Source organism: Brachypodium distachyon, chromosome 2 (genome assembly GCF_000005505.3).
Source record: "Brachypodium distachyon strain Bd21 chromosome 2, Brachypodium_distachyon_v3.0, whole genome shotgun sequence".
In the NCBI taxonomy this organism is placed as follows: domain Eukaryota; kingdom Viridiplantae; phylum Streptophyta; class Magnoliopsida; order Poales; family Poaceae; genus Brachypodium; species Brachypodium distachyon.
Genome location: NC_016132.3, coordinates 20,418,039 through 20,489,094, shown reverse-complemented (window position 1 = coordinate 20,489,094; position 71,056 = coordinate 20,418,039). Strand labels below are relative to the sequence as shown.

Sequence of the window (71,056 nt, the reverse complement as noted above, 5' to 3'; positions counted from 1 at the left end):
AGTCGTAGTACGAGGTCACCTTCGACGAATGAGTGGGTGCGCAACCGTCGGCTGTGGTAGTTACGCATGCTTTGTTGATAGACGTCTGCTCGTGCGAGCGCAACGTCGCGAGCTTCGTCGACTGCATCAAGTGCGTCTTCCATTGGCATGCCAACTTCCGGTCCAGAGTACGCCGTAACTCTAGGAGCGTTGAACCGGACGTCGGTTGGTAGCACTACTTCGGCTCCGTATACCATGAAGAACGGTGTGAACTTGGTACAACCGTTTGGAGTTGTCCGCAGGCTCCATAGTACGGAGGGCAGTTCTTCGACCCATGCCGCTGCACGATGCAGGGGAGTCATGAGTCGTTTTTTTTATGCCGACCGTGAACAGGCCGTTCGCCTTTTCAACCTGCCCGTTAGTCTGTGGATGCGCAACTGCTGCATAATTGAGGTGGATTCCCATCTGTTCGCAAAAGTCCTGGAACTCGTTAGAAAGGTAGTTCGACCCGTTGTCGTGTAACATCCCAAACTTTTCCAAATTTTGGAATGTTAAATAAAATAATTGTTTAAATAAAATATTGGATTTGGAGATATGTTGGTCGTGATATTCTGAAGGATTTTGAATTTTTAGGACTTATTTAGAATTTTCTACACCATGTTTGAATATTCAACAAAAGAGTGGATTAATATGACTATCCAAATTACACAACATGGTCGGGAGATTTATATAAGTTGAAAGTATTTTACTTCGACCAATTTGCATCTTATGATTTTATCTGGATCATTCTTTGAATCTGAATAAATCCTATTTTAGTGTGGAAGAATTTAGAAACATCCTAAATTTCCAATTCACATGCCATGACCATTTGAGAGCATCGTTGGAATATTTGAATCAATTGGAAATGCTTTCCAATATTTATTGAAATGATAAAGAAAGAAAATAATATGACTTTCCCAATTATAAAGTTGAAAAACATCTCTAGCGGTCTAGTTGTGTTTAGTTGGTGTTTCAAATCAATTTGAGGGTTCATTTGACAATTGAAATATTGATTGAGTTTTATTTGGTGTTTATTAAAATTTCAAAACCATTTATAAACATTATTTTGGTTAGAAACTATTTTGACTAAAACCATATTGGATATTTTGATTTACTGAAATTATCTTGGATTGCCTGGAGTTCATATGGTATTTGTGAATGCCATATTTGAATTCCTAATTATTTTTGTAATTAGGAAAAGGTTAGAGAAACCCAAACCCACGCCTGGGCCGAAGCCCATTTTCCTCCTGGCAGCAGCCCACCTCCCTCTGTTCTCCTTTTCATTTTCCACCTGGGCCTCATCCTTTCTCCTTGGCCCAGCCGCACTCACTCTCCCTCTGGCCCAACTCCCCCCGAGCGCCCCAGCCCAGCGACGCCTCCCTTCGTCTTCCTCCGTTCATTCCTGAACACAGCACGCACGCACCTTCTGCCATGAAAACCACCATCGAATCCCCTCCAAACGACGGTTTCTCTCCGAATTAAGACATGGAAGTTAATACATGTCTCTCCACGAACCGATTCCGTGAATGTATCATCAGTTTCGACCCTTTATTGCCATGTGAAACCGACGCGCACCGAATGCCGGTCCTCGGCATCCACCCGTCGATCTCCCTCCTCGGCCTATAAAAGGAGACCCCTACCGCGTCACACTGTGTGCCTGCCCATCCTCCCTGACTCTCCTGTTGAAAGTTTTGTCTATAAATCCCTGTACATCCCGTGCCATGGCCGTCTTCCTCTGCCGTCCGTCGCCTTCACTGTTGAAGGTGAGCTCGCTCCGAAGCTCCGTTTCTCGATTCCTTGGACCGGGAGACTCTTGTAATTCCCCTGTGTATCTTTGACAAGGCTGTGCGAGCCATGGAGTCCTTTGGACGCATTTTCCCTGACGCCATGCCGGAACCACGGTCGGAGCTCCGCCCGTCGTAGCCGTCTGGAGACGCCCCGAAGACTGGAACCGACTCCCTGGACTGGAATTCACCGTGACCTCCCGGATTTCTTCAACGACATCATCGACTCCTCCGACGACTCCCTCGCCGTGTCCTTCAACTCCGGCAAACTCCTATGTCTCCGGTGAGAACTCTCAGCGGCAGCAGCAGTATTGACTAGCCAAATTCCGTAGCTTGAATCTTTTGAACCGTAGGTCCTGTTTAGCCAATTATTTCTGTATGCTGTTTAACACATCAAGCTCTACAACTTAGATCGCGTTTTGCACATGATCACATTCATCCTCCCTAGCGCATCCTCTCTGGAAAAGTCTATCCACAGTACCTTTGTATTGATTAGGTATCTTCCAGAACCTTTATCTTGTGAACCAGAGCTCCAAATTAGATGAATCCAGTGGGGTTTTGAAGAAATCGTTACCCTCTACATTTCAACTAATTAGGTCTCTGTCGATTAGATCCAACTTCACCAGAAGATATTCATTTGAAGGTACCTACTATATTCTGTAAGTTCCTCCCAAGCCATGTTCATCTGTCCTTGGCTACTGCACCTTTGATCCGTTTGAGATGATTCCAAATGGGATTGGCATCACCAAGATAGTACTGTACTGTAGCATAGTTTCCATTTTCTGTTCATCCATTGTTCACAATTCCCAACACAATAGGGAATTACATCATTAGAAATTTGTATTCCCAGCCCACTGTTTTGGAGTAGCTGTCTTTCGTAAGTCAGTCAATTCTGCCCGTACCTCCTTTTAGTGTGCCACTTACTGTAGACCGTAGAGTATATCAAGTTCCACAGGCTAGTCCACTTCATGCACATTTACCGACACAACCCCATCAGTGCATGATCAACCATACTTGATATCTGTTAACACTATCACAATGATTAGCCATTTTCCAAATCCCACATCTTTTGATCCACAGATCCAAATTGGATTATTCTTGTTTTTTTTACGAAGCTTGCACCACACTATACAATTCAGATTAATTTCCACATCTTTTCTTGTTCATATACAATATCCTTTCATCCGTAGAATATTGTATCTGTTATAAACCAATGACTTGACCATTTCAACTCCTTTTGAAACCACATCTTTTCCTGCTTGTTAGGTCTAAACCAAGGATTAGCCTAACAGTTCATATACACTGTTTAGGTACTCTGTTAATTACTGTTAATATATTTGCTTATTGGATTTTTATTTGGAGTTACCGAACGATGTATTCATTTAGTTATTCGTTCTTCACGGTAGATTATTCGGAGTGCGATTGTCCTGGTTACCATGAAGAAGTTGATCTACACTAAGGCCAAGGCAAGTTACACTTTTGATCATCTAAAATCCTATATTTTTGGCATATGCTACTTTGCTTTATAAACTATAAGAATGCACTTGTAGGATTAATTATCTATGAGCCAGTATGTTTTGGAGAAGTATTTGTGAAATAAAACAAAAAATGTTTTAACTGGACGGAGTGGAATGTCAGTGGCCAGTGATTGGTTGTCTACAAGGGCAGCATCCAGTGATTGGCTCTGCAGATGCTCAGGATTTCTACAAGGGCAGCATCCATTTATTGTCTCTGCAGATGCTCAGGATTTCTGTGGGGACCGCCGTTCAGTACCAAAAAGTTCAAGTCTTTCCATGCACCCAAAGGCTTACCGTACAACCACTTGCTATTATGGGCTCTGGCTTAGTTGAATAGCTAGCGAGAAACCCTTGCTTTGGTACCGTCATCCGGAAAGGGGCCAATGTGTCCATTGGGGGCGGGCGGTGCTAGGACTAGTGAAAGACTTCGTCACAATCTTTACCTGATGCACACGCTTGTCATCAGGCAACACCTTGGACTGATTGTGTCAACTGGGGAAAGTGTACAAACCTCTCGAGAGTGTCGATCTAATCGATTAGCCATGCCTCTGGTTACGAGCGAATTTTGAGCTACTAAGTCTGGATATGAGGAGATCTTCTAGTTTTGTTTTCAAAATCCTAAAAACTGTTTTGACCAGATGGAGCGGAATCCAGGTCACCGAAAGAAAGGGATGCTATGTGAGGGTCAGCAGTATGACCCAGATTGCATAGCTAGGTTAGTGGGACAGTATCCACAGATGACCATAACTATATTTCAAAACTATGTTCCATAAAATGTAGAAGTAGAGTTTACAAAGGAAAAAAGTATTACGAGTACTTCAAAAATCCAAACACGATGTTTTTGCAAAATAAACCTTAGAAGCCTAACTAGGAACTATCCTTAAGCATATATTTGCATTGCTCCTAACATTGCAGGTGTAACTTGCAAGTACATTCAATGTACTGACCTGCACGTGTCATGTGCAGATGTCGACGTATGAAGAAAGGTTACGCAGGGTCGTGGGTCTATACTCAACAAGCCTGTGGCGTTGATGGACTCATCGGTGTTCTATTTGCTTTTCCACCGTGTAATTAATACTCTGAATTTTGTTATCTTATTCGATGAAATAAAGAATATGTGTTGTGATATACATCTTGGAACTGTGTGTACTAGCTATTGATCCAAGGAATAGTACAGAATGCACAGAGATTCGGATCCTTACGGGTCTGGGTCGCCACATGTCGGTGATAATGCTCTGAGGGAGTCCGAAGCGGAATACGATGGAGCGAATGAATGCGACGGAAGTCGTTCCGTGGCGTTTGTGATGGGCATTGACGTGGTTATAACTAACCACGTACTCGACTCGAGTATACCTGTACAGCCCAGCTGGGGGCCCACAAGACCGACTCCAGGAGTCTACATGCCAAATCTTGCGACTCAAGACAAGGAAGGTTAATTAGAGTATATCTCTCCATTGTAACCGACTTGGAATCTACCTGAGACCCGAGTTCCTGCATATATAAAGGACCAGGAGGGGGAGCCAAGGCACCCCCCAAGCTTAGATACAAGTCTCCTGGACGCACTCGATGACTCGGTGCGTCTAGACTTTGCGGCACCCCATTGTAATCGACTCAGCAATACATATCCGACAAGCAGGACGTAGGGGTATTACCTCATCGAGGGCCCTGAACCTGGGTAAGTCGTGTCCCCTGTGTCCTTGTTAGCCGACGAGTTCGCCAACACACACTCCTCTTTCGTTGATACAAGTCCATCAATATGGACATTGTCGAAGTTACATCTTCGTCATTGGCACCGTTTGTGGGAAAGAAGTGGTTGGAAACACGAGCTTGGGGGTTTCAGGTTCTTCAAACCCGGTGTCGACTCAGGCGGAGTCGATGACTTTGGGTCCTTTCACTTTACCGCTCACCCTCCCGCCAGCCGTGCGGTGTTCAGCGCGCTTGATACTGGCATGGATCTTGTATTCGGGGAATTCCATCTCCGAGCCGACGGAACTGGAATCCTTCGACTACCAGGTCTAACGGTTCCAACTCGGGAGAAGACGCTTCTTCTTTCACCTTCAGGTAGGATCCCGCTGACGTATCTCGTGAAAACACTCGGAAGGCAGGACTCCCCCGAGACTCCCTCCGGGATCGGAGCCAATTCGCCTTGTCACGCAGAAAGCCCCGCCCCAAGCGATGCTGGCGACTGCCTAGAACAAGAAGGCTGCCATGACAGCAGCGATTCTGCGCCCGAGTGCGCCATCGCCCAAATCTTCATGACAAATCCTATCACCTCAACTTCTTCAACTACGGATACGATTGATACACTGGAGCTTCGTGTATCAAGAAAAACTTGACCACCCTTCCTCATAAGGATGGCGAGTCACATTGTGATCGCCGAGTGCCTGACTCAGGTCAAAACAAGCAAAACCCTCACAGAAGGAGTCAATCTCCTCATCGAGCCGATAGCCGCCTGGCCGGCCACAGAGAGGACTCTCCTGATTCGGACCACGAAGCATGTGGAGAGCCATGCTTCAGTCGTTGGATTCGCCGAACGATGCCATGAAATTTCAAGCCACCTTCTGACTTAGTCAAATATGACGGAACTCAGGAGCCCAGAACCTGGTTGGAGGACTACCTCACCGGGGTTCGGTGCCAAGGTGGAACTCGAACCACCGCTATGCAGTATCTTCAACTACAGCTCAGGGGTCCGGCTCGCACTTGGTTAAACAGCTTGCGTGACGGCGAGCTCACTTCGTGGGATGAGCTGGTACAAGCTTTCACACAGAATTTCAAAGCCACGTATAAACGACCAGTCTCTCTCAAGCAACTCCGGTCGTGTGTTCAGTACGAGGGAGAGTCTATCCGCTCCTTGATAAGTGTGTTATATATAGTTTTTTTTCAGGCTTTGTTGTCTGCATTTGGTTCAGATCTCTGTCAAAATCAATGCATTTAATCCATAATTTAGTAAGAAAAAGTTGTAAATCTCTCCTGCACAACTTTTACAGGCTGCTGTTTTTCTTTTGCAGTTAGGGTGCGAAAAGGCATCTAATTCTTCAATTTGGACCTTAGCTACTAGGAAGAAACTTTATCACGTGAGAGTTGCAGAAAAAGGAGAAGAAAAAGCAAGTTAAGGGATCAAAGTGCAGAGAGAAAGTGACAGTTTCAGGATCTTCTTGGAGAGAAAGGAGAAAAGCCGCAGGGGGAAAATGAAAAAAATGGCCATGCCATGCTGCAGCCAGGCCACCATCGCAGGACTTAGGGGGCACTTCTGTACAGAGGGGGGTTATATTCTCTATCGAGAGGGGCTGGAAAAGAAAAAAAGGGAGGAAAGAAAAGAAGAGAAGGGAGGAAAGGAAAACGATGGAGATGGAGATGGATCTGCACCCTCGCTTAACCTAGCTGTGACACCGTCACCAAGATCACCGGAGCACTGAACAAGAATTCTTCCTTCGTCTCCATCCTCTGCTGTCCCTGCTCCAAGCCGAACCATCCACTTCCGTCAAGCATGCAGGAGTTCTCTGTAATGGTCTTCTAGTCTCTCCCTTTCTTGATCTTTACTGCTGCTGATTTGTACCTGCAAAACGAGAGACAAACTTGTTTCTTTTCCTCTGTTTCCCTATGAGTATGCTTGCCACAGATTGAGCCTTTCTTTTGTTGAGAAATTAGTGTACTTTTCTCTATTTGTTCAGAGTTAGTTGTTCCTTTTGTTCTCTGCTTGATTTTTCTTGTGATGTAAGAAACCCCCGAAAAACACAAAAATATAGTTGTTACTTAATTATTCTGTGAAATCCTTCCTTCTCTCATATGTGCTTCTCCCTTGATCTTGAGTGTTTTGCTTGTGTTTTGTCTAGATTCAGTCCCTGTTGCTGTAAGCAAACTACATAACAAGCTCTTGAATTGTTATCTTTTAGCTAGATCAGTGAAGTCTTTTTTATTAATTCCTCTTTAATCTGTTTGTCTAGCAGTTAGAAACTAGTTAACTGTTTGTAATTAGTTCTCTGTGAGAGAACACGACAACACTACTTTCTACATTCTGTCAAAATGGCGCCATTGCCGGGGAACTAATATTAACGGTTGCTAGAAGTATTTCAGACTAGATTTGTTCTTTAGTCAATAGTTTGGCTAGCCTGCTTTAGTGGAATTCGCTTCGGCTTATTAAGGGAACTAACCGATTAATCATTGAGTAATTTTGAGTGTGTGCAGGAAATTGCTAAGTATATTTGCAGGATAATTGAATGAATGCGTGAAAAACTTAGTTTTGATCTGTTACCAATTGACCCAGAAATTGAGAAGACTTTGAAGCAAATTAGAAAAGAAGCAAGAGAAGCCAAGAGGAAGGCAATGGGAGAACAACCAATTCTCATGGATTTATGGATTCCACCAAATATGGGGACTGCAGCCGCAGCTACTCAACCTGTGATACAAGCAAACAATTTTGAGTTGAAGCCCGCATTGATCACCATGGTGCAGCATTCTCAGTTTGGTGGTTCGGCTTTAGAAGATCCACATGCGCATATAAGAACTTTTCTCGAGTACTGCAATACCCTCAAGTGCAATGGAGTGACTCCTGATGCGATAAGGCTCTCATTGTTCCCATTCTCGGTCAGAGATGCTGCAAAATTTTGGTTTCACTCATTGCCCCACCATATGAAAGATACTTGGGAACATCTGTTGCAGGCATTCTTAGAGAGGTATTTTCCACCAACCAAAGCAGCCGAGTATAGAGACAAGATAACAAGATTTATGCAGTATCAAGGTGAAAGTTTGCATGATGCATGGCAGAGGTATCAAGCTCTCATAAGGATGTGTCCTAATCATGGACTAGAGAAGTGGTTGATTCTACGGACCTTTTACAAAGGCTTATCTCAACAAACCAGAGCATTAGTAGATTCTGCCGCTGGTGGAGGTATCATGAACAAGACTTTAGATGAAGCAATTGAGTTGATTGAGGGAATGGCATCTCATCATTATCAATGGTCAAGTGATCGAACAGTTCGACCTCAGCACCCTAGTATTTTGCAGTTAAACCAAGCTGATGCTATAGCTGCGCAGGTTGACATCTTGAATAAGCAAATGGCTCAAATCATGTCATGAGCTGGTACATCTGTTGTCTCATCTGTTCAAACTTTCACAAGCTTGCCAAATTTGTGGATTGCCAGGGCATCTTCCGGCCAATTGTCCTTACTCTCCAACCACAGAGTCATCTGTTTCAGAGGTCAATTATGCTTAGAATCAAGGCCCATATTCTCAGAGTTATAACCCATCATGGAAAAATCATCCAAACCTGTCCTACAAAGGAAATCAGAATGTACAATCATACCCTTCTCAAACTACAAATTCAGGGTTTAGGCCTCATTATCATGAACAACAGCAGCAGCATGGTGGGCAACTACAGCAAAATATGCAAGGGAGCTCAACTTCAGGAATGAATGCTATAATTAAAATTCAGTTGGAAATAATGAACAAAATGACATCAGATATTGGTACACTAAAAGAATCAATGCAAAGTTTAACCTCAAGGATGGATAATTTGGTTGCAGCCCAAATAGCAAGCACTTCTGAATCTAAATTGCCATCTCAAGCAGAAGGAAATCCAAAAGGGCATTGTGGAGCCATCACAATTGCAAGTGCAATCACAACTAGAGCAGGAACAATAATATCACCTGAAATTCCTAATGTACAGAAACCTGGGTTGTTGCCAACTCCAGTAGAGAATCCAGTAGCGCAAGTACATCCTTAACCTATTCCACCTGCGTATGTTGCACCTGCCCTCAGGAATCTGGTTCAAGACAATAAGGAAAAAGGAGTAATGGAAGAAAAATCAACTCCATCTTCTTCTGATCCCAAGCAAAATAGTACTGAAACTATGAAGATTCCATTTCCTGAAAGATTAGAGAAAAGCAAAGAAGACAAACAATATGCCAAATTTCTTGATGTGATGAAGGATGTTCAAATTACCATTCCAATCCGGGATGCAGTCCTGCATATACCAATGTATGCTAAATTCTTCAAAGATCTCCTAAGCAAGAAAAGAAGTGTGGAGGAACCAGAAATTGTTACTTTAACTAAAGAGTGCAGCGCAATTTTGCAAAATAAAATGCCTCCCAAACTTGATGACCCTGGAAGTTTCTGTGTGCCATGTTTTATTGGGAAAAAAATTCATTGCTCTATGTGATCTTGGTTCTAGCGTGAGTTTTTTGCCAGATTCAGTTTGCAAATTGATGCCTCTTGGAGAACTGAAAGCAACTACTATGAGATTGCAGTTGGCTGATAGAACATTTAGGCACCCTGCAGGATTATTGAATGATATTCCAATCATGGTGGATAAATTTGTATATCCGGTAGATTTTGTTGTTCTGGACATGGATGATTGCAGTGAAGCAATTATACTTGGTAGACCATTTTTAGCTACAGCAGGAGCCATGATAGAATTTAAGGGAGCTAAATTGACAATAGAGTTTCGGGGAGACGAGGTAGTGTTTGACATGAAGCACCCAATGTATTTACCACAGAGAAATGAGCACTATTTTGCAGCAGATTTCGTTGAGGAATGTGTTGTTGAAACGTATGAAAGATGTCAAGCAAATCCAGAGCAAGATGAACATCTGCTAGGAAATGTCAATGAAAGTGAAATATCAAAAGTTTGTGGAATAGCTCACGTTGACCGTGTTGAGGAGGAAATCATTAACACTGAATCTGCCATCATACCTCATGCTCCAATAGTATTGAAGCCTCTTCCAGTGCATCTAACATACCAATATTTGGAAGAAAGTAAAGAACATCCAGTAATTGTCAGTGCTGAGTTAACTACAGTTCAAGTGGAAAGTCTACTGAAAATTTTGCAGAAACATAGAAGAGTTCTTGGTTATACTATTGATGATATGATTGGAATAGACCCAGCTATTTGTTCTCACAAGATCTTCCTTGAAGAGGGGAGTAGACCAATAAGGCAACCTCAAAGGAGATTAAATCCGAACCTTATGGAGGTTGTAAAGAAAGAGGTTCTGAAACTATTGTTAGCAAAAATCATATATCCAATATCAGATACTGAGTGGAAATCCTATACATGTAGTGCCAAAGAAAGAAGGTATAACTGTGGTGGAGAACAAGGAAGGGAAATTAATTCTAGCAAGGACTGTAACTGGACATAGGATGTGTACTGATTATAGGGGATCAAATCTTGGCTAATTTTTTTAAAATAATACGATTTTTTTAGTCATTTTCAAAAAAATACGCGTTTTTTAAAATTTTCAAAAATAATGCGGCCTTGGCCTGGGCGAGGCTGATTGGGCCCAGTCAGCCTGGCCCAAGCCGATTAGGCCCAGTCGGCCTCGGCCAGGCCGATTGCATGCCGCCTGCTCAGCCCGCGGGGCCCCCACATGGCAGTCGGCCTGGCCTAGGCCGACTGACGCCCAGTTGGCTTAGCCCAGGCCGACTGGCCCAGTCGGTTTCGGCCAGGCCGATTCAAAGTAATTAGGTCCATTTTTAGTTTCGGATATTTGCGGTCTTTTGAACTAAAAGACTCGACAACTTGGATAAAAGGAACACGCCGAATTTGATTGGAAGAAATTAGGCTTCGCCGCTAGTTTGTTGCATGATCAACGCATACACGGCCGAGGCCCATTTTTTGTCTCGAATCCTTGCAGTTTTTTGAACTAAAAGACTTGACAACCTGGATAAAGAGTAACATACATCGATAATTTGCTGGACAATTTTTGTGTCGATTCTTTGCGGTTTGTTTGAACTGAAAAACTTAACATTTGGATAAATTTGGATAAATTAACATACATCGATAATGTGCTGGTTACGGAATCAAGGCACAACTAAATTAACATACATTGGTAATACCGCAATTGGACATAATTAAAAATAGCAAATACATTTGAAACACAAGCACTATTGAGTCCACTTAGGCCATTTTCCGCTCGTATCGCCACGTTCTTCTGCAGTCTTTGCCACGGCAGCCCTTTCTCTTTGCCTCTCCCTTTCTGCCTCACGAGCATCCTTGCGCCTTCGTTCCTCCTCTTGCATCTGAAGCGCTTTCTCTCTGTTTTTCCTTAGTGCTTCGTCAATCCAACGATGTTGTTCCTCCATATGCTCTTTCATCTCTCTCTCTTGCTCATCTTTCTCCTGGGCTGCAGCTTTTTCCGCACGCTCCTCCGCGTGAAAACGCTGCCATGCATTTCGGGACCTTGTTTTGATCTCTTCTACCGCCCAATCTGGCATCTCCGTGTCAATCCAACGATACCACATGCATAGGGACGGAGGAGACTACAAAAAAGCCTACTGTTACAAATATGATATGACACAGAAAACATGTTTTAGAACACCTAAATGTGCTTACCGGAGGCTTGTCGTACGGCGAAACCGGGACAGGTGGTTCATACTCATAGTTCGCGCACAAGAAAAATCTCATGCCCAGCTTATCTGAAAAATCTGTCACCTCCTTCACCTTGCATATATTGCCGCACCAACACCTGAGATGTTCCACCCCTCGAGGCAACATCGCATCTTTCATCCTCCTCGGCCTCTCGCCCTGGTCGGAGCAAGGCAAACTCATTGGGGGACACTGGAATATTGGAAAAAACAGTAGTGGGAAGGATGCTTGGATGACTACCGGAGATGAGGTATTTATAGGCTCTCAAACTCATTCTCTCGCCTGGTTTTCCCGCCACCGTTTCCCGCCTCCTTTTCGGGCCACCGTTTCCCGCCTCGTTTTCCCGCCAGCGTTTCCCGCGTCGTTTTCCCGCCAGCGTTTCCCGCCTCCTTTTCCTGCCACCGTTTCCCGCCACCGTTTCCCGCCTTTTTCCCCGCCACCGTTTCCCGTCTATTTGTTTCTTCTGTAACTGTAAAAGACCGTCCATGGTATTGAAGTGTAGTCTCACCATTTCATCTGGGATGTTGTCCGGCTTCCCAGATGATCGTAGATTTTGGTCAGGTATGTCCCATGAGCTATTGTGGTTAGCCGGTGATTTCAAGGTAGACAATAGGATAGTTCCATAGGACAAACTCATTAGTAGTGACACCCTACTAACTGAGCCAGGCCACCAATTATATAGGTGCAATTTCCCATTGAGGACTTCTGCAGAGATACGGCAAGAACTGCTAAGGTTGCACGAAAGGTGGAAGAAGCACAGTGAAGGTAAGAGTGAGTCATACCTACAATGGGCTAGAAAACATCCATTGTTATGGGTTGAAGAGGAGGAATCCGATGAAGATATCTTCATGCCAAGCAAAACGGGTAAGAGTTCTTCATCGTCCAAGGGGAAGAGTACTGCACCATCGAAGCGAAAGAGCACATCATCATCCAAGGGGAAGAGTACATCATCGTCCGATGAAGATATCTTCATGCCAAGAAAAACGGGTAAGAGTTCTTCATCGTCCAAGGGGAAGAGTACTGCACCGTTGAAGGGGAGGAGCACATCATCGTCTAAGGGCAAGAGCACTTCATCTTCGTAGGGCTAGAGTTAGGTTATCTTATTTTAAGTTGTCGGTTTTAATTTCAGTCTTTCTATTGCATATGTATTTCAGTCCTACCGTTTTTTATTTGCAAATGTAACTTGAATAAGAATGCAAAAAATAGTAACATGTCTCTCTCATATATAGGTAGAAATATGTCTCATACATAGATGGAAATATGTCTCATACATAGGACCTACATGCAAATATCAGGCACGACGTCTGGGACGGCGTTCCGGGGGTGCCTGTGGCATGGTCCAGCCAAACCTATGAGGTGGCACAACGTTGAGCGGAGGAATCATGGACCCATCCTCATGATACTGTGTATCCTCCTGTGTGGGGTCTGGTGGCGGAGTACTGAACATCCAGCTGTGTTGGACAGAATAGTCCTCTCCTTGAGCGTGATCCTGCTCACTACCCCACGAGGGTTCGGACAACGACGACTGATGCACGTAGGCTCCTGCATGTGGAATATACTTAGCATTAGAATTGTGTAGTAGTCATGGTAACGAACACAATAGATAGAAATATACATACCCTGTGGCTGGGTCTGTGGACGAAACTCGAAGTTCATCCTGGGACTCTGCTGGTGCTGCCACGCCGAACCTCCAGCCTGAAAAGAGGGGGGTTGCTGCTGCCACGCCAAACCTCCAGCCTCAAAAGAGGGCTGCTGCTGGTGCCAATAGTCGAAAGAAGACTGCGGCTGGTGCCACGACGAACCTCCGGCCTGCTCAGGAGGTGGTGGCCTGGGCGTCGACTGCTCTGGTAGACGGGGACGCGGGTGGTGTCGGGGGTGCGGTGCTTCCTGCTGACGTGGCCGCTGCTGGTGCGTGGAGTGACGAGGGGGCCGTGCGGACGCCTGGTGGTGAACGACGTCCGAAGTGCGGGTGCACGTGATAGCCGCGTAAACAGAGCGTAGCATCTCCTCCATTCGTCTAAGCCAGGACTGGTGCGGCTCCCGTGGTAGTAGAAGTGGACCGGTCGAAAGCGAACGTCCATACGCAGCGAACTCGGCCTGTAAGTCCTGTGTCAACTGAGCCTGCAATTGGCACGAAGAGTATTACATATATATGGCAAAGTACGTAACAAACACATGCATTATGTTAAGAGAAGATACTTACCGCGTGCTGTCTACAGCCTGAAGTAGACTGGCTAGGGTACATATCTTGCAAACTCGGCTCGGCTATCTCCTGGGGGTGAGAGTGTTGAATGATGCTCAATCAGGTAGCTGTCATGTACCTCTGCAAATATCCGTTGAATAGATCGAGATCAAAGGCCTCCAATGGCCAAACCCGTGTCATTGCAGTCTCCCACTCTGTGACATACGACTGAACCCTCTGCAGCCACTAAGTCTGGATCCTAGTACTTCCCTTCCTGGTAAATCTGAGATCACAATAGAAAGTTGAACAATTAAATTATGGACAATTTTGGACGACAATCATAAATTGTAGAACTGCACATACCTATGGACGATATGTGGAAGTGGATCCTCCGTCGGTGGAGGAACGACCAACTGGCGTGCCCCAAACTGCCTAATGACCCTTTGTTGGGCCATCTCCTCCACACAGACGTCGAAGATGATCTTTGATTTTGTCATCTAGTAAGCGTAATCTCTCCTGCTGTCGCACTAGTGGCACCCGGGGTACCACCGCTGCGCGATGCGTGGGCCCCGTCCCTGAGTTCTCGGGGAGGTTCCATCCCGGGCAGCGGCTACGAGCAGCCCGGCAAGCTACCAGCCCGGAAGGGCTAGCGGGGCTTCGGGGGATATTCCCGCCTGGGCACCTCCCGGGAAGCCGCTTCCCGGGGGGAGGTTCCCGGGTGCGTTGGGCCCGGGCGCTTCCCGGGGAGCGACTTGCTGGGACAGGGGGTTCCCGGGCACAGACTCCCACCTCAACGGTGGGGCCCAGTGAGCAGATCAACATCGCCACCGGGGCGAGGAGTAAGGTGCACGGCTCATTAAATGAGCTGACAGGAGGGGCGTTATCCGTCCAAATGAAGTAAACAGTGGCTGTCCAATCCTACTCTAAGGTTTTAGACCCCTAGCGGCGGAGGTGGCGTCCATGCGCGCCACCAGCTCACCAGGGGGGAGTTGTATGCCTTCCCGCTCGACACTTGTAGCCCATGCACTGTGAAACCTGTGGCATCCCCTTGAGTATAAAAGGAGGACCCCCGCCAACGGTCAAAGGGTTCTGGTTCTGGTTCGACGGTCAGTGGGTTTCAGGCTTGGAGTTTCCACGTTCGCAAGGTTGGTTAGTTCGGGATAGCGAGTAGCGTTCGCAAGGAAAGAGAGAGAGCCCGGGGACCTTCCCCCGGCAAGGTGTAAACACTTGATCCATAAGCAATACTAGCTCGGACAAGCAGGACGTAGGGTTTTACACCTCCGGGTGGCCCGAACCTGGGTAAAAACATGCGTGCACGTGTTCTTTGATTAGCGCGCACCCCTAGTACATCATTTTGCCGGCCCCACAAGGCCTCATCGGCCGTGCCGGTGATCGCCGGGGCGAACCCCGACGCCCCTGCCGAACCTAAAAGGGGGCCGTGACCGCACGCCCCCGGTGTCGGAGCACCGCGCGACGATACGTGCAGACCGTGGACATCCCGCCAGGGTATCTATCATCGATGGCGTCCTGTGTGTACGGCTCCCAGACAACCGAAAGTGAAGAACAGTCGTTGCAACACCCTCGCAGTTGGATACTCTGGGTGCAGGAAGTGTTGGATGTCGACATAGGTGCCTTGATTACGGGCTTGCAGTGTATGGAGGAGGCGGACAACAGAGTCGTACGAGTCAAAAAACGAACCAAATCTCTCCTCAAGAGCCCTCAACTTAGCCCTCCAAGCCTTGCCATACGAAATGTTGTACTTAAACCTTACCCTGACCTTATGCATGATGGCCTTCGCTTCCATTGCTTTGCTCTCCACTATCTTCGTGTAAAGCAACCAAGCAAGAAGCGTCGACGAGAGGTTACGATGGTCTTGAGGGATACTGGGAATGACACATGTGTGTGTCGCACTACTGGCACCCGAGGTACCACCGTTGCGCGACGCGTGGGTCCCGTCCCCAGTTCCCGAGAAGGTTCCATCCCGGGCAGCGGCTACGAGCAGCCCGACGAGCTACCAGCCCGGAAGTTCTAGTGGGGCTTCGGGGAATATTCCCACCTGGGCACCTCTCGGGAAGCCGCTTCCCGAGGGAGTTTCCCGGGTGCGTTGGGCCTGGGCGCTTCCCGGGGAGCGACTTGCTGGGATAGGGGGTTCCCGGGCGCAGGCTCCTACCTCAAGGGTGGGGTCCAGTGAGCAGATCAACAGCGCCACGCGGGCGCGTGGCGGGCGTGGGGTGCGCGGCCCCACCAGGGCAAGGAGTAAGGCACACGGCTCATTAAATGAGCCGACAGGAGGGGCGTTACCCGTCCAAGTCTAGCAAATAGTGGCTGTCCAATCCTACCCTAGGGTCTTAGACCCCTAGCCGCGGATGTGGCGTCCATGCGCGCCACCAGCTCACCGGGGGGGAGTTATATGCCTCCCCGTCCGACACTTGTAGCGCATGCACTATGGCACCTGTGGCATCCCCTTGAGTATAAAAGGAGGACCCCCGCCAACGGTCAGAGGGTTCCACGGAAAAAGGGTTCCACGCTTTCCCCAAGGCTGGATAGTTCGACAGTCACACGAGCGCACAGACTCATAGCTCACAACTAGCCCTAGTCCGAGGGTAGCCAGTAGCGTTACCAAGGAAAGAGAGAGAGCCCGGGGACCTTCTCTCGGCAAGGTGTAAACACTTGGTGCGTAATCAATACCAGTTCAGACAGGCAGGATGTAGGATTTTACACCTCCGGGTGGCCCGAACCTGGGTAAAAACGTGCGTGCATGTGTTCTTTGTTTGTGCGCACCCCGAGTACATCATTTCGCCTGTCGTGAAGGAGCATCGGCCACGCCGGTGATCGCCGGGGCGATCCCTGACGCCCCTGCCGAACCTAAAAAGGGGGCCGTGACCGCACGCCCCTGGTGTCGGAGCCCCGCGCGACGACATCTGGCGCGCCAGGTAGGGGGCGCGGGAGAAGGGCTCGCCGGTGATCGCCGGCAGCAGTGCTTGCCTCGACGTCGGCTCCGTCTCCTTCACCGATGAGACCAGCCACCATGGCCCCCAAGCGGGCTGGTGATCCTCGGATAGACTCACGTGAGGCCCCAGCGGCGCACACGCGGTTGCATGACGTGCGACCCGAGTCAGGGGCTTAGGAGAACCCCGAGCCCTCGAGAGTGCAGCAATCGCAGCTGCCTCCTCCGCCACCTCGGCCGTCTGCGGACAATCGGCCGAGGGGACCGGCTGCCCCTAGTGCCGGGGCCAGTCGCGCGTGGCCCCCTCCCCCGGGTTTCCGGGAAGGTCTCATCCCGGGGAGTGCCGACGAGCTTCCCGGCAAGCTAACAGCCCGAAAGGGGCTAGCGGGGCTTCTGGGAATATTCCCGCTTAGGCACCTCCCGGGAAGCTGCTTCCCGGGAGGAGGGTCCTAGGTGCGCTGGGCCCGGGTGCTTCCCGGGCCGACTTGCGGGGACTGGGGGTTCCCGGACGCGTGCCCCCGCCTCGGGTCGTGGGGCCCACTGGACAGCGCCACACGGGCGCGTGACGGGCGCGGAACGCGCGGTCCCACCAAGGCAAGGGGTAAGGCGCGCGGCTCAGTAAACGAGCCGACCGACGGGTAGTTACCCGTCCGATCCAAGGAACAGTGGTTGTCCGATCCAAGGAACAGTGGTTGTCCAATCCTACCCTAGGGTCCTAGGCCCCTAGCAGCGGAGGTGGCACCCATGCATGCCACCAGCTCACCAGGGAGAGTTGCGTGCCTCCCCGTTGGACACTTGTAGCCCATGCACCGTGTCACGTGTGGCATCCCCTTGTGTCTAAAAGGAGGACCCATGCCAATGGTCAAGAGGGTTAGAGGGTTGACGGGTCAGAAAGTTGGAGAGGTTAGTCAGTTGGTCAGTTAGTTGGTTCGGACGAAGCTCGCTCGATAGATGCTTACTGGCTCCAGTAGGCAGCCAGCAGAGAGTGGTGAGGAGTGCCTAGCCACTGAGAGAAAGCCCGGGAGCTTGCCTGGCAACCTGTAAACATTTGATCCGTAATCAATATCAGCTCAGACAGGTAGGACGTAGGGTTTTACACCTCCGGGTGGCCCGAACCTGGGTAAAAAATGTGCGTGCGCTGTTCTTGGACTAGCGCGTACCATTAGCACTTTGCCTCGCCGGCCCCGTAGGGCCTCATAGGCCGTGCCGGCGATCATCTGGTCTCCACCCTAGACGCCCCTACCAAACCTAAAAGGGGGACGTGGCTGCACGCCCCCGGTGTCGGAGCACCGAGCGACGACATCTGGCGCGCCAGGTAGGGGGCGCAGGAGTGGACAGCGCCGGAGATCGCCGGTAGCAGAAGTTCCCATCGGCATCGGCTTCACTCTTCTTCGTCGACGAGCCTTGTCACCATGCCCCCCAAGCGGGCTGGTGATTCACGCATAGACCCGCGTGAGGCCCCAGCGGCGCACACGCGGTCGCACGACGTGCGACCCGAGTCGGGAGCTCAAGAGAATCCTGAGCCCTCGAGGGTGCAGCAAACGCAGCTGCCTCCACCGCCTCCCCGACCGTCAACCGACAATTGGCCGAGGGGACCGGCTGCCCCCAGCGCCGGGGGCAGTCGGGCGAGCACGCATGGCGTCGCCCGGGCCAGCCAACGGGTGGAGTCGCGACCCGAGGATGCCCCGCGGCAGCGGCACCCGGAGCACGCCGCGTCACGGGCGACCCCTGGAGGTTCGCACCCTGCGCACTCGGAGGCGTCCGGGGCCAGGGCGGGAAGCAGCCGTTCAGGAAACCGGTTGCCCCCCGTGCGAACCCCGGCTGAAGCCATTGTCACCGCGCGCGTCATGGTGCGGTACGAGCTACAGCAGGGCACGCCGGCGCACAAGACGTGGGGCGAGGAGTTGGAAGCGCTTCTCGCCCTGGCTGCCCAGCAGCCGCAAGGCGAGGGCGCCCCGGTAGGCTCCGGCCACGGGCCGAACTCAGAGCGCGAAGGCGCGCCGCCCGCCTTGCGACAGGGGGAGAACCCTCCCCCTCCTCAGCGGGGCCTGGTAGACGGGGGCCCGGAGGGGTCCTCGAATTTGTCGCCCACCGTCCCGGGGGGCGATGCGCGTGGCATCTTGGATGCCCGACAACAGGAGGATCTGCGCCCGCGCTTGGAGCGCCGGCGCAGGCGCGAGGTGGAGCGCCAGCACCCACTGGAGCAAGAAGACGCTCCCCTGGGCCCAGAAGACGGCTGCACCGCGTTCGCGCGCGAGTTGCGGCGAGTGGTGTGGCCCCGTAAGTTCCGAGCGCTTGCGCTCGGTACGTACTACGGGACCGCTAACCCCAAAGATTTTCTCCTGACCTATATGCTGGGCATGCATGCCATCGGCGCCAATGACAAGGTTAGGCGAACTGGTTCCCGATGGTCCTGAAGGGATCAGCGCGAACCTGGTTGCTCAAACCTGCCCGCCGGATCCGTCGCCACCTGGGCAGACCTGCGCGAGCAGTTCGTGAGCACGTTCCAGGGTGGCTATAAGCGCCCAGGAACCATGGCGGAGCTGCACACCATCGTGCAAAAACCGGGAGAGACGTTGCGGGCCTTCGTCAACCGCTTCTTCAATCTCTCCTATTCTATCCAGGAGGCGGAGGCGGTCGCCATCATCAACACCTTCGCCATCAACGTCCACGATCCCAAGATGCGTGAGAAGCTGAGCACGCATCGGATCCGGACGACGCAAGACTTGTACACCTTGGCACACAAGTGCGCCATGGCCGACGAGGGACGCCTAGCGCCCGAGCTGGCAGCCCAGGCTGTCGCGAGCCCTGGCGAGGGCTCGCAGAAGAAGGGTTCCCGTAAGCACAGTGGGAAGCAAGTCCTCATTGCGGACTCGGAGGCTCCTACCGCGAGGCCCACGAAGAAGGCCTCGCCGGGGGGAGAATCTGGCGGGAAGCGGGGCGACGCGTCCCGCTGTCCTATCCACAACAACTCCACCAACGACGCGCAGAGTTGCCGCGTCCTGCAAGGGATCAAGCGGCGGCGGGAGCAGCGCCACGAGGAGCGCCGCGCCGCCGGCGCTGCTTCAATTGTGGCGACATCGGGCATCTCTCCCGAGATTGCCCGAACGACCCCAGAGCGGGTGCGAGGCCGGCCGGCGGTGGTGCCGGCAGGGTTGAACCCCAAGGAGGGCGCAGCCAGCCCCTCGCTGCGTGGGAACGCCCTCCTCGGGGGCGTGACAGGGCGCGCGCCGAGGAGCAGCGTGAGTCCGACCATTCCGGCGGCGACGAGCCGGGCTTCCAGGAGCCTCGTGGCGTCGCCTGCATCCATGGGGGATCTTACGCTCTCCCATCCCACGCCGCGGTGAAGCGCCTCACCCGCGACGTGTGCGGGCTGTTGCCGGAGGCGGAGCCGCAACAGACGCTGAGGTGGTCGCACATGCCGATCACCTTCAGCGCCGACGATCACCCGGTGCGACAGTTGGGTTCCGGGGTAATACCCTTCGTCGTCTCGCCGATCATTAGCAATATGACGGTGACCAAGGTGCTGGTGGATAATGGAGCGGGGCTTAACCTCCTGTCCGCCAGGCTGGTGGAAAAGCTCCAGCTGCCGATCGAGCAGCTGAAGCCCACCGAACCGTTCCGGGGGGTGAACCCCGGGATCATGCGCCCGCTGGGACGCATCACGCTGCCGGTCACCTTCGGGTCCCAGGAAGCATTCAGGACCGAGCACATAGTGTTCGACGTGGTGCATACCCCGTTGCCCTACAACGGGATCCTTGGTCGGCCGGCGCTGATCAAGTTTATGGCGGCTACGCATTGCGCCTACGGCGTGATGAAGATGCCGTCCGTCTACGGAGTCCTCTCCATCGGGTGCGATCTCAAAGACGCAGTTGGTGCGTTGGCGAGGTCGTCCGGGCCGCTGCCGCAGCTGACGCCGGCGACGAAGGTGTTCTCGAGGACGACGCCTTGCCGGGTGACGCCCCGGCAACGAAGAAGGCCCGCGCCACCCCGCAAGGCGCAGGCTCGAGCTCGCGTCCCGGCAAGGGGCGGGGGCTCCAGGAGGAGGCCGCCCAAGTGAAGAAGCTGCCCCTCCAAGCCGGCGACAAAGAGCGCACCGTTACCGTCGGTGCGAACCTGACCGCCGAATAGGAAAGCGCCCTCATCACCTTCCTCCGGGAAAACGCCAACGTGTTCGCCTGGGAACCGTTGGACCTTCCCGGAGTCCCCAGGGAGGTGATTGAGCATCGGCTCGCGGTGCGCCCGGACGCGCACCCCGTCAAGCAGAAGATCTGGCGGCAGGCACAAGAGCGGAAAGATTTCATCAAGCAAGAGGTGGGCAAGCTCAGGGCTGCCGGGGCGATCAGGAAAGTTTTGTACCCCACTTGGCTGGCTAACCCTGTAGTAGTGCCCAAAGCGGGGAATAAGCTTGGCATGTGCGTAGATTTTACCGATCTTAATCGTGCATGCCCCAAGGATCCCTTCCCTGTACCCTATATCGACCAGATAGTTGATTCTACCGCTGGTTGTGACCTGTTGAGTTTTCTGGATGCTTTCTCCGGCTACCATCAAATCAAGATGGCAGTCGAGGATGAGGAAAAGACAACGTTTATCACCCCGGTTGGCTGCTACTGCTATACATGCATGCCTTTCGGGTTGAAGAACACGGACTCCACATTCCAGCGCGCCCTGCGAGAATGTTTGGGGCCCCAGCTAGGCCGCAACGCGGAGGCCTACATGGATGACATCGTCATCAAATCGAAGTGTAGGGACTCACTGATTGATGACCTGCGAGAGACATTTGACAACCTCCGCAAGATCAAGCTCAGGCTGAACCCTGATAAGTGCACCTTCGGTGTCAACTCCGGGCAGCTTCTAGGTTTCTTGGTTTCACACCGGGGGATACAGGCCAACCCGACCAAAATAGAAGCCATCGAGAAGATGGAGGCCCCCCGCAAGGTGAAAGATGTCCAGCGCCTGAACGGCTGCGTTGCCGCTCTTGGACGCTTCATCTCCAGACTGGGCGAGCGTGCCCTGCCTTTCTTCCAGGTAATGAAGAAGAAGGGTCCAGTCGACTGGACTGCCGAGGCCGACGCGGCGCTCCAGGAACTCAAGCGATACCTAAGGTCACCGCCCATCCTCGTTGCCCCCAAGTTGGGCGAGCCGTTGCTACTCTACTTAGCGGCGACTGACCAGGTGGTCAGCTCGGTGCTGGTTGCCGAGAGGGAGGAAGACGTCCCGGGGATTGGGGCTGCGGGGCAGGGGGCTGAGCAGCCTCCGGCAACCACCTCAAACCCAGGGACCACCCCAGAGCCGGCAACCCCAGCGCCTCAGAAGCGGTTGGTGCAGCGACCGGTGTACTTCGTCAGTACAGTGTTGCATGACGCGCGGACAAGATACCCACAAGTACAGAAGCTCCTTCTGGGGATCCTCCTTGCGTCCCGCAAGTTGCGCCACTACTTCCAGGCGCACCGCGTCACGGTGGTGTCCGGGTTCTGCCTCGGGAGGACCCTCACCAACCGTGAAGCCACCGGGAGGGTGGCCGAATGGAGGATGGAACTGTCGGAGTTTGACCTCCACTTCGCCAACTCCAAAAGCATCAAGAGCACGGCCCTGGCAGACTTCGTCGCGGAGTGGACGTCCACGGGCGTAGAAGAAAGTGAGTCAGAGATAGGCCTTCCCGGCAAGCTGGACAAGGCCACTGGGTCCTCTACTTCGACGGTGCATTCAATCTCCAGGGAGCGGGGGCTGGGGTCATCATCGAGTCACCCACAGGGGACCAGCTGCAGTTCGCCGTCCAACTCGACTTCGCTAACTCCACCAACAACACGGCGGAGTATGAAGGCCTGCTTGCCGGGCTGCGCGCAGCGGTCGCCCTCGACATTAAGCGCCTGGTTGTTCGCGGTGATTCCCAGCTTGTGATCAACCAGGTGAACAAGGACTACGATTGCCCTCAAATGGCGCCGTACGTAGAAGAGGTCCGCAAGCTGGAACGGAAGTTCAAGGGTTTGCGCTTCGAACACGTCAAGCGGAAGGACAACTTCGCTGCTGACGAGCTGGCCAAGATGGCAGCAGAGCGCCGGAAGCCTCCGGCGGGGGTGTTCTGTCAGAAGCAACTGGCTCCTTCAGTCACCCCCCAGCCGGCTGCCGGGGACGCCCCTCCGGCAACCGAGGGAACCCCTGCAATAGCAGGGGTCCATGCCGCTGATATGGCGGCATGCGTTGGCACAGAAATTCCTCCCTGGGCGGAAGAGATCGCCCGCTATTTGAAAGGAGAGGCTCTCCCGGAGGATGTACACTGTGATAGACGGCAGCATCTACCGCAGGCGTGCGAATGGTGTCAAACTCATCTGCGTGTCGCAGGAAGAAGGGTGTGCACTGTTGGAAGACATACATCGAGGCACATGTTCACACCATGTGGCCTCCCGGGCTTTGGCCGGCAAAGTTTTCCGGCATGGCTTCTACTGGCCCACGGCCCTGGTCGACGCAGAGCGGCTGGTGAGGACATGCGAAGCGTGCCAGTTCCACTCAAAGAAGAGCAACCAACCAGCCCAGGCCCTGCATGTCATCCCGTCCTCATGGCCGTTCGCGGTCTGGGGACTGGACATCATCGGCAAGCTACCAAGGGCGGTTGGCGGTTACGAATACTTGTTTGTGGCCGTCGACAAGTTCTCCAAATGGGTGGAGGTGGAACCAGTGCGCAAGGTGACCGCCCAGGCGGCCATCAAGTTCTTTAAGGGCATTGTGTGCCGGTTTGGTGTTCCTAACAGCATCATCACCGACAACGGCACGCAATTCACGAGCGCGGCGTTTCATGCCTACTGCGAAGATATGGGCACTAAACTGCGCTTCGCGACCGTCGCTCATCCGAGGAGCAACGGGCAGGCGGAACGAGCCAACACAGAGGTTCTGCGGCGGCTCAAGACGAGAACCTTTGACAAGCTCAAACGCCACGGGAAGCACTGGATCGAAGAACTCCAGCCCGTGCTGTGGTCGATCAGGACCACACCTAGTCGGGCAACGGGCGAAACTCCTTTCGCCCTTGTCTATGGGGTAGAAGCGGTGCTGCCTCTCGAGCTCAAGCACGGATCTCCCCGGGTACGCGCGTACGGCGACACCAGCCAACACGAGCAAAGGGTCGACGATCTAAACTTCATCGAAGAGCTTCGATGCCGGGCTGCTGTGCGAGCCGCGCGCTACCAGCAGGGACTCCGTCGTTATCACGACAGGCGAGTCCGTCCCCGGGGGCTCGAGAACGGAGACCTTGTCCTGCGCCGGATACAAGGAACGAAGGCCGGGAACAAGTTGACTCCGAAATGGGAGGGCCCCTTCCGGGTAGTGCAGGTGACCAGGCCGGGGGCTGTCCGGCTTGCCGGTGCCCAATAGTTGGAATATTGAGCACTTGCACAAGTTCTACCCGTGAAGCAGCGGAGCCCGACCCTCAGGTGATGCCGCCGATGTTGGAGATATGCCCTAGAGGCAATCATGTGATGATGTTATTTCCTATGTATTCATGAGTTATTGTTATTGTCCTTGAACATCATCACTGATATGTATCAATAAATACGTGATTTGTTTGTGAGACTATGTATTCTATGATGTTGTTCTAATGGTCCCTAGTCATTGAGGTTATGCGGACACATAATCTAGACTAGCAATGTGAATCAGTATGATGACTATGTTTCACAAGTCATACGGCAAGGTGTTGCCGACTGATAGCATGGACTCGACAATGAGATTGTTGAGTCGGACAGACCCGCACTGAGACACAACGAGATGATTGTCATTTGTTAGTCTCAAGTATGATGTATATGCCAGTCCTAGACCTGAGGTCATCGCATGAGCTTGGGATGTGAATCGGCCTACTTAGGGGTTACCAAACGCTACTCCGTAACTGGGTGGTTATAAAGGTAGCTTTCGGGTTTGCTGAGAAGCATGCTGCGAGTCATGGTTGAACAAGATGGGATTTGCCCCTCCTGTTCGGAGAGATATCTCTGGGCCCTCTCGAGTGATCAGATTCGGAAAGCATGGCCATGCGACTTGGGTTAAGTGTTAACCCATTCGGGAATCTGTATCACAGGAACGAGAAGAGACTCGAGCTATCCACAAGGATGACAAGCACTCGCCTTGAGCTCGACACACATATCGTGAGGCAAAAGGAATGTTGCATATGACATATTGTATGGTTCGTCAATATACCTTGTGGTTACCTGGGAGTTGGCATGTGCTGCTAGGCGCCGCTACCAACTATCGACTTGAGTCGGTGCCAGTGGACGAGTAAGGTGTTACTCGGGCCCGCAGTTCGAGCTCGTAGTCGTGTCCGACTGACCGCGAACCTGAAGGGTCACACGCTTAAGGGGTGGGAACCGAGTTGGATCGGATCCAACTCGTATCGGGATTAGACTCCTAACGGGCCTCAAGTGCTGAGCCCACTAGGGACGTCTATATAAGTGGAGGAGACCAACCCGTCTAGGGTTACACCAATCCAGACGCGAGTTAGACTCGGCCGTCACACCTCCACGCCCAAAGCCTTGCGATCGGATCTAGCAGTCCGCCGCACGGAGTTTCTCCCTGTACGTGTGGATACCTCGGAGGCGCTGCACCTGCGGCGCTTGGACGAACTGTTCGAGGGATCGGCGAGGAGGAGCAGGCTGTTCGACTACTCGGCATCGACGCGCTACATCGACTCTACTTCCGCTACGGGTCTGCGCGTCTAGTGGTAATCTCGTGATCCATTATCTACAGCATTGATCCGGGCGGAAGCGGTAGAAATTTTATTTTGTGCTAGCGTAGCGTACCGCGTTCCCCAACAGCCGATGCATACCTCTCGAACTAGTGTAACCGGACAGCCCCCGTATTTAAACCAATAGTTATTGTGAATAAAGATAAGTGTTTCGTTCCTGAGCTTTGAATTCGCCTTGCTTATTCGTATGTTCTTCCTTCTTCTGTCTCCGCAGTTCCTGGCCAAGGAGTTCGCATATAATTCCAACTCTGCAAGAGTTGGATCATCCATGAGGATACCCGAGTCGAGGGCTGCTTGAACCCGCGACTTCTCCGATGCTGGATGCCCACCTTGCGAATTTACGATAATATCCACAGTCGAAGGAGTTGAGGTGACAGGGTTTGTCATGAAGACTTGGGCGATGGCGCACTTGGGCGCAAGATCGCTGCTGCCATGGCAGCCTTCTTGTTTCGGGCAGTCGCCAGCGTTGCTTGGAACGGGGCTTTCTGCGCAACAAGACGAAATTGGTTTCGACCCCGGAGGGAGTCTCGAGGGAGGCTTGCTCTCCGAGTGGTTCCGTCGAATCCGTCAGTGGGATCTTACCTGAAGGTGAAGGAAGAAGCGTCTTCTCTTGAGTCAGAGCAGTTAGATCTGGTAGTCAAAGGATACCAGTTCGGTCAGCTCGGAGATGAAACTCCCTGAACACGAGATCCACGCCAGTATCAAGCGCGTTGAATACCGCACGGCTGGCGAGAGGGTCAGTGCTAAAGTGAAAGTACCCGAAGGTCATCGACTCCGCCTGAGTCAACGACGGGTCTGAAGAGTCTGAAACCGCCAAGGTCATGTTTCCAACACACTTGTTTCCCACAGACGGCGCTAATGACAAAGATGTAACTTCGACAATGTCCATATTGATGGACTTGTATCAAGGAAAAATTTGGAGTGTGTGTTGGCGAACTAGTCGACTAATAAGGACACAGGAGACACGATTTACCCAGGTTCAGGGCCCTCGATGAGGTAATACCCCTACGTCCTGCTTGTCGGATCTGTATTGATGAGTCGATTACAATGGGGTGCCGCAGAGTCTAGAAGCACCGAGTCGTCGAGTGTGTCTAGGCGAGTTGTATCTAAGTTGGGGGTGTCCTCTTGACTCCCCCTCCTGGTCCTTTATATATGCAGGAACCCAGGTCTAAGGTAGAGTCGAAGTCGGTTACAATGAAGAAATATATTCTAATTAATCTTCCTTATCTTAAATCGCAAGACTTGGCATGTAAACTCCTGGAGTCGAAGTAGGCTTCCTTGTGGATCCCAACTGTACTGTACCGGATATACTCAAGTCGAGTACGTGGTTAGTCATAACCACGTCAGCCTCCATTGATCTCCTCTTCACCTTTCCAAATGAACGCGCGACAACGATAATTGATGATATCCAACGCCCATTTGGGGATACGAATCACAGATAGGAGGTGCAAGGGCAGCGCCATCAGCACCAAGCGAGCAAGTGTCAGCCTCCCGCCGGTTGTGAGAAGCTTCGGCTTCCACCCTTTCAATATTTGCTAGTGAATTTATCAATTAGTACCCACATGTTAGATTTGCGGAGACGTCCAGAGGAAAGTAGCAGCCCAAGATAGGCGATCAGGAAGCTCTTGCTGACACAATGAAAATGATTGGCAATCATCTAAGCAGTATCATCACTGCGGCGTATGCAAGTAGTGGAGCTCTTCGGAGATTGATAGAGAGGCTCGAAGAATATGCAAATAAACTAAGAGCCGCAGAAATCACCTCCAAGTCTGGCAGCAACGTGCGAAAGAATAAGCCGCAGAAATCCAAGTCCCGATTCCCAAGCCAGGATAATGCCGCCACGAGTGCCATTGGCTGGAATAAAATCAAACTCATCAAAGGCAGGGCCGAAAGTTTGAGAGACAACAGTAGAATTGACCACCAGAAGCTTCGACCATTGAAAACAAATCATTGAAATACAAAAAGACTCAAGAAAAAGACGAATAGAATTCCGCCGAGCAGGATTATTCAACCCCTTAAGATTCCACGCGACAATACAAAGGTCGAGATCCATATAAACTATGGGCAAAGACCGAAACAACCAGCAGCAGAACAATCAAGCACAGGGATCCACTTCCTCCGGCAGAGCGAAGGCTTGGAATCCTTAGTAGGCTAGCTCCTCGAAGTTGGCGTCTTAAGGGGAAAAGAGGGGAGCAACCGCCCGGAGATGATGGGGAGCCAGCGGCTTGGAGTACAGACACAAATAATGGTCCGACGCCTCTTGGGAGACTTCTTCCCCCTCTGGAGCGAGGCCCAGTTTAGCCAGGAATGATTGCGCACGGTGGTATGGCCCCTTGGATTTTCCATCATCTTTCTGGCGGAGGCGTTCACTCCTGCGCGGGCTGAAATTCAGTGGGAGCATCTTCTTCCTCCTGACGGGGACGGAGGACGCTGGCCGCTGTCCAAGAACAGAGCGGGGAGGCGATAGGCGTAGATACTCTAAAAGAGCATCCGCCGCAGTCAACGTCCTCACTTTGGCAGCAGATTGGGGCCCAGCAACCTCTAAGGCACATCATCCTTGGCCCAACCCGGTGTCATGATGGGCGACCTAGGAGTGGCCCGCCGTAGGAGCAGCCGGGCCCGTCACATTGCCCACCTCAGAGGACGGCCCATAAAACGGGCCCAACTCGGCCTCATTCTGGATATCCGGAGGACACGATGACCGTTGCCACGTTCTAGAGCGGTCCAGAAGACTCGACGACCAATGTCTCGTGTGGGCCCGGCTCCATTGACCCTGAAGCGTCGAGGACCAATGCCGTGAGGGGGGCCGGCGTTGTCGACCCCGTCTTCGACAGTCCTTGACTGGGCTCCGCTGCGCCGAGGCACTTGCCGGCGGAGGTACGAGGTGGCACACTCTAGGACGGCGCCATCGGGGAGGCCCTCGGGCGGGAAAGCCTGCGCGGCGGGGTCGTCATGAGAGAACAGCGGCGGAGGGGGGACGTCGACAGTGTGAGAACTTGAGCTGTTGATCCCATGACAGTGGAGGCCGCGGAGGATGTGGAGGCGCGAGCTGGGGGCGTGCATAGGGAGTGGCGAGGCAGCACCCGTGGCGGCGAAGGCGACGTTGGGGCATGCACTGTCGAGCCCATCCTCCTCGAAGGCACAGAGGTCCAAGAAGGCGGCGACGCAGGTGGACCGGGAGCCGAAAGAGGCATGGGCATGCCTCCTGCGGGCATGAGCAGATCACGGGCATGACGCGTGGCCCAGTCGCCGCTGGAGCGGTTTCTACCCCAGCCGCCCCCAATGTTGCCAGTCGCCGGGCTGGCAAAAGCATGGCCTCATCCCCTTGCCACGCCCAGACTGGAACCATCCACCCTGCCACCCCAGCAGGGGTAGACGTGGCGGCGTGTGGTATCCTCGTCCTGATCAATGTATTGATGGGGAAGATCAATGCAGATCAGGGAGCGATCTATGACCTCCAAAACGTGAATGATCAGCGGATGAACCATAGTGGACCTGAGAGTCGGAGCCTACGGTGGTGGCAGAGATTCAGGGTCGTCGGAGAACGCATGTGTGTTGGAGATTCCCACGAGCTTCGGGATCTCCAAGTTGTACTCCTTCGGGATGCCACACGGGTCGCGCATCCAAGTCGTCACCACCAGGCACCACCGGCCAGTGGATGGCAGAATTTCCACTAGCTGGCCATCAAGCTTGTCGATGAGCTGACTCAAAGCTTCCCATTCCCAGGCATTCGCGGGGAGATCTTCGAAGCTGAACTGGGTAAGGAACTCAAGCTTGCTCCCTGTGGCCTGGGCGCTGCGACGCCAACGTCTGAAGCTGACGCCGACATCGCTGCAGCGGAAATGGCCGGAGAGGGCCAGAAGCCACAAGCAATCCTCCAATGACGCGAAGGTGACGAAGAAGTCCGCAGGGAAGGTGACCTCCACGCGCACATGGTGCCTCTGGACACCACAAGAGCACTCCATGGCTTGCACCAGGGCCTCAGGAGAAATTGGCGGGCGGGATCCCTGGACCGTGACGAGAAGAGCACGGCCAACCGAAGGCGGCCTCCAGCTCCGCCATGCCGGGAGTGCGGGAAATGAGGCCACGGCCCCTGACGGTCCGCAGATCTGGGTCACCCTGGCGATGATCACCTAGGGGAAGCGGACATGAGCACGAGGCGTATAGTGCTCCATCGAGTTCGGCGACGGTGGCGGAGTGGACGGGCGAGATGCGTCGGGACGCCTCTGAGCAGGTGTTGCGTGGGGGCATGAGGGGCACCTGCGAGCAATGTGGCCCGAGAACCTGCACGAGTAGCAGCGCACCTCCTCCTTGCTGGTTGATTTTGGGTGGTTCAGGCTAAGGCAGTTAAAGCATCTGCCAGCGAGCCACTGGGGAATCCGAGTATAGGCAATAATTTCATCTTGGTGGGGAGTAGGCTCACGGGTGCCTTGATTGCGCTGGCAACGACGGTTGGAGACTTGAATCCATCCTCCATTGTTGTCTTCTAGGTCCACTGAGGCCGGGCGGGACCGGCCAGGTCAGGCAGCGGCTTGTTCGAACGAGTGGCTGGGGCTTTATATGGCCGCCGGTCACCGGAGTGGAAGGCCGGCGGGTGTGGCTGGGTCGCTGGAGTGAGCCGTCAGCGCGCTGGATCTGGGCGGTGGGTTGGTGGGAGCTTAGCGGAGAGAGGACCGCTGCGAAGCCACTCGTGTCGTCGGAGTGTGTCTAGCTATAATTCTTTTGCACTAGTCTGTTTAAACCTTTGATTCTTAGGATTGGAATAGTTAAAAAAATCTATAGTTCTTTTGCGGAGAGAAAGTTTTCATCAACTCAAATCTTTTGTGCAATTCATTTCTTTGTTTTTATTCCGATACATTTTTACTCATTCAAGAATACATTTCCATCTCTGTGTTCGTTATGCAATGATGATTGTTTGATTTGTGATATATATGCCTACAAATTTCTTGTGCTTGTTGTAGCATGTTTGTCCTAAAGTGAAGTACATGTTACATATTTTAAAATCCTTTTTTCGTCAGTGGAATTCGAGACTAATAACACACGTATAGACAGTAACTGCACCTGTAAATACTACATTTCTTGATTCGTTGAAAGGTATCTTCTGTTTCCTAAGGCCAAAAAATAGCATGGTGAAATCATGTGGCACCAAGTTATTTGAAAGTATATAGGGCAATTTTACGATATAATTTACTTGTGCTTTCAGATCAAACAAGGTATCATAGACATTCGCCATGGGGCTTTTCGCATCTGTACTTGTTGGTCTGATCACAAGAAGCTAATTAGGTGATTAATACATTGTATTCCTAAAAAAGGCACGGAGTAATTAATACGGTTTTGCTATCGATAAGTCGCATGTTTTTTAACTAGAGATCAATCAACATGTTAGCCATTGGATCTTGATCCACGATAGCAAATGAGAGACGAGAGAGTGGGGATGACCCTCAGATATTAATCCAACGGTTTTGAAACGTCGATTGATATTTAAGCCTCATTTCTTAAAAATCAGGCGACTTAGAAATAGTCACACCAATCGGTTTTGCTATTGACAAGTCGCCCGTTTTTTAGTTAGAAATCAATCGACAGGTTAGTCATTGAATTTTAATCCAACGACAGTAAGTGATAGATGAGAGAATGAGAATGACCATCATATCTTAATCCAACGGCTTTGAAACGTCGACTAATATTTAAGGCCCATACAGGCGACTTAAAAATAGCCAAACCCTTAATGTATTAGGCGTGAGATTCTACCATCATGGAGATCTGTTGTGTATATAAGAAAAAAATTCACACACTTTCTTAAAAATATCATGACTACATAAGAAAATTAAAAGGACCAAAAGGAGTTACGAGAGAAGTAAGATGATTGCAACGAAAGTTTGTGTTAAGGCCCTATTTGTTTGGACTTCTGCTTCAGCTTTTGATGCTTATAACCTTCTGAAAAGCACTGCTTCTGTTTACACATAAAGTTGAGAAGCACGTCGGGAGGTGCTTTCCTCCAACTTCTGGACATGCTTCTCAGTTTCATATGTAAACGGGAGAAGTGCTTTTTAGAAGGTTAGAAGCATCAAAAGTTGAAGGAGAAGTCCAAACAAACAGGGCTTGTACTAGTAGTAACTTAACAAACTAGTTGTTCTATTCTATCGTATAGCCACAACTAGTTCACGTTTGCTAATCACCATAAAAACTATTTCCTCATCAGTCCCATGTTAAACGACTTTCTATTACATATATCTATACGCATTTTAGGCATAACTACATCCATATTTGAACAAACTTGAATCACTTAATATGAGACGGAGAGAGTACCTAACATTACACTAATTAGAAAATACCACCACGTCTCTTCCTCGGTAAATTTTATTCTCCGCAAATGATTTTGGAATCTTTGGATACGTGGGATTTGCCAAGCATGACCTTCCTGTTTTGCCCTTTGAACAAGTAATACTACTCTCCTTGCTTTCTTGTACTGATGAATCTAGGCCTTAATTTGTATTAGCTTGATGGATGGCTCACATTGGCTAGTCCCTACCGTAAAATCCTCTAGATATAATCAAGGGAAAGGTGGCGTGCCTATTTCAGAGTCTTGGTCTTGATCTTCCTGCTTGTCGCTGCGGCTCTGCTGATCATCATTTTCTCCTCCTATCATTAGTATAAAAACATATTACCTCTAGTCCACAATATATATAGAAACGTTTTAGAAGGCTATTTTATCTTGTGAAAAACGTCTTATATACATATTGACACAGAATACGGATCGAACAATAATAAATAAACCATTGAAATGAAATATAGCAAATAAGAAAATGAACTCCAGCTGAGGTATATCGAAATGAATAACAATGGCATTATAAAACAAGAAGGTATGCCCTATTATACTAGGACCAACATCATGCAACGGTTGGGCTCATGTTTAAGTTTTGCGATTTCAACCTTCCTTGATGCTTTGTTACAGCTACTCTCTCCATTACATAATTCTTGTCGCAAATTTGCTCAAAAATGGATGTATCTATTACTAAAAACATCTAGATAGTATTTCGACAAGAACTATGGAACGGAGGGAGTAGTTGGCATTGATGGTCGTCATACCTTGTGTGATGTGATATTAGAGACAACAAAATGGGACGGACTCCGAGCGTTCTCAGGCCATCACCCCTCTCAGCCGTCCGATCGGTTTTTTTTGCCATATCCGGCCGTCCAAACGCGACTGGGCCTCGCGCTCGCTGGCTGGGCCACTGCTTCGCCAGGAAAATCGATGGAATCTCAGTAGTTGGGCCGAAATAGCCTCCCTCGCTGCATCTGGCCCATATATCCCTCGCTGCATCTGGCCCATATATCCCTGAAACCCTCGTAGCCCTCAGGAAAGAAAAAAAACGCAATCGATCTCACGACGCTCGAGTCGCTTCTCCTCCCGGCCGCCCCAACCGCGCAGCAACCCGATGGACTCCATGCCCCTCGCTCGACGGCTCGAGTCGCTTCTCCTCCCGTCCGCCCCAAAGCGCAAGTTATTTCTTTTCAGTCCTTAGTGTCAGGCTAAAAGTTTTGTTTCCTCTCTTCTGTTTTTTATTTAGCAACCTATCGTAAGCGATCGCGTTTTGGAGGACCATGCTACCTATGTGAACACTGCGGTTCTTTCTTCTGGTGGCAAGAGCGCGTTGTCAATGATTCCAGCTGGCTAAAACGACGAGTCGTATATAACCGCTGTTGTAGTGGAGGCCATGTACAACTACCTGCATTTGAGGAACCACCACCGGTACTTGCACGCCTAATGCGGTTCAAGGGTGGCCGTGAGAGCCGTGAGTTTATGAACCATAAAAGGCAATATAACTGTCTATTTAATTTTACGTCCATTGGAGCCCAAGTAGACAAAAGCATCAACGATGGTTCAGGCCCATATGTGTTCCGGATATATGGTCAAGTCCACCATAAAATTGGAACCCTCATTCCGTATGATGGTAAGCCTAAATTTGCCCAGCTCTATGTGTATGATACTGACAGAGAAATAGAAAACAGAATAAAAGCTTTGTGTCAAAATGATGATGAATTCGATGGTGAGTTGGATCAGGCTATAGTCAAAGAACTGCTTAACATGTTAGACAACGTAAATCCGCTCGTGAAGCAGTTCAGGCTCGCAAGAGATCGGATTAGGGACTTTCCTGATCAGCGTGTCGCTATTAGGATCTTAGCCCCACAACTCGACACGGATGTCCAGTACAACTTACCAACATTTGACAGTCTTGCTTTACTAATTGTTGGAGATTTCACAGTCGATAGCTATAGCAGGGACATTATTGTGCACGATAAGGATCGTGGACTACATTTTGTGTCTAATCTGCACCCTGCACTTATGGCCTTGCAATACCCATTATTGTTCCCCTATGGTGATGTTGGGTTCCATTTGGGTATACAATACACTGATGCTCATTCACTGCCTGATAAAGCACGCAAAACACTTACAATGCTGGATTACTATGCATATTGTTGCCACTACAGACCTAATCAGTACAATCCTTACACATGCTGCGGTAGGCTTACTAACCAGATACAGGTTGATTGCTACGCTTGCTTGGAAGAAAATCGTTTGTGGTATATTGTTGAGAAACAAGAAGAACTAAGATCCGACCATTTCCAAACTATTAGCGATGCAGTAGGCCAAGGTTGCATTGATGGTGAGAAAATAGGTCGAAAGACTGTGCTGCCAGGTAGCTTCACAGGGGGTAAACGGTATTATGTCAACCACTATCAAGATGCTGTGGCCATTTGTCGTGTCCATGGCGGTCCTGATATCTTTACCACGTTTACTTGCAATACTAAGTGGCCAGAAATTGCAGAAGCCATACGATATGAACCAGGCCAGGAAGCCTCAGACCGTCCTGACATTGTTAATAGGGTATACAAAATGAAGCAAGATCAGTTCATAAAAAGAATTAAAAAGGGCAAAGTATTTGGACCTGTCGTAGCTGGTACGATCTTCTGCTTTCTTTTTTGTTTTGTCATCCATATGCCTTTTTCTTGATTATTCCAATGATACTTAGTCTCCCCTTTGCAGTGTTACACAGCACTGAATTTCAGAAAAGGGGGCTTCCACATGTACACTGTCTTGTGTGGCTTAAAAACAAAAACAAAACAGATACGTTGTCCCTTATTGATTCTCTCATCAGTGCTGAAATACCTGACATCAGTACGGACCCACTAGGATATGCACTTGTTTCTGAATCCATGATGCACGGACCATGTGGTAAAATGAACGAAAAATGCCCCTGTATGAAAAAAGGTGTTTGTTCAAAGCATTACCCTAAATCGTTTCATGATGAAACTTCAATTAATGAAGAGGGTTTTCCAATTTATAGAAGGCGTGATGACGGTCGTTACATCTATAAAAATGGTGTCCGGCTAGATAATAGGTCTGTAGTGCCCTACAATATGTCCCTCCTCAAAAAATTCCAAGGTCATATCAATGTAGAATGGTGTAACAAAACCAGGGTTGTTAAGTATCTTTTTAAGTATGTCACGAAAGGAAAAGATAGATCACATGTGGTTTTCGAAACAATAAAGGGTGAAAAGGTTAATGCTAATCTAAAAAAGAGAAAAGAAGTTGATGAAATCCAGGAGTACTTAGACTGCAGGCATCTGGTTCCTCACGAAGCACTTTGGCGGCTATTTGAATTTCCTTTGCATTGCAAAATGCCCTCTGTAGAACGGTTGGAAATCCACTTGCCTGATATGAACACTATAACTTATAAGGCCAAAACAAATCTCAAAAGCATCATGTCTAATTCTGAGGAATTAAAGAAAACTATGCTAACCGAGTGGTTTGTTGCAAACCAGATGTATCCACAGGCCCATCAACTAACATACTGTGATTTTCCAAGTGGATGGACATGGGATAAAACAGAAAAGTTATGGAAAGAAAGACACACCACCAATGAGCAGATAGGCCGTATATACTATGTCCATCCATCAGCCGGTGAGCGTTTCTACCTCAGAATGCTTTTGATGGTTGTTAAAGGTGCATGTAGCTTCGAAGAATTACGAACCTACAATAGAACCACATATAAGACATTCAAAGAAGCATGTGCATCTCGGGGATTGTTGGTGATGATACAGAGTGGTACACTGCATTTAAAGAGGCTTTGATATGGGCAACATCATCTCAGCTTAGGCATCTTTTTGTGACCATGGTTTTGCACTGCAGTATGGATGATGAGCGCAAATTTTTTAACCAATATGCTTGCCATATGACTGATGGCATCAAACATAGATATCGCACCTTTGTTAATAATCCGTCCTTTTGTGTCCCTGCCACTCAATTGCAAGACATGTTAATAGAAGAGTTAAGTGAGTTGTTCCTGCGCAATGGCTCTTCTATAGGCAATTTTAAACTCCCACAACCACGGTCAGGTGGACCTCAGAATAGGTTCAATAGGCTCATCCAAGATGAACAATCATATGATCTAGCCGACCTTTTAGCTACTTCTACTACATTGATGAAATTATAGTCTGTCTTGAGCAAGAAACCTGGTTTTTTCTTTCTATCTGGACACGGAGGCACTGGGATTGTTTGGAATGCTATTCTTTCGCTCTTGCGCTCAAAGGGCAAAATTGTCCTTGCAGTTGCCTCATCGGGAGTGGCTTCCCTCTTATTACCAGGGGGTAGGACTGCCCATTCACGATTTAAAATACCACTTGACATTGATGAGACCACCTTGTGTGACGTTAAGAGAGGGACTGATTTGAGTGATCTCATAAAGGAATGCTCTCTTATAATTTGGGATGAAGCTCCTATGACACATAGACACTGTTTCGAAACACTTGATAGAACCCCGCTATATTCTGGAACCAATCAATCCTGCTGCAGCGACAACACCATTTGGTGGTGTTCCTGGAGATTCATTTGAGCATTTGAGTTGTGATTCTATTTCAAAAATGAATGACAAGCTAGGAGACTTTGATGAGCTATATCCTACTGAATTCTTAAATTCTATTGTCATTAGCAATTTTCCACATCATAAACTGGTTCTTAAAGTCGGTTGTCCTGTCATGCTCCTTCGAAATATTGACCAAACTATGGGCCTATGTAATGGAACCAGACTCATCATAACTAGGTTGGCAACCCGAGTTGTTGAGGCCACCATAATGACAGGCTCGCATATTGGTGATACAGTTTACATTCCTAGAATTATTCTTATGTCCAAAAAATCAAAATTTCCATTTGTTCTTGAGAGGCGCCAATACCCTTTACGTCTATGCTATGCAATGACAATTAACAAAAGCCAAGGTCAAACACTTGATTCTGTTGGAATTTACTTAAAAGAAACCTGTTTTTACACATGGTCAGCTCTATGTTGCAGTCTCACGGGTAACATCACGTAAAGGACTTAAAATCCTTATTGATCGAAATAACGAGAACTCATCCAACACAACCTCAAATGTTGTGTAACGTGAAGTCCTCTCTGCCACAAAATAACATTACATATAAATACTATTAGTTTAGTAGGACCTATATTATATGTACAGGTAAGTTTCGTTTAACATCTACAGCTAATTTCTACCTCTTTCTTTAACTTCAAGTGATATGTTTAACCCACTCCTACTTGCAGCCTGAATTGCTTCCTATCTCGGACCTACACCCAAGCAAGAAACGTGTGGGCGTGCTTGCTCGCATCGCTCGTGCATGGGATTATAAAAATAAAGAGGGTGAATTTGCTCATTTGGACATTGTCTTAATTGACAAGGAGGTATATGATGTTCTCTATTTCTCTCTTTTCCCATTATGCAATGAAGCTCTTAAATGCCCTAACCACTTTTACATGCAGGGAAATAAAATCTATGGCGAAATTCCAGCAAACCATGCAGAAAGTTTAAAAGAGCATCTGAAAGAAGGAAATGTGTGCGCCATTTCGGACTTCTTAACCCGGTCATCAAAGAATGTTTTCAAGGCTGTAGATGGACCATACATGATCGTACTAAACCCATGGTCAAAGGTCCATGTGCAGACTGATGTGCCTGCTGATTTCCCGCGCTATGTGTACTCCTTGACTGATTACCAACTTCTACCAGCTCTTGTGGGCACAAACGAGTCTTTCACAGGCAAACATCATAATGCTTAGTACTGGAATTGTTGTTCATTTAATAATTGTATCTACTTATTCATTCTTCAACTTACGTGCAGATGTTCTTGGAATTGTTTTGGCAATCTCTGATCTCCTCAAAGTCCAGGTGCCAGGTTATACTAAAGAATCTTTTAAGAGAACTCTCCATATATCAAATATTGAGCAAGCTATTCTTATTATTGCATATTCCTGTCTACTAAATAAACATGTCATTCAATCCAACACTTCCATTCTATAATTGCCTCAGTGGGACAACTATGGATGTTGCATTATGGGGAGACCATGCAACTCAATTTGATGGTGAGAACTTATACAAGAGTGGTCAGTCAGCGCCCTCATAATACTCTTTGTGGGCACCTCATAAAAAGCTACCGAGGTATATTTTTTCTCCGTTTCTCACCTAATTACGACCATGACTTGGTATGTTTATCACAATTCTCACCCGCATCTTAAAAATATATTTGACGTGTAACCATAAGCTGTGGTGAGGCTGCGAAACTCTATTTGAACCCTGATATCCCTGAGAAGAAAGAATACTGCGAATGGTTACTATTTTTGCCATTCGCATTTACAACAACCCAACTACTGTAAATGTTCATCCATGCTCAGCCATTGTTTGTTTCAATTCTTTTTGAACAGATTAGGATTACAACTTCCATCTCTCAGGTGGATGACCGCTGAAGAAGATCAGTACACTGTTGCCTTCAAAAGATCTGAGCCTGAAACAGTCACCGTTAAATACTTGCTAGAAACAGATCCATATGAGTATCTTGTATATTACTTGAGTTCCAAGCTATTTATTCCTCCCCATTCCCTATAGATGCAACGAACATTACTTAGCTTTTTACTCTTTTGCAGAATAAAACATGATATCCACCATTACAGCGACAAAGTTGTTATCAAACAAATGGTGGTTTCTTGCTTGCAACATGTGTCACAAAGGTTCAAACGGAGCAGGGGCAAACATTGTCTGCAATACTCCAAATTGCAAAACTACTGGAGCTCGTCCAAGGTATTGCCACTTATTTCTCTACCCCACTCAACCTCCTTTTATGCACATCCTATTTAATTGTTTAGACATACCGTATGAATACATTCCCCAGGTACAAAATCGCTTTTATGGGTGCTGACAAGATAGGAGAGGCTGAGTTCGTGTTCTTCGCTACGGTGGCTGAACAACTCATCGGGAAAAATGTTGACGCACTCATTAATACTGCATCCCGTAGACCAGACGTTATTCCTGCTGAGATCACAACTCTCACTTCTCAGAAATACACGATTGGCTTTTCTGTGAATGAGAAAGGACTCCAGTATGGGAAGCTTTCCTTCCAAATCAACACCATTAAGGAAATCCATGGCAAGTCAACTGAGTTTAAGTTTACCAAAATTTCTCATCCTGAAGGAAGCACATCCAAGGAATCATCAAGCTCAACCAGTAATGTAAGTGGTATTCTAGCACTGCATTGATTGTGCATCTGATGCTTTTCCTTCTTATTAATTAACTTCCTGTTACTCCACCATTTGGCAAACAGGCCACACCAACTCCTGGAACGCAACACACGGCTGATGAAAGTGAAGTGGTCAGTAGTTTATTTTAACTTCCCTATTGACACAGCCTGCTTATGGCTTGTAAATCTTACTCTTTTTTTTTTGCCTCAATCCTAGACTGATACTACAGACATGGAAAATTCCAATCCAAATGGATCTAATGAAAATTCACAGCACTCTGATGATACTGGAAAAGAGTCCCTTCCAGCTGATACACCAGTACGACATAATAATATCGATCATTCCATGAATTTCAAAATCAACTTGCAACTTACACGGTTTCTTACTTTCCAAATTTAGGCAACGTCAACACCCCCAAACATCATACCAGGTATTCCTTCTGATGCTGGATCTCAGAACAAGAAACATGGTTCTAAGAGGTTAATTCAGAAACTCTTGTTTCTATGTATTTATCAGCTCCTCTCCGTCCTTTGTTCTGCACATGTTTTATTGCTAATACCCATATTGATTGCAGGTCATCTGCTGACAAAAAGGAAACTCTCAACCCAAAAAAACTGTTCAAATAAGGCATGTCAATAGACATCTTATCTATCCAATACATGTCCCACCAGAAATTTTTCTAATGCCTCATTTTTTCTCATTATATTTCAGTCCAGGCGCTCTACATCGGAAGACATTTCCTCAGCTCAGTCCCAATGGATCTACACTCCATGGTGTCTTACTATTTAGTTACAACCTCGGCTACTACAACCTTGTGACAATAGCCTGCGTGCTATTAGTATCTATTAAATAAAAGTTCATGACTCTTTGTGATATGGATATGCTAACCATGGATATGACTTTTGGTACCTTCAATTCTATAATATTTGACAAGATTTATAATCAGGTGAATTCAAGTAGTAATTGTTTCATTGTCATATTTATGAAGAGGCGGAGCTACTACTATCTTGTCTCGTTTTATTACGTAGACATCTTGTCGAGTTTTTCAAGTTCAAAGTCAAGATGAGATATGATGGAAACGAACGGGAGGGCCAACAAGAATCAAGCATTCATACAGCTGAGAGGGAAGGATTTCAAGTGTACTTTCCAACAAATCAAACGGCACATGATTCAAAGTTTGCTAGAGAAAGATATCACGAATTAAAATTGAATCCGATTCGGGTCCGAACTGCCAGGAGACCCGAATTTGTTTTAATCACCCAGGCCGCATCCGAAGTCCAAATCAAGCAAACAAGTACTTGTTGGAAAGGTAATTACAAGACCTTTCCAACGGATCTGGCCCCATCAAGAGATTCGACTCGTGCTGACCGTGACGGACAAAACAAGCTGACGGATCTGTTTTTCTGTTTCCTAAAGAGTTGTAGTTTGTTAGGAAAGTTAGAGATAGAGTTGGATTTCGGCCTCCTTACTCAAGGTGGACGAAAATATCTCTCTCTCCTCCTTTATATACCCCATGAGCCCCCCTAAGGAGCTTTGTGTTTTGATTAGATAAAGTTTAGCCATCTTTGCTACTTTCGTGTAATCGCGTGTGTCGGTTAGACCACCTGTTTTACCGTCGTCAAGACTCCAACTTATCGTCTCGTTGAGACATTGGTTTGATATAGTATACTCGCAATTTCAGATTGCATCCGCTATTTATCTTGTTCTTCCTTGTTCTTCGATTGCTTGCAGGAACAAAGACCTTCGTGGTCAGGTTGATCGTGCCCCCGCGTGATCAATAACCCTGTGGAGTTGGTGTATCGATTGCTAAGGCGCTGCCTCTTAGGCCGTAGTCGGATCGTCAACGTCACCTCCTACCCAAATCGAGAGTTATCAATCTCATCAAAAGATCAGGCCACTCCGACCCACATCACTTTGGACCTACTGTGCAATACATTGCGGCTTCAGCTTTTGCCCCTATGTAAGGGCTAAAAGGAATTATTTTGATTCAGTTATCTTTCCGAATAGAACTGATGGGCCAGACGTGCAAATTGTGGCCTGCCTTTGATGCCCAAATGTTGTGTTCTTAGGTTTGTTCTTCTTCAAAGAAATTACGCTAATCCAGGAGTTGGGAAGGTGAGGAAAAGAATTAGAATATTACTGAATCGATTGTTTTTCTTTTCAAGGGAAATCAATGGTGTTGCTACAGGTTTGGATTTCATGGAAAAATTGAAACTTTGCAATCTTGGGTCTGCTGGCTAACTTCTGGAGTTTGGAGCCCCAAATCAGACCGCAAAAATTAAAGAATATTTGTCTTTATGTAATTATAGAGGTAGATCTTTCAATTCCAGCCAGTCAGCCCAAGATCTTTGTGTGCGCAAGGATTCACCGATTCATTTTGTTAATTTGACTGTGTCGGAGCACGGTCTTCGGCACCGGGGATGCTGAGCACCCCCTTTTCGATTCAGTGGAGGGTGAGGTGATCGCTCCGCGATCGCCGGCGTGGCGATAGACACGAAGAGTAAACGCGAGAGTTTTACTCAGGTTCGGGCCACCTGGAGGTGTAACTACGTCCTGCGTTTTGTTATATTCACAAGTTTAAGAGTACAGAACGGTAGAAAAAGTAGCTCTTAGGGCGATCGTTCTAGCCTTGCTAAACAAGATTAGGCCTGCTGATAAGACTTCTATCGGTGCATTAAATGCACTATGCCTGCAGTTTTGTCCTGTCTTCACTGTTCTGCGGGTCCCACTGCATGCCCGAGCGCGGGTTTCCAGGATGCACCCTCCCGGCTAGCGCATCCGCTAGTTTCACTAGGAGAGCAGCGGCGGTGATGAGCTCAGAGCCGTTGCTGAGCTGCTTGGCATGAGAGTAGGCGGTGCATCGGCAGCCCACGTAGAACAGCATCTCCAACCACACTTGGACGATCAGCTCCAGCATGTCACCCGTAGATGAACCCGCTAACCGGTCCTCGCCGATGAGCTTTACACCAAGCATAGCTCCTGTCATCGACGTTTCTGATCATATCTGCCTACTACTGGAAATGAAGATTCAAATGTAATGTCAGGGGAACCAGTGACCAATGATTTCCCAAGGTGTCGTAGTGAGCGGGCCGGATCTTCGGCTGAGCTGTACTCCAAATCACGCAGAGCAAGGTTCCTCTTTTTCACTTTAGAGGGCAGCAGTGCGTAGCACGTCTGGACATAGGCATTACGGTCGGCAGGAGGAGGCAACATTTCGGGACGTGCTGCGAGGAGGAAAAGCATGTAATTGGAGAGCGCCTCGACGGCCTTGGAAAGATCACTCTCCGCGTGCTCCTCCTTGTACCAACGGAGATAGAGGTCTGTCGAGAGGTGCCAGACGAGTATGCTCTCCTCTACACTCCAGCTCAGGCGCCCGTACAGTCCCCATCTCTTCAGCGCCTCCCTACCCTCGGCCATCAAGATTTGATCTGGGCTCCATCTCTCATCCTTGTTCTTGAGGAGCACTTGCTTCACCATCAGCTGCTCGATGAAGGCCGAGACGGGGATGGAGCAGGAGTACGCCCGGATGTTCCACGGGTCCTCAGCTCCCATCCTTCTCGCGAGCTTGCTGCTTCGGCTCGCCTCCCTGCCAGCACACAACTGAAGCATGTTGTGCTGCCCCATGGAGCGCGACCAGCAGCACCTTCTTCTCCACTCTGCTGCATGCACGAGCCGGCGAAGGAACACAACTACACGGGCAAGTCGATGCATCCTTTCTGCTCCAGGAGCACGCACGTCCCGCCCGAGAACATGACCCTCGAGACGGACGTGATCTCCAGGATGACGGCCCCGGCCCGACTAAAAGAACATAAGTGACAGCGATATCAAATGTACTGTACAAGTTCTTGTGATCACCCAGCTGCAATTGAAACAGCAATAGCGCACTGGCGGTGGCTAGCAGGGAGATTATACGGCTGCAGAGGCCATGCCAGCTGTGCATCACCGGTGTCTTGGTGTAGAAGACGTCGTGCATCAGCGATAACTGCATCTCGACCACCTTGTACGCCTCCTCCCCAGTCAGATCCGTACTTACACAATCAGTGGGAAACGCCCCCTCTAGCAACAAATCCTTGGGAAATACCAACAGTTCGTGAGCTATTCGCAAGAAGGCTTCCGTATCCGCAACACCCGACTGCCGATGCCGCTCCGAAGAGAAACTCGCCAATGCTTGAGTCCTTTCAACGCTCCGGTAGTTGTGCCCCGCTGGGCTACTGCCCGCGCGCTTAAGCGCCCACACTCTCTCCCCGTACTTGACAACGCCGACTGCAAGCACGAGGATAGTTGCCGGCCAGAGCAAGGATCGCCTACCTTGGATGGACGACTGGTAGATGACATACGCAGCCGCCACCACCTGCACGGCGAGCGTCTGCAGGTGGCGCAGCCACAGCCGGTTGTCCTCGATGGCGTAGGCGGTGATGTTGTCCTGCCCGCCTAGGTGCAGAAGCAGGAACGGCGCCCAGAACGCCATCAGCTCATGCTCCGGCGACCTGCTGTCACGGACAAATGACCGAGCACGTAGATCGCCGTCGCATCCGCCAGCGTGTACGCTGACCAAACGAAGACCCTTAGCACGCTGGAGTCGACGCACCGGCGGAACTGTGCCAAGATGAGGAGCGTCACCTGGAGCACGAAGCTGAGCAGTACCAGCGCTTGGAGACCCCACTGTTTCCATGGATCCACCACGAACTCGGCTCCTGCCATTGATGTTTTGTCTGCCTTGCTTCTGAAAAGGATTCACCGATTAACAACACAAGTACGCATAAAATTAGATGCTCTCCATTCCAGTATTCAACATACCAACATCTATCAACTTAATTTGTAAAGGGTGACAATACCTATTTTTTGTTTGTGTATCCTGGATTCCTATTAAGGCGTCAGCAGAGACAGCAGGCGCACAGTGTGTGTGTGTGTGGGTAGGGTTGGGGTGGGGGGCTTGGCAGTCTCGATATGTATAGAAGGTGCTACAGCTCCAACCAAAAAATTATCTTTGCAGCCAGTTTTTAAGTACTCCCTCCGTTCCGTTATATTAGTAAAACTTGCATAAGGTAATTTTGAATTGTGGGGCTATGACTCTACCCACTCGAATACAAATCTCGTGATTATTCTATAAGAATCTTCTTAACAGTCTTTAATTATGTAAAAGAAACTCGTATACTCCCTCCGTACCATATTAAGTGTTTTTTATTACATGTATCTAGACGTTTTTTAGACATAGATACATCAACATTTGAACAAATTTGAGTCATTTAATATCGGGCGGAGGGAGTAGTAAATCAATAATTTTATACAAGTTCCATCTATTATGGATTTGCCACTTCTCGGCCCTTGGATATACTTGATCCAATGGTCAATATTGGGAGCTCTTCCTCTACATTATATTTTATAATTACTAGTATCGGTATAGGTATCCTTTCTCTTTTTCTCAACAAGAAAAAATGTTAAATAAAACAATGCTAACCGCTTTGCAAATATATTACGTCGAGCCATTAGAGGCAAAAACAGGGCTGGTAGCGAAGTCGACTAGTGAACTTGGTAAAAGCCCATTTTCCATTGACATGCAAACATGGACGTCGTATCAGACATTCTCAAGTGATGACGGATAATTAACAAGAAAATTATTTTACTTGGCGACGTATCCGGTGAAAACCTTCGTTCGGTGTAAACCGTGCAAACTTCATAAAAACTTAGTACTCTCTGATCCACTAAAAGTGTCGTGTTAAACTAAAGCTACGACATTTTTTCTGGATCGGAGAGGACCGATAGATAAGAAACAGTGATTTTCTGGGGGAGACAAAGATCAAAGACTACTCAGAGATCATGTTTGAAAAAAAAATCTCATTGAGATCTCAGTCCAAATGCCTCGAGTGACTAAACGAATTTTCCCTACACGTTGCTACCAGCTGTAATGCTGTAGGCATCGTGGACTTGCTCGTTTTTGTTACAGCTAGCGTGTCTAGCGGCCCAATGCAAGTTGTTTGCTTGGCAGTGGAGTTGACCTTATTTCGCTTGACCTGACCCTAACATTATTATGGAGTCCTCATTTTTTCATGACTTGATAGAGTCCTCTTAAATATGATTTGTGTGAGCATAAATAATTGCCGCCCACCGTTTCTTGTCAACTCTGTCGACGTATCTATACTATTATTTAATTTGCAGTTGCGTACGTCGATGCCTCGTATGTCGCTTCACACGAAAATTACATCGATGCCACCGCCGATGCAAATCACGGAATACCCCGCACGAGTCACCACTCACGAGTGACCCGCCTCCTCTCTCTCCCTCATCCCGATCTGGATCGTTGTAGCGGCATCGCTGCCCGCCGCTGGGGCCATGGCGCCGGCTCGAGGCACTGTTTGCCACGCACGAGTCACGGCCTGCCTTGCCCTCTTCTCCTCATCCCGATCTGGATCGCAGCAGCGGCATCGCCGCCCCAACGGGGCACGACCTGCCTCGCCCTCTCCCCATCGCCCCGATCTGGATCGAGACAACGAGCGTCTCTCCCCCTTACCTGCTGCAGGGGTCATCCCACCCGCCTCCCGGCCCGAGACACCACAGTGGGGTCCGCCGACCTCCTTCTGGAGCTTGCCCCACGTCATCTGCCGGACGTGGGTACGTGCTGCGCCTTGGCCTTTTATGATAGGGGCCCAAATTCTCAAATATGTGATTTTACAATTTTAGTAGAACTGCAGAGTGATTGAATGTACAACTTTATCAGGTTTGTGCTTTGTGCTTTGTGTTAGGATTTCACTCATCTTTTTGTTCACCTTAATTAGTTCAGTGCAAAAGAACCAGAGGATCATTGTTTCGAGGACAGAATGATTGCTCTAGTGTCGTTTTTATGCCATAATGCAGGTTAATAATTTATCTTCAAATTCAATACAACAGCCTTGACGTCGTCGGGCTCAACCTGGCTCGCATGCTCCCGCCTTCATGGCATCGTCTGTCTTGGGATGTTGCCGAAGCCCGTGAGACAAGGCACCACAGCAGCTCCTGGTGTGGCACCTCCTTCTCCAGTAGCAGCGACGGCATGCATCCTCGAGACATAAGAATAGTAGAAACCTCACATGTGCATTGAGATCTGTAAATATGCTCAAACCAATTAATCCCCTGCTCATGTATTGGAACATGAATGTCGCTGGACAACATGACGCATTTTATCGAACACATATTGGCTTTAAGAACGAGAACATTTCCTTGCAAGCGTTAGGCCGAAGAAGATGCTCCTCGATATCGCAGCGGGAGACGGCGGCGGGGGCGGCGGCGGAGGCAGCGGAAGACCGCGACGGCGGCTCATGCAGAGGTGGACGCCTAGGCTAAGATAAATCTGGTGCGACCAGGGTCCGTTCCCTGTTCCCTCCCAGGTAGGCAGGGATCTTGATCTCCTCAAAATCAGGGGTGCGTCGTTTCCTCTACACGCGTAATCATCGGTGCGGTTTTTCTTTTCTGCGTTTTCTTTTGGTGGCACATGAGGTTGGACAAAGGGAGGGCTGACGGACGACGCCGGCAGCGGCGGTCTGCAGCGGGCGCGGGAGGGCAGAGTGGGGAGGGGACGCGGGGTAGATCGGGTTTAGGGCGTGTACACTCGCGCGTGACGTCAGCCTTTTCTTAAGGATGTCACGTAGGATAATTGCTGATGTGTAAGAGAGAGAAATGAAGAAAAGATTAGCCTCTCTTAGCTAAGAGATGAGATCTTCACAAGAAAGATAAGGCAAAGAAAAGACAAATTCCTCACTGTAGTAGATTTTGTCTTTTCTTAACATTAATAAGTCATTTAATTTTATGCATGTAGGCATTAATTGTAAGATACTATGACACTAAGATATGACCTATTGTACAACATGTTTTATTGTTTTATCTAAGTGACGTGGAACACATAAGAGAAGATAGTCTTATCAACCATTGTACATGCCCTAATTCAGCGTGCTTCCTGTGGGGAAGCTCAAAACCTGTTTGTTTAATGTTTAGCGAACAGGTGACGGAAAAAACGGTCTCTGGACCAGGGGCATGTTGTGGCTTACTGGACGTAATTTCGATGAAGTGACGTACGTCGCCCAAGGTCATCACCACCAACACCAATTTAATAGGTTTCAAATAACTCTAATTTAATAGATAGTAATAGGTACTATTCTTTAATTTGCAGTTGGAGTCCGTCCCTCGTACCTCATCTGCCTTCGAGCCCCGGTGCACACCAAACCATCGTTAAAAAACCTGAGATCGCTGCCCAATCAATCCCGCGATTACCTCCCCCCACACCCAAATAGAGTCAGCCCGATCCAATCCCCTCCCATCTCCCTTCCTCCACTTGCCACCTATGCCTCCGGCAGCCCTTTTCCCTGCACAGACGGAGAGGCACAGCCTCTACCGCTACCGCCATTTGCCCCCTCTGCTTCCGACGTGGCCATTCTCCCAACTTCGCAACCCTTCCCCTGCACGGACGGAGAGGCACAAGAGAGACAAGCGATGCGGTTTTCTGTCCTGCCTCGAAGGGCGTCACTTTGGTGCGCACGCTCCTTGTTCTCCGCCGTCTTCAAGCGCCGGTTCGCCTTCGCGGGTAAGCCTTACGACCACTGTTGTCGTCACGCCCCGCCTCTTCCACACTTCGCGCAATATGATTCCTTAATCCACTTTATACTGATCATGCCTTCTCATTTGCTACCCTCTGTTGAGATGATCTACCCAACTGTAGACAATTTTGAACAATGAATTTGGATTGTGCCAGAGTTTGGGGTGAATTAGGTGTAACAACATCTAGCAAGCAGCCATATCTTAATTTCTTTAATCTTGTTCTACTTTGTGATTACTATAGCCTGGATAGAAAAGAGCGATTCACAAAGCACGGGGAGGGGTTCTATTGTGTCATATAAATAAAATGGCACCAACGGTCAAAAGTGGACTATGTTCTAAAGGGAGATAATAATACTAGCTACTTCCATCTGGTCACTAATGGCCGTCATCGGAAGAAGCATATTTTTCCCTGGAGCAGGAGGAAGGTACCATTGAGGGTACTGGGCCCATACGTGATTATATTACTAAATATTATAAAAGTTTGTTCGGACCGCCTTTGGATAACGGTGTCTCCTTAGATGAGGCGGAACGTTTTGACCTTCCACAGGTGAGTGCGACTGAAAATGCAGCTTTGGTTGCACTGTTCTCGGAAGAAGAGATCCGAGCTGCGGTCTTTCAGATGGAACATAATAAGTCCCCTGGACCGGATGGCATCCCGGCGGAATTTTTTCAGGTGTTCTGGGATGTCATCAAATTCGATTTGATGGCTTTGTTCCAAGCACTATCCCGTGGGGAGCTTGAGGTGTTTAGGTTCAATTTTGGTGAAATTATTTTGCTACCCAACATTAAGGATGCGTGTCGGATAAAACAATTTCGGCCAATTTGCCTTCTCAATGTGGTGTTCAAGATTTTCACCAAAGTGGCTAATAACCGATTCAACGGTGTTGCAAACATGATCATCCATCCATCCCAAACAACTTTTATACAACGCCGGAATATTTTGGATGGGGTGGTCATTCTTCACGAAATGATACACGAAATGCACCGTAAGAAATTGAGTGGGGTAATTCCCAAAATCGATTTCGAAAAGGCCTATGACAAAGTTAAGTGGCCGTTCCTGTTGCAAACTCTGAGAATGAAAAGCTTTTCTCCCCAGTGGTGTAACTAGGTGGAGAGCTTCATCTCAGGTGGAAGTGTTGCAATAAAGGTCAATGATGTCGTGGGTCACTTTTTCCAAACAAAGAAAGGACTTCGACAGGGGGATCCTCTGTCTCCTGTTCTTTTCAATGTGGTTGCAGATATGTTATCGGTCCTCATTGGGCGGGCTCGCGCCGATGGTCAAATCAATGGTGGTGTGCCTCATCTTGTTGGGCGGATTTATCAATACTTCGGTACGCCGATGACACTATCATCTTTCTTGACCACGACTTGGAAAAAACTAAAAATCTAAAGATAATCTTGTGTGTTTTTGAACATCTTTTTGGCCTAAAAATAAACTTCCATAAAAGTGAGTTGTTTTGTTTTGGCGAGGCTCGGGAGGTGGCGGACCAATATATTAGCCTTTTTGGGTGCGAACTCGGGTCGTTCCCTATCCGCTACCTTGGCATTCCTATTCACTATAAGAGGTTGAGCAATTCTCATTGGAAAGAAGTAGAAGAAAGATTTGAAAAGCAACTGAGTAGTTGGAAAGGAAAAAAATCTTTCCTATGGGGGCCAGTTGGTCCTTATTAACTCAGTTCTCATGAGTATGGTCACATACATGCTCTTTTTTTTCGACCTTCCTTGTGGGGTACTTAAGCGTCTGGACTATTTTCGTTCCTAGATTTTTCTGGCATAGTGATAGCCAACAAAAGAAGTGCTGCCTTGCGAAATGGAGTGTCTCATGTCAACCTAAAGAGCAGGGAGGCCTGGGAATCCAAGATCTTGTTGCGAAGAACTCCGCTCTTTTAGGGAAATGGTTGTTTAAACTATTGACTGAAAAAGGAGTCTGGCAGAATCTCCTCCGTAATAAGTACATTGGCTCCAATGCGATTTCCCAGATTGAATGGAAGCAAGGCGATTCCCATTTCTGGGTCGGTCTAATGAAGGTTAAGCGGGACTTTTTCCGCTTTGGATCCTTTCATATCAAAGACGGGGCTCAAGTTAGATTCTGGGAGGACATTTGGTTAGGCAATCGCCCCGATCGGGATCAGTACCCAGGACTATATGGCATTGTCCGCAACAAGCATGACACCATAGCTCAAGTCCTGACTCATTCTCCTCCTAATATTTCGTTTAGGAGAGACTTGGTTGGTCCCAAGCTTGAGGCCTGGAATCATTTGGTCCCTCGTCTAGGCGTGATCCAGCTAACTCAGGACCGAGATGTGTTCTGATGGAATTTACATCATTCCCGGGCTTTTACAGTCAGCTCGTTCTACCATGCTCTAGTGAATATGGGTGTTCCTCTGATGGATCAAAGCCTTTGGAAACTCAAAGTTCCGCTTAAAGTGAAAGTTTTTATGTGGCTTTTGTGTCATGGGGAGATTCTCAGAAAATATAATTTGCTAAAAAGAAACTGGCATGGTGACCCTAAGTGTGCGTTTTGCTTTCACAATGAGACAATCAAGCACCTATTTTTTACTGCCAGTTCACTCGTTTTGTGTGGTCTACCGTTTAGGTGGCGTCTAATCTTCGCCCGTCACATAGCATATCAAAATGGTAATTGGCTACATGGCATAGGCAGAAATCTTAGAGCTAAGATTTTGGTGGGAGCGACCGCGCTGTGTTGGTCGATTTGGCTATGCAGGAACGACGTTATTTTTAATCATAACCGACAATCTTCATCTCTTATGCAGGTTATCTTCCAGTGTACCCATTGGCTCCGTTCCTGGGCGTTGCTGCAGCGGGAAATGGACATACCTATGGTTATGGCTGCCTGTACTCAAGTGGAGTGAGCTCTTAAGGAGGTTTTTACCCACAATGGGTGGTAGCGTAAACAGCGGCTGCAAACTTCTTAGCATTTTTCTTGTCGGCTGTATTAAGACTTTTTTTCTCTCATCATACGTTTTTTGTTAGGACGTATGCATCATGTTATGCAAAGGCCTGGTGCGGGCTTACTTGATGCATCATCTTGATGTGACTTTTAAGTTCAATAAAAACTCCTTTATCGAAAATGAAGGTAGAGCCTCTGACCCGTAGACTCTGTTGTGAAGGTTGCTACCTTATTCAATTATTGATCATGACAAGAAAGAACATTTGTCCTATCTGCGTCCACGAAAGACGGGCTTCCAAGTTAACGTAAGCTAATTTAATTAGTAGAACTGATATGGGTTATGGAATATCGTACCTATCTGTGTCAATTTTTTATTTTCCATGGTGGAATTGGAAGGGCTAATTTCAGTTGCAAGGTAAGAACATTTTTCATTGTACAGTTGTACCTATCTGCAGTAGCTACTTTCAGTTACATGGGAATTGGAAGAGCTAAAAGGAGGGTAGGAACTGAGAACCTTGCATCTACATATTTTACTCTTACCCTGGTTCCAATATATAATATGTATGAGGAAAAGTCCTCCGACAGTGCGCCGAGGAGCTGCGCCCTCGCCGTCTTGTTTTTCTTCTCGTCGGCTGCGCCCTCGCTGTCTTGTTTTTCTTCTCGTCCACCACCACGCCATCCGCAGGGGACACCGCCTCCCAGATGCTCTGGGCATTGAGGATTGCCTCCACCTTGATAGCCCAGATAGTGTAGTTCGCCGGCGTGAGCATCGGGCAGGAGAGCGACACCGTGCTCCCCCCAATGCCGTGCGGGACGATGGACATGATGTTGTCGAGGTAGTAGCGCAGGATCTTGGACATTCGTGGCTTTGATACCATTGCTCTCCGGTGACACGAACGCCGGACGGAAGGAGACGAACTTGACACGAACTCGCGACACAAGTATTTGCGGCGACGAACGGCTTCTCTTTTGCTCTCCCTCCACCGCAAAATGAATTACATGGGCTTATATAGCCGGACCAATGATCCACATGACCCGGACCTGCCTATTCTCACAAACGGAACTACAACAGTGCATCCGCGAGAGATAAATATGAGAGGTGTATCTATTCTCTCCGTCCAACTATAGTGGGCTTGTTCTATTTGTTTTGACCAAGCCTTTGATAAAAAAAAATCAACCAAATCATAACCATAAGCATGTATACTTTTGTATACAAATACAATGACATCAATTTAAGTCACATAAAATCTATATTACTAAAGTAATTATTGGTCAAATGCTTCATCAAAACAAATTAAATAACTCTACTATAGTGGGACAAAGGGGGTGTGTTTTTTCTTCATTATATCGAATTTCATTTTATAATTACACGGTTTTCAAACTAGAGCTTGTATTATCACCTCTAATATTTACGCGAGCATTTGCTGGCTTGCTCCAACAGATAAGTCTTTTTAAGAGAGATAACTTATTGTATACTACTGTTTTTTTCTTTTCTGTTCCCTTCATTCTATAATTATGAAACTAAAACCAGGATAAAAATTATGAAAGAACTAACCACGACAAAAATTATGAAACAGATGTTAATAACCTAACACTCAAAACGGATTCTCTATCTAGCACGCACCTGTCTCTAAACTTCTGAAGTCTGAACTCCGAAGAACCACCACCATCTCTCTCTCCGCGCCCACTGCGCAAAACCCCGCTAAAATCTTCCGTTTCATCTGCTTCCCAAGTCTCGGCGACCCCAATACCGCCCAAATTCGTCGGAGAAGATACCCCAGGCACCTCCAGAGACATGTACGCCGACATCGCGAACCCGAAGGGACGATCTGGCTGCCGCCCCATCAACGCCGCCGCCATGTCGCATCTCATGGATGTCTGGCCGAGATACTTCCCCGAGGAAACCCAGCTCTCCGAGGCCGACCCCAGGGCCACACTCGTCCGCGACTTGGTTAAGATCCTGGAGCTTGAGGAGAGGAGAGACCTCGTCCCGCGTGTAAGCATGGGTCTCCATTTCCGTATAGCGCCTAATTTTGGTCACCTCCCACGATTCTAGGTTTTCTTACTCGGGCTAGGTGTGATGCAACGATAGGTGGTGGTAACTCAAGGAATTCCTAGGGTTTTACCGGATTGTCTGACTGGTTGTTAGTTTAAATGTCTTGGAATTGGCAGCTAACACTGAAATTGTATTTGAAATGCTCGCTGCTAGATGATTAATTTCTGTTTAGTTCCAACTACTTTAGCTTCTATTCCTGCCAATGTTAGCTATTTAATTACGTAAAAAAGTTACGTAGCTATTTAATCGGACACCATTGTAAGTAGATTAATGATGGTTCCTCACTGCTAGGATGATACATGTGTGTTAGTTCATGCTAATGATTTTTGGCTAATAATTTACTTACCTGATTCAGATGACCTCAAAATTTTGGGACTGGCAGAATTTGGTTCCACAATACGATTAAGGTCCCTATGCGTCCACTCACTGACATGTTTTTCATCAGAAAAGGGGAATGATCTCTTCTTAGAAAGAATAAAAAGAATAAAAAGGAGCTCTTAGTTTTGTGAATAAAGTTTGGTACTTTTGCAGTTCACTTTGTTTCCTCAACTCTTGGTTTGTTAGTACCATAATGTTATTTTTCCTCCAATTTAATATTACTATACTATACAAAGCATGATGCAAAAGGTTCCAGATTGAATAGATCATAGGATCATGTAGTCGGACAGTAAACAACTAATCATATGGAGCATGTTTAAATGCATTTCTTCACAGTATCCTTTTATCATGTGAAATAAACATACTTATACTTGGGGGAATTTATCTGGTTTCAATAAATGAAAGAATTTACACTTCTTTGGTTCATGTGTGCAACTTACAACTTATGTTTACATGCACAGGTTGAAGATGATAATGCTATTTTCTTCCTTCCGATTGATTTCCAACAGCTTAAGAGGTTGTTCGATGGTACCAATCTCTGTACAGCTCTCCAGGAAAATCCAAAAGAAACCTTGCTTTGCATGGGAGTTGCAGTTCATCTGGTTGATGCTTCTTTTCATGCTAAAAAATTATTTGTGTTGTCAGTTGTGCATTGTTTTTTCAGTCACTGTACCTTGGCTCCTGATGTTTTCTTCAGGTTGAGTGCTCGAGGAAGTGTTTCGAATTGAACGACATAGACAAGGTCAACATCAGGCTTTACAACCACACCGAGACAATAATTGCTTTGAAGAATTTGAAAGCGGCCTATATTAGTAAGGAACTTTCTGTTTTTGTCCTTGTGTTTTGAATGTGCTTCTGCATCTAAATAAAGTACTGACTTGTATATTCACCTCATAGAGAAACTAGTCACAGTGCGAGGTACTGTTGTAAAAGTCAGTACTGTGAAACCTCTAGTTCTGGAGCTGGATTTCCAGTGCATGAAGTGTTCTACGGTCATCCACCGTGTGTTCTCCGATGGGAAATTTTCACCTCCGGTATCCTGCATAATTCAGGGATGCAAGGGCAGATCCTTCACCCCACTGAGATCAACTGCCAAGTTGATAGATTTTCAGAAAATAAGGCAAGCGATAAATAGATCGTCTGTACCATTTTCTACTTATAGAGCTAAGCCCTCTTTTCTTAATTTCAATCCAGGATACAGGAGCTTGCTAGTGCTGAAAACCGTGAAGAAGGCAGAGTGCCACGAACTATAGAGTGTGAGCTTACAGAAGATCTTGTAGACTGTTGCATCCCTGGGGAGATTGTAACAGTAACTGGAATTGTCAAAGTGCTGAACAACTATATGGATGTTGGCGGAGGTACAATTTCAAAGAAACTAGGATGTTGCTTTTTCATTTGTTCATTTATGAACATTCCTGGATACTCTATTTCACATTGCTTCAAAACCTGAATCCACTTTGCGAAAAAAAGTATGGTAATCTGCAGATCCTAAATGGCTAGTGCATTATGGACTACTAGGTATAACCATATAAGTAGTTCAGTAGAAGCATTATCAAGTTGCATGTAACTTAGGGAAAACCGATACACTATCTCCTGTTATGTTTTGGTAACATAAAGGTATCCAGTATACCTTACCAAAACATAGTTCTTTGTTAGACATCTCCACTTTGTATGATTTCATTGAATGTAAGACCCAAGAATTCTTTATAGAATGATGCTGAGTGCCAAAAGGTTACTATATGTGGCGTCCATGCCTTGCCATAGGCAATAGTCAAGGCGACGTGTCATGTATGCTGTACGAACGTCGTGCACTCATGCTCCACACACAGCAGGGAGGTGGCACAGCAACAGTCTGTATCCTGGAGGTACATGACTCAGCAACAGAGCCTGTCCAGGAAGGATACGTCGGGACGGGCTCCGTGCTGCGGGAGGCAGCATCCACTGCCACAGTCAATAGTCATGGGGGCCGGCTGGACGGGAGGACAAGACCAATACCCTTGTCTCCCCAGCCCATCATGGGTTAGGGCATAGTGTAGGTGATAGGTACAATGCACCGGGTTGATGGGAGATGCAAAGAATGGGAGATAAGAGGCAACTCATTTCTTCATTTATTTGATATGTTACAATTCCTCCATATGGTAAGCATCGCTACTAGGGTGTGATCTTGTCCCTAATAATCCTAACCAACTGCAGCCCATATCTCGGTATATGAACCTAGTTGCATCGTCACCGACTGGTCTGGACTCAGGAGACCAACGAGACCTAAGGCATTGATTCGGATGTACTAATTAAATCGAGTACACTAGAGTCCACACCATTGACGACTAGGACTAGTGGGTAGTGCAGAGGCTGTGGCATCAGCACAAGCCTGGTTCCTAGGCCCGGTCAAATTGGGTTAAATTCCTGCTGATCTGGTGGCTATACGCACCCCCCCCCCCCAACCCCATGATAGTACCCTTTATCTTATTTGGTACTTTCTTCTTATACCATACAATCAGATAAGCTCATGTGCTCGGTGTTCCTGCGGTTGGAGCTTTTTTTCCCCAAAAAATTTCTTGTTTGTACTATGTAGATGCACATTTTCCAAAGTTTTCTTATAGATCTATTATTTCTTTAATATCTCCAGGAAAGTCGAAAAGCAGAAATCAGGGTTTATACTACTTGTACTTGGAAGCAATCTCAGTAAGGAACTCGAAGGCCCATGCTGGTTCAGAAAATTCAGATGCAAGTTCTCTTGATATCCGGGCTTTTGGATCTTTCAGTTTTGAAACTTTTACTGATAAGGATCTGAAATTCATCATCGAATATAGTAACGAGCATGGTGCTGATGTATTTCGTCAAATACTTCAATCCTTTTGCCCCTCCATTTATGGACATGAACTTGTAAAAGGTATTTTCTGTTGTAGTAATCTATTTTTATCCTAACATGGTATTTCCTCACAGTAATGCAGTTACAAGGTATTTCTGCCAGCTATTTAATGTGGTTAAAGGTTTGTATTTTAGTTTGCATTGAGTTGTCCAAATCTTTGGAAATAAATGATTTTGTGAAACCTATTACTCCATTTAGTTTCTGTATATAGGAAACAACATCTGGTTTCCATTTTTTTTCATTAGTTTTTTTAATCTGTACAGTGTTTTCTGTTTGATTGATTATTTCATGGCAAGTACGCTTGTGTTGTCTCAAAAAAAAACATCATGTAATCCAGTGGTTGAGGGATTGACCAAGCTAATAGTAGTTTCAGTTGATTAAGGGGTTATGTTTTCTTGTCACTTCTTTTCAAGAGCCACTGAAAAGCAGACAGTGCAAACTTTACTTTTGAACGAAAGCCTGTTAACTTATCAGAAGTTCAACAAAGAGAGTTAAGGCATACATTATTTTCAAATAGTGCAAACTTTTAGAATGCATGTTCCTCCATCTCCAATTCTCCATAATGAACATTTTATATTCCATAGTTGTACCTTCATTAGTACATGACCGCCTCTTCGCCGCTTGCTAACTTAAATCATGGCGGAAAGGGGGCACCTAGTCTACTTTTAGAACACTGTCTATAGCATAGAGGTGCTCATTTCAGTACATTAGTGTTTGCTTGGATGCTGCTCCTTTTAATTCCTTTTGTTTCTTCCTTGCATTGTATTACCAGACATGACTAAATTAATGTTCCCAAATTTCAGCTGGCATCACTCTTGCTCTTTTTGGTGCTGTGCAGAAGCACTCAATGGATCAAAATAAAGTCCCGATAAGAGGAGACATTCATGTTGTTATTGTTGGTAATCCTTACTTATATTACACGTTACCAGGCATCTTGATCCATGTAGCTTGTAGGTTTGTCTGAGCACCACCAAGGTGCAATTTACTCTTGCTTTATGTAATTGCAGGCGATCCAGGGCTAGGCAAGAGCCAATTACTACAAGCTGCAGCATCTGTTTCCCCGCGAGGAATATATGTTTGTGGGAATACAACCACAAATGCTGGTCTTACTGTTGCTGTGGTTAAAGATTCAATGACAAGTGACTATGCATTTGAGGCTGGTAAGCAAGGAAGATTCGTTCCTTCAGTGCGCAATTTGTTTACATCTCCTGTGTAGAATCTCTTCAAAGTCACATAGTTTGATCATTTGTTGTCAAATAATTGGCTGTTCTACTGTTTATAGAATTTGTGATGGAAACAGAATAACATTTAACCCTTAGCTTACAGGGGCCATGGTCCTTGCTGACCGCGGAGTATGTTGTATTGATGAGTTTGATAAGATGTCAGCACAGTATCAGGTATCATTCTTAGTTTTCACCTGATAGAAACTTCTTGCTGAAATTTTCATCAGTCATAACTTTCCCAAACTTATGTAGTTAGTTTTTTAATCAAATTTTTGTTCCCAGTCATTACTGGAAGCCATGGAGCAGCAATGTGTATCTGTGGCAAAGGCTGGTCTTGTGGCAAGTTTATCTGCCCGCACCTCGGTGCTGGCAGCTGCTAATCCCGTTGGGGGTCATTACGAGTGGGTACATCTTTCCCATCATTCTTTAATAAATTCTGGACCTACTTACTCTACAAAGTTTTGTCATTCTGGACATGTTTCCATTCATTGTCAATTTTCAACTGATACTGATTACTTGTGTTTGCTGGTCTCTGTCTGTATATTTCTGTGTGCAATCACTATACTGTGGTGGTTATGGTGAATATAGTTATTTTTGCATTGTGCTTACAATTTGTTGTTCTATACTACGAATGGAGCAGACAGACCTGCCAATAAATAGCATTTTATGGGCTTATTTTTCATCATCTTGCTTGTCAGTGAAATGAAGGTGGTAGGTATTAAATTCCTGGGTTATTTCCATCTTAATGTACCATATCTGCAGCCGAGCGAAAACTGTTAATGAGAATTTGAAGATGAGTGCTGCTCTGCTCTCTCGGTTTGACTTGGTTTTCATTTTACTCGACAAGCCAGACGAGTCACTAGATAAGAGAGTATCAGATCATATAATGGCAGTAAGTTTTCCTTAACCATTTTTCTTACTCACACATCAAGTATATAGTACTGATGATTATTAATGATATGTGCTTTAGAGCTAAATTTATATTTTAAAAACTAAGACAGAATTGATATTTTCTACATGCAGCTCCATACCAATGATGGAGATTCTTGTACGTCCAACAAGAGGCTACGAACAGGTCCTTGTTCGGTTATTCCATAATGCTTTTAATAACTTTTTGTACAACTGAAACCTTATCTGCCGTTGTTGATTTGCAACTTTGCTCAGTGCCTCAATGTAATGGCAGTATGGGGTTCGGAATTGATGAGACAGGAATAGCTTCAAGGCTGAGGCTACACCCGCAAAGAGACAGAGATTTTGTTCCATTACCTGGACCCCTTCTTCGAAAGTATATATCTTATGCGAGAAGCTATGTTACCCCCTGGTATAGTGTCAGTTCCTTTTCACTCATAAATAAATGCCATAAATGCAATGCAGTGAGTCATCATTTTTGTAGTGTTTTTTCCCTTACAGATGTTCCCCATTTTTAAAGCATGACAGAACCAGCGGCTAAAATTCTGCGAAAATTTTATTTGCATTTGAGAGACCGCAGTACTTCTGCTGATGGCACACCCATCACAGCTAGACAATTGGAAAGCCTCGTAAGATTAGCAGAGGCTCGTGCTCGGGTGGATCTAAGAGAAGAAGTGACTGCACAAGATGCTCAGGTAGCTTACTTTGAGTAAAGCTCAAGTTCATACCCATGGTTGCTGGGAAAACCTGAGCTCTTTCTTTGTTATTTTTCATCCTCAGCAAATTACTGTAGCAAACTTGAAAGAGTGAGGAATTCTATTTTTCAATCTGCATGTTATGTCGATGTTTCAGATTTTGATTTTCTGTTTATCTGCTTTCTACTTTTAAATCTGAACATGTCACATCATAAGGTGCATTTACCACATGACTAAGGTCTATGCCAGAGTATACTTCCTTCCCAGGCAAATAAACGGTCGAACAGTTAAACAACATAAAGAGGCACGCCATTTAAATCTAAACTGGAAGCATACAATTCTAATGGTTTGCATTTTATTATGTGGCAGGATGTTGTCGATATCATGAAAGCCTCCTTGTTTGATAAATATGCTGACGAGCATGGTTTTGTGGACTTTGCTCGGAGTGGTGGGATGAGCCAAACAAAGGAAGCAAAGAGATTTATGAGTGCCTTAAACAAGCAATCAGAGTTGCAGCAAAAGGATTGCTTTTCAAAAGCTGTAAGCAGTGCGGCAATTATGCTTCTGAAAATCTTTTTATTCTAAAGCTGTTGGTCTGTTAGTTATTGCATTATACAAAAGTCAAACCAGGAAATCGGTTGACATAGAATCAATACCAGTTTCAGTTCAGTTATGATTCTGGTCCTGCTCTAATTGAATAAACTTGCCTCGCTTGATTTTTTTGTGCATTTTGGTTCTTTTGTTTTGCGGTCTCTCCAGAAAATAGAAGCATATTTTTTGACCCTTTTGTTTGCACTTATTTGGGGGGTTTGCTTTCATGCCACTGTTTCCCTATTGCAGGAGATACAGAGCTTAGCAGATAAAATCAGTTTGCAAGTTCCAGATTTGGATGATCTTGTGGAACGTTTAAACATAGCCGGTTATCTTCTTCAAAAAGGAGAAAAAACATACCAGGTATCTTCTCATATGATTGCTTGACAGCAAGAAGTTCCATTGTTGTCTTTGTGTCAGTTGCATTGGACGGGATCCTGGTATCTGTATCGATTATGGATTCTGAGTAGACTCATGATGATCCCTCCCACTGAGGACTAACATTATCTCCTTTTTCTTTCAACAGCTAGTGTCCTCATCATATTCGTGAAGCCTGCCAACTAGATTAAGATGGTGAGTTTTCTTACATCCTACGGAGTGCATGAAAACAGGGGAGTTCGGTGTTGGTATGATGCTGGATTTAGTAGTAAATACTAGCACTACTTATCGATTATATCTGTACCCTGTCTGGATCGATTAATAGTTACTTTAAAACAATTTTCAACGCTTACTCTCAATAGTGACAAGATAATTGCTTGATGTTTCTTTTTTTGTCGATTCATGATTAGTTTCATTCTCTGACAGATGTGTGGAGGGGAAATGCGCTTCTTACGGCTGCAGCTCTATGTATCGGGCGTGATGTCCAGCTGCTAAGATAAACAATGCTAACAGAGCTACCCACACGCTAAAATTTCTTGTTGGACTACAGTATGCTCTTAGCCTGTTAGGAATCATCTGTTTTCTCGGGGCGACATTCAATGATCATGAATGCTGATTCTTTACTTGTGTGTAACTTGCACATTCTAAATTTTCTTATTAGATAGTTACAGCTGTAATATCTGAACTCACGCACTAAACACACGCCACACGTACACCACACTCACACACCTTACCCCTAGCGCGAAAGATAGACCTACAACTAATCAAGCATACTAGATTGTCGGCAACGGGTACGTGCTCTACCACTAAGGGACAAGCGTGAAAGAGGCGATACAACAGTGAGAATAAATCTGAGACACACGAAATTCGCCCCAACTGGGGATCGAACTCGTGTGGGTTGCATGACGGCAACCCACGCCAACTGAGCTGAGCTCAGTTCTCTAGATAGTCATTTTTGTGGCAATGAGAAATGGAACTCATTTTGCTTGTGCCATAACCTGACCTACAAAGGCCTGCCGGATGAGTTTGAGCCCTCATCAACGCTCCATGCTCACGTCCGTGCTTCTCTATCAAAAGTTTTTTTTGACGGGATTTTTTTTTATGGGGAAAAGTTATTATCTCCTTAAAAGTTTTTTCTTAAGCGGCCATGTCGGCAGCCACGGCTGCATCTCCATGGTACTTCTCGTGAATCATGCATGAAGCTCTTGAAGCGCTCATCTTTTTTGAGTTCTCAAATTTCCCCTCTCTTTCCATTTGAGGACTATTTAGCGGAAATCGTCTCTTTCAATGATTCTTGCAAGGCAACAGTGGAGGTTTCACGGTTCAAGTCATCCTTCAAAAGCTTCTTTTCCCGGAGCCGATCTGAACGCTTCCCCAAACCTCCACTTATTTCATCAGCTTCAAGATCAATTGGTGTCCCATCATTGCTTCTTTTCTTCACTTGAGCGGCATTGTTGGCTTGGATTTTGAGAGAAGCAACTAGATCAACCCATTTAGGAGCCTTGTGAAGCTTGATCCAACAATGGGGTAAGTTGAATTTCTTGTCGTTATTCATAGCCCATTTAACGCCCCAGCGTCACTCCTACCACCTCTCTAGGATTCAAGACCGGCCCCACAAACCAACACATGTCTTTCCAGTGCACTTTGTCCTCACTCATGCACTCCTGGGAGAAACTTTCCGGTCGGTCACCCATCCTCAGATTGCTCTCAGCCAAGCATGCTTAACTTTGAGGTTCCTTTCGGATGGGCTCCCGGAAAAGAAGGTATATCTTGTTGATATGAGTATTCTATCAATCCTATTAAGCCGTAGGCCAGTGTGTCACAGCCCGAAAGGCATCCATTGCTTGGATTACTTGTGAGGCCACGCCAACTCCACTCACGGGGCGGTTCTTGACACTATCATAGGCAGCGGTGTGCTTGTTGCATTCAGTTAGGATATGTTGCCACCGATGGGTCAAAAAGTTTTCATTGCGATCACTTTCAAATGATTAGGGAATGTGGCTCTTGTACTTGTGGAAGTACTCATGTATGCGCTTCCAATATGCACCGTCCTTTTGCTCAGCCCTGGCAATTGGGTCTTGTCCAATTGTTATCCATGCATCACACAACAACTTGTCTTCATTCTCCGTGTATGATCCGGTCCTCTTGGTGTGACTCGATGTTTGTAAGGCCACTTGAGATAGTTCTTCTTCGAACGTACCTTCTCCCATATAATCAAACTCTTCATCTTGCTCACCATTTTCCTCTCCATCTAGCCCACCATTTTCCCCTCCATCTAGCCCACCATCTTGCTGCACGCCTTGGCCACCATCTTGCTGCCCACCGTGTCGTATCATCTCTTGCATCATTAGTTCATCATCATAGTATGCCTACTGCGATCCAAAAACATCGCATTGATCAAACACCATCACAAATTTTGAAAAGACAATAGTTGAGTTACTGAAATATGTACCTCATTCACCGGTGACACGCCAAAGTTTGAAAAGATAATAGTTGAGTTCATCGAACACATTCCGAGCATCCGGTGCCACGACCGTCGGGGAGGGAGAACCGAATATATTCTGACCATCCGGGAGACCGCGGGCAGATGGAGGCATCCGTTGCATCATTGGCGAGTCACCAGGGGTGTAATACGTGGAGTTGAGATCGGGCGTCAGTGGTGCACCGCAAAAGGAATTGAGTCTCCCACCTCCGGGGACTGGCTACAGGGAGAGAAACGTCCCATCGCAGGCTAGTAGCCGTATGTCGGAGATGACACGGGCAGCGACATGCTCCGAGTAAGGCGGTTCCCAAAAGATTGGGTCGCCATATTGGCCGCTTGTTGGGCAAATGCCTTGGCCACGGCCTGGAGGTTGTATAGGAGAGCGTGTTGGGTGGCCAACTGCTGGTTCCGCTGGTTCTGCGCCACCTCAGCAGCGATGGCATCTTCCTCAACGGCGGCAGCAAGGGCTCGGGTGGCGGCATCCTCCTGCGACTTCTTTGACTCCGCGGCCCGGCGGTGCCTCTCCTTGCGCTTCAAGTTCTCGAGATTAATGGGGATCCTCCTTGCGCCGTCCATGGCGGCTAGGGCGAGGGAATGCAAAGGGCGGCGATGGGAAGCAGCGGGCGGTGAAATGGCATTTCTCTCCTAAGTGGTTTTTGTGGTGATGAAAACATATTGTGTAATCTAATCGTGCGCTAAGCATTTCAAGTTTTATAAAGAACTTGGCACAAGACGATGAGTGGACCCTCAAGATGGAAAGAAGCACAGCGGTGTTAGCGGCCTTTTCGGTTTGATTTGGGTCATAGGACATCCGTACTATTAAGAGGAAATCCACAAGGGAAGGTAATGGGTGAATCACTTTCACCTACACAAACACATATATTGCACCCACTAAAAAGCCTACCCATTTTTAGAGAAGAAACCTCGCTTCAAAAATCAATTCTGAGTTTCCAGGTTCCTATGTGGCGGAAGTTCCGGTGGAACATCCGGCCGCTCTTTGTTAGCCCCTTCCGAATATGCAAAACTTCCGGCTAATTTGCGGAACTTCCGGTCTTCCGGCTATTTCCTGGAAGTTCCGTCCTGAGACAGACCACTGCATAGCGGCTCGATTTGGGGACCCCATTTATATACCCCTTCGTCCCCAACGAGCTTCCTGCCAAGCTTCAAGTCAAGAACACCATTTCCTCGCCCAAGAACACAAGAACTTCATCTCCCTCGATCTCCCTAGTTGATTTCCCAAGCCAATATTTTGAGAATAGGAAGAGAAGATTGAGATCTAGGGTTTCACCAAGTCAAAAGGTTGATTCCCTTTGTTTTGCTTTGTGGATTTTGTTTCGCTTGGGTCGTTGGAAACCCTAGAAAGAAGTGGACACCTCGTGCTCATCCTTGATGTTGAAGAGCTCGAGGATTGGATTGAGAGCCTCCAATTGAGTTCTGGAGTGGTGTCCCGGTCAAGTTTGTAAGGGTCCGGACTTCGCTCTCAAGGAAGCCATTAGTGGAGTTCAGCTCACATTTGTGGTGTTGTGAGAGGAGAATAGAGTGAGTCTTTGTGGCGCATCTATCTTTGTGGTAGAGCACTCCTCCAAACGGAGACGTACACCTACCCCAAAAGGTGGAACTCCAGTCAAATTTTCGTCTCTCGTGTGGTATCACTTTTCCCCCTTTACATTCTTGCAAGTTATATTGTATATCTTGTTGTGTCGCACCAGTGGCACCCGAGGTACCACCGCTGCGCGACGCGTGGGCCCCCTATCCCGGGTTCCCGGAAAGGTCTCATCCCAGGGAGCGTCTGTGAGCTCCCCGGCAAGCTACCAGCCCGAAAGGGGCTAGCGGGGCTTCGGGGAATATTCCCGCTCGGGCACCTCCCGGGAAGCTGCTTCCCAGGAGGAGGTTGCCGGGTGCGCTGGGCCCGGGTGCTTCCCGGGGTCGACTTGCGGGGACTGGAGGTTCCCGGGCGCGTGCCCCCGCCTCGGGTCGTGGGGCCCAGTGGACAGCGCCACGCGGGCGCGTGGCGGGCGCGGGACGTGCGGTCCCACCAAGGCAAGGAGTAAGGCGTGCGGCTCAGTAAACGAGCCGACCGACGGGTAGTTACCCGTCCGATCCAAGGAACAGTGGTTGTCCAATCCTACCCTAGGGTCTTAGGGCCCTAGCAGCGGAGGTGGCACCCATGCATGCCACCGACTCATCGGGGGGAGTTGCATGCCTCCCCGTTGGACACTTGTAGCTCATGCACCGTGGCACGTGTGGCATCCCCTTGTGTATAAAAGGAGGACCCATGCCAACGGTCAAAGGGGTTAGATGGTGAGGAGGTGGGACAGTTGGTAGGTTAGTGAGTTGGTCAGTTGGTTCCAGTAGACAGCCAGCAGAGAGCAGTAAGGGGTACTTAGACATGGAGAGGAAGCCCGGGAACTGGCCCGGCAACTTGTAAACGTTTCACCCGCAATCAATATCAGTTCAGACAGGCAGGACGTAGGGTTTTACACCTCCGGGTGGCCCGAACCTGGGTAAAAAACGTGTGTGCACTTGTTCTTGTACCCGCACGCACCCTTAGCATTCTGTCTCACCGACCCCGTAGGGCCTCATCGGCCGTGCCGGCGATCACCGGGTTTCCGCCCTAGACGCCCCTACCGAACCTAAAAGGGGGACGTGGCCGCACGCCCCCGGTGTCGAAGCACCGAGCGATGACATCTAGCGCGCCAGGTAGGGGGCGCGGGAGTGGACAACGCCGGAGATCGCCGGCAGCAGAAGATTCCATCAGCATCGGCTTCGCTCTTATTCATCGACGAGCCTAGTCGCCATGCCCCCCAAGCGGACTGGTGACTCCCGCATATACCCGCGTGAGACCCCAGCGGCGCATACGCGGTCGCACGACGTGCGACCCGAGTCGGGAGCTCAAGAGAATCCCGAGCCCTCGAGGGTGCAGCAAACGCAGCTGCCCCCGCCGCCTCCCCGACCGTCGACCGACAATCGGCCGAGGGGACCGGCTGCCGCCAGTGCCGGGGGCAGTCGGGCGAGCACGCATGGCGTCGCCCGGGCCAGCCAACGGGTTGAGTCGCGGCCCGAGGACGCCCCGCGGCAGCGACACCTGGAGCACGCCGCGTCACGGGCGACCCCTGGAGGTTCGCACCCTCCACACCCGGAGGCGTCCGGGGCCAGGGCGGGAAGCAGCTGTTCAGGAAACCGGTTGCCCCCCGTGCGACCCCGGCTGAAGCCATCATCGCCGCGCGCGTCATGGTGCGGTACAAGCCGCAGCAGGGCACACCGGCGCACGAGACGTGGGGCGAGGAGTTGGAAGCGCTTCTCGCCCTGGCCGCCCAGCAGCCGCAAGGCGAGGGCGCCCCGGTAGGCTCCGGCCACGGGCAGAACCTGGAGCGCGGAGACGCGCCACCCGCCTCGCGACAGTGGGAGAACCCTCCCCCTCCTCAGCGGGGCCAGGTAGACGGGGGCCCGGAGGGGTCCTTGAACTCATCACCCACCGTCCCGAGGGGCGATGCGCGTGGCATCTTGAATGCCCGCCAGCAGGAGGATCTGTGCCCGCGCTTGGAGCGCCGGCGCAGGCGCGAGGTGGAGCGCCAGCACCCACAGGAGCAGGAAGACGCTCCCATGGGCCCCGAGGACGGCTGCACCGCGTTCACGCGCGAGCTGTGGCGGGTGGCGTGGCCTCGTAAGTTCCGAGCACCCGCGCTCGGAACGTACGACGGGACTGCTAACCCCAAAGATTTCCTCCTGACCTACACATTGGGCATGCATGCCATCGGCATCGACGACAAGGTTAGGGCGAACTGGTTCCCGATGATCCTGAAGGGATCAGCACGAACCTGGTTGCTCAACCTGCCCGCCGGGTCCGTCGCCCCTTGGGCAGACCTGCGCGAGCAGTTCGTGAGCGCGTTCCAAGGCGGCTATAAGCGCCGGGAACCATGGCGGAGCTGCACACTATCGTGCAAAAACCAGGAGAGACGTTGCGGGCCTTCGTCAACTGCTTCTCGAACCTCTCCTATTCCATCCCGGAGGCAGAGGCGGCCGCCATTATCAACACCTTCGCCATCAACGTCCGCGATCCCAAGATGCGCGAGAAGCTGAGAACGCATCGGATCCGGACGACGCAGGACTTGTACGCCTTGGTGCACAAATGCGCCATGGCCGAGCAAGGGCGCCTAGCGCCCGAGCTGGCAGCCCAGGCTGCCGCGAGCCCTGGCGAGGGCTCGCAGAAGAAGGGTTCCCGCAAGTGCAGCGGGAAGCAAGTCCTTGCTGCGGACTCGGGGGCTCCTGCCGCGAGGCCCGCGAACAAGGCCTCGCCGGGTGGAGAGTCTGGTGGGAAGCAGGGCGACGCGCCCCGCTGCCCCATCCACAACAACTCCACCCACGACGCACAGTGTTGCCGCGTTCTGCAAGGGATCAAGCAGCGGCGGGAGCAGCGCCACGAGGAGCGCCGCGCCGCTGGCGCCTGCTTCAATTGTGGCGACATTGGGCATCTCTCCCGAGATTGCCCGAACGACCCCAGAGCGGCAGGAGTGAACCCCAAGGGGGGCGCGGCCAGCCCCTCGCTGGGCGGGAACGCCCTCCTCGGGGACGCGACAGGGCGCGCGCTGAGGAGCAGCGCGAGTCCGACTATACCGGCGGCGACGAACCGGGCTTCCAGGAGCCTCGTGGCGTCTCCTGCGTTCATGGGGGAGCTTACGCTCTCCCATCGCACGCCGCAGTGAATCGCCTCACCCGTGACGTGTGCGTGCTGTTGCCGGATGCGGAGACGCAGCAGCCGCTGAGGTGGTCGCATGTGCCGATCACCTTCAGCGTCGATGATGACCTAGCGCGACAGTTGGGTTCCGGGGTAATACCCTTTGTCGTCTCGCCGATCATTAGCAATATGACGGTGACCAAGGTGCTGGTGGACAACGGAGCGGGGCTTAACCTCCTGTCCGCCAGGCTGGTGGAAAAGCTCCAGCTGCCGATGGAGCAGCTGAAGCCCACCGAACCATTCCGGGGGGTGAACCCCGGGATCGTGCGCCCGCTAGGACGCATCACGCTGCCGGTCACCTTCGGGTCCCGGGAAGCGTTCAGGACCGAGCACATAGTGTTCGACGTGGCGCATACCCCGTTGCCCTACAACGGGATCCTTGGTCGGCCGGCGCTGATCAAGTTTATGGCGGCTACGCACTGCGCCTATGGTGTGATGAAGATGCCGCCGTCTACGGAGTCCTCTCCATCAGGTGCGATCTCAAAGACGCAGCTTGGTGCGTTGGCGAGGTCGTCCGAGCCGTTGCTGCAGCTGACGCTAGCGACGAGCGTGTTGTCGAGGACGACGCCTTGCCGGGTGATGCTCCGGCAACGAAGAATGCCCGCGCCACCCCGCAAGGGCTTGCCGGGAGAGGCGCAGGCTCGAGCGCGCGCCCCGGCAAGGGACAAGGGCTCCGGGAGGAGGCCGCCAAAGTGAAGAAGCTGCCCCTCCAAGCCGGTGACAAGGAGCGCACCGTTACCGTCGGTGCGAACCTGACCGCCGAATAGGAAAGCGCCCTCGTCACCTTCCTCCGGGAAAATGCCGACGTGTTCGCCTGGGAACCGTCGGACCTTCCCGGAGTCCCCAGGGAGGTGATTGAGCATCGGCTCGCGGTGCGCCCGGACGCGCACCCCGTCAAGCAGAAGATCCGGCGGCAGGCACAAGAGCGGAAAGATTTCATCAAGCAAGAGGTGGACAAGCTCAGGGCTGCCGGGGCGATCAGGGAAGTTTTGTACCCCACTTGGTTGGCTAACCCTGTAGTGGTGCCCAAAGCGGGGAATAAGCTTCGCATGTGCGTGGATTTTACCGATCTTAATTGTGCATGCCCCAAGGATCCCTTCCCTGTACCCCGTATCGACCAGATAGTTGATTCTACCGCTGGTTGTGACCTGTTGAGTTTTTTGGATGCTTTCTCCGGCTACCATCAAATCAAGATGGCGGTCGAGGATGAGGAAAAGACAGCGTTTATCACCCCGGTTGGCTGCTACTGCTATACATGCATGCCTTTCGGGTTGAAGAACGCAGGCTCCACATTCCAGCGCGCCCTGCGAGAATGTTTGGGGCCCTAGCTAGGCCGCAACGCGGAGGCCTACATGGATGACATCGTCATCAAATCGAAGCGTAGGACTCCCTGATTGATGACCTGCGGGAGACATTTGACAACCTCCGCAAGATCAAGCTCAGGCTGAACCCGGATAAGTGCACCTTCGGTGTCAACTCCGGGCAGCTTCTGGGTTTCTTGGTTTCACACCGGGGGATACAGGCCAACCCGACCAAAATAGAAGCCATCGAGAAGATGGAGGCCCCCCGCAAGGTGAAAGATGTCCAGCGCCTCAATGGTTGCGTTGCCGCGCTTGGACGCTTCATCTCCAGGCTGGGCGAGCGTGCCCTGCCTTTCTTCCGGGTAATGAAGAACAAGGGTCCAGTCGACTGGACTGTCAAGGCCGAGGCGGCGCTCCAGGAACTCAAGCGATACCTGAGGTCACCGCCCATCCTCGTCGCCCCCAAGTTGGGCGAGCCGCTGCTACTCTACCTAGCGGCGACTGACCAGCTGGTCAGCTCGGTGCTGGTTGCCGAGAGGGAGGAAGACGTCCCGGGGATTGGGGCTGCGGGGCAGGGGGTTGAGCAGCCTCCGGCAACCACCTCAAGCCCAGGGACCACCCCAGAGCCGGCAACCTCGGCGCCGCGAAAGCGGTTGGTGCAGCGACCGGTGTACTTCGTCAGTACGGTGTTGCACGACGCGCGGACAAGATACCCGCAAGTACAGAAGCTCCTTCTGGGGATTCTACTTGCGTCCCGCAAGTTGCGCCACTACTTCCAGGCGCACCGCGTCACGGTGGTGTCCGGGTTCTGCCTCGGGACGACCCTCACCAACCGTGAAGCCACCGGGAGAGTGGCCGAATGGAGGATGGAGCTGTCGGAGTTCGACCTCCACTTCGTCAACTCCAAAAGCATCAAGAGCACGGCCCTGGCGGACTTCGTCGCGGAATGGACGTCCACGGGCATAGAAGAAACTGAGTCGGAGACCGGCCTTCCCGGAGAGCTGGACGAGGGCCACTGGGTCCTCTACTTCGACGGTGCGTTCAGTCTCCAGGGAGCGGGAGCCAGGGTCATCATCGAGTCACCCACAAGGGACCAGCTGCGGTTCGCCGTCCAACTCGACTTCGCTAACTCCACCAACAACACGGCGGAGTACGAAGGCCTGCTTGCCGGGCTGCGGGCAGCGGTCGCCCTCGACATTAAGCGCCTGGTTGTTCGCGGTGATTCCCAGCTTGTGATCAACCAGGTGAACAAGGACTACGATTGCCTTCAACTGGCGCCGTACGTGGAAGAGGTCCGCAAGCTGGAACGGAAGTTCAAGGGTTTGCGCTTCGAACACGTCAAGCGGAAGAACAACTTCGCTGCTGATGAGTTGCCCAAGATGGCAGCAGAGCGCCGGAAGCCTCCGGCGGGGTGTTCTGTCAGAAGCAACTGGCTCCTTCAGTCACCCCCCAGACGGCTGCCGGGGACGCCCCTCCGGCAACCGAGGGAACCCCTGCAGCAGCAGGGGTCCATGCCGCTGATATGGCGGCATGCATGGGCAGAGAAATTCCTCCATGGGCGGAAGAGATCGCCCGCTATTTGAAATGGGAGGCTCTCCCGGAGGATGACGTCGCCGCGGAGCGCGTAGCGCGGCGAGCCAAGATGTACACCGTGATAGACGACAGCGTCTACCGCAGGTGTGCGAATGGTGTAAAACTCCTCTGCGTGCCGCAGGAGGAAGGGTGTGCACTGTTGGAGGACATACATCGAGGCACATGTTCACACCATGTGGCCTCCCGGGCTTTGGCCGGCAAGGCTTTCCGGCATGGTTTTTACTGGCCCACGGCCCTGGCCGACGCAGAGCGGCTGGTGAGGACGTGCGAAGCGTGCCAGTTCCACTCGAAGAAGAGCAACCAACCAGCCCAGGCCCTGCATGCCATCCCGTCCTCATGGCCGTTCGCGGTCTGGGGACTCGACATCATCGGCAAGCTACCAAGGGCGGTTGGCGGTTACGAATACTTGTTTGTGGCCGTCGACAAGTTCTCCAAATGGGTGGAGGTGGAACCAGTGCGCAAGGTGACCGTCCAGGCGGCCATCAAGTTCCTTAAGGGCATTGTGTGCCGGTTCGGGGTTCCCAACAGCATCATCACCGATAACGGCACGCAATTCACGAGCGCAGCATTTCGCGCCTACTACGAAGACATGGGCACTAAGTTGCGCTTGACGTCCTTCGCTCACCCGAGGAGCAACGGGCAGGCGGAGCGAGCCAACGCAGAGGTTCTGCGGGGGCTCAAGACGAGAACCTTTGAAAAGCTCAAAGGCCACGGGAAGCACTGGATTGAAGAACTCCAGCCCGTGCTGTGGTCCGTCCGGACCACACCTAGTTGGGCAACGGGCGAAACTCCTTTCGCCCTTGTCTACGGGGCAGGTGCTGACGTTGCCGGGGGTGCCGGCGAGCACCCCGGAGTTGGTTCCCGCCGCGGAGCCGGCGGCCGCCGGAAAAACAGGGGCCGCCGCCAAGGCACTCGCGGCCCCTGTTGCCCCGGATGCCGTCGTGGTACCAGCGGGCGCCCCAGGAGCGGCGGCCGCCGCCAGGGTAGGGGCCGCTGTCGGGGCAGACGTCGCTGTTGAGGAAGTGGCTGCGGCCACCGCGAACGCCCTCGACCTTCTCAGGATCAGGGGCGCGCTGTCACTGCTTTCCTCGTCGTCGTCCTCCACGGCGACGACTTCCGGGGACGCAGCCACCTGGCCCGCCTCGTCGTCCAGCGACCGGAGGGAGGGCCAGCTGGGAGCGGCAGCTCGAGACGGAGAAGAATGGCGGGGCGACTGGTGCTGGGTCCGCTGATAAGCTGCCGCTGATAAGATTCCATCAGTGCCTGGAGGAACAGAGAGAAG

The 71,056-nt window shown here is 49.3% G+C and overlaps 2 protein-coding genes, 1 non-coding gene and 1 pseudogene across 4 annotated transcripts; 2 read left to right on the top strand and 2 right to left on the bottom strand.

Moving 5' to 3' along the window:
• Positions 1-8,018: 8,018 nt before the first annotated feature.
• On the bottom strand, positions 8,019-8,124 carry LOC112271236. Its single transcript, XR_002964228.1, has one exon. It is a non-coding gene; the product is annotated as a small nucleolar RNA R71 (small nucleolar RNA).
• Positions 8,125-38,423: 30,299 nt separating this feature from the next.
• Positions 38,424-39,952, top strand: LOC104582641. The gene is made up of 7 exons (XM_014898424.1): positions 38,424-38,651; positions 38,743-39,079; positions 39,172-39,219; positions 39,305-39,406; positions 39,488-39,518; positions 39,663-39,715; positions 39,800-39,952. The coding sequence occupies exons 1-7, from the start codon at positions 38,506-38,508 to the stop codon at positions 39,875-39,877; spliced, it is 795 nt and encodes a 264-aa protein (XP_014753910.1). The 5' UTR covers positions 38,424-38,505; the 3' UTR covers positions 39,878-39,952.
• A 1,803-nt stretch (positions 39,953-41,755) lies between these two features.
• LOC100830922 lies at positions 41,756-43,848 on the bottom strand (annotated as a pseudogene).
• Positions 43,849-52,181: 8,333 nt separating this feature from the next.
• LOC100830613 (probable DNA helicase MCM8) lies at positions 52,182-60,340 on the top strand. Of its 2 annotated transcripts, XM_014898281.2 has the most exons (18): positions 52,182-52,560; positions 53,460-53,600; positions 53,696-53,810; positions 53,896-54,118; positions 54,193-54,356; positions 55,625-55,888; positions 56,671-56,766; positions 56,875-57,027; positions 57,194-57,264; positions 57,373-57,491; positions 57,853-57,982; positions 58,114-58,165; positions 58,255-58,411; positions 58,520-58,694; positions 59,064-59,234; positions 59,535-59,648; positions 59,812-59,858; positions 60,090-60,340. In XM_014898281.2, the coding sequence occupies exons 1-17, from the start codon at positions 52,360-52,362 to the stop codon at positions 59,833-59,835; spliced, it is 2,370 nt and encodes a 789-aa protein (XP_014753767.1). In that variant the 5' UTR covers positions 52,182-52,359; the 3' UTR covers positions 59,836-59,858; positions 60,090-60,340. The 2 variants fall into 2 exon arrangements, with proteins under 2 accessions (XP_014753767.1, XP_014753768.1); XM_014898282.2 differs by lacking the exons at positions 59,064-59,234; positions 59,535-59,648; positions 59,812-59,858; positions 60,090-60,340 and having other exon boundaries at positions 58,484-58,663.
• Positions 60,341-71,056: the final 10,716 nt, after the last annotated feature.

Bases quoted from the DNA above. Each gene is read 5' to 3' on its own strand.
- LOC104582641 (XM_014898424.1), top strand. From the start codon at position 38,506: ATGATATCCACCATTACAGCGACAAAGTTGTTATCAAACAAATGGTGG. The intron at 39,220-39,304 runs GTCAGTAGTTTA...CCTCAATCCTAG, and splicing joins CGGCTGATGAAAGTGAAGTG to ACTGATACTACAGACATGGA. The intron at 39,407-39,487 runs GTACGACATAAT...TTCCAAATTTAG, and splicing joins CCCTTCCAGCTGATACACCA to GCAACGTCAACACCCCCAAA.
- LOC100830613 (XM_014898281.2), top strand. From the start codon at position 52,360: ATGTACGCCGACATCGCGAACCCGAAGGGACGATCTGGCTGCCGCCCC. The intron at 55,889-56,670 runs GTATTTTCTGTT...CCCAAATTTCAG, and splicing joins TGGACATGAACTTGTAAAAG to CTGGCATCACTCTTGCTCTT. The intron at 57,265-57,372 runs GTATCATTCTTA...TTTTGTTCCCAG, and splicing joins AGATGTCAGCACAGTATCAG to TCATTACTGGAAGCCATGGA.